Source organism: Mesoplodon bidens (genome assembly GCF_964165515.1).
Source record: "Mesoplodon bidens genome assembly, contig: HAP1_SCAFFOLD_238, whole genome shotgun sequence".
Taxonomy (NCBI): Eukaryota; Metazoa; Chordata; class Mammalia; order Artiodactyla; family Ziphiidae; genus Mesoplodon; species Mesoplodon bidens.
The window spans coordinates 280,395-352,483 of NW_027671924.1; the positions used below are offsets into that span (position 1 = coordinate 280,395).

Below are 72,089 nucleotides of genomic sequence, written 5' to 3' on the forward strand. Positions count from 1 at the left end.
TCTTCTCGTATAAGATTAGAGAAAGCCGTATGTGGCACCTGGGATCTTATGTGTCTTCAGATTTGCTTAGATCGAGTCTTGTCCCCACAGTCGGGCCACTGTGCCCCATGACCAACCCTTCGGAGTGAACACATCAGGAAACCTTGCTCTGCTGTGTGTTGACCCCGGTGCTTAAGGAGTAGCATCCTCCTTGGACTCTGAGGCTGGGACCGTGTCTGCCTTTGTGGTGACATTGTATTCGGGATAGAGATGATAAAGCGTGGCAGGGTATCAGGAAGGATTGTACCACCTCCCTTCTCGAAAAAGCCTCACTCCCGGCAGCATTGAGGGGCGGGTTGGAGGTGTGGGAAAGGCAAGGAAAGCCAGGTGACCTCGAGTGTTTCTCATGCTCTCTCCGTGAGGGCCGGAGGAGAGGAGAGGTCAAAGAGGTGTTTGCCATCTCCCTTGGGTTGGCATACAGACTGGTTTTCCCCAGTGACTAGAACGGGGTGCACTTACTTGGAGAGGGGTGACCTGAGTTGTGGCCAGAGCCAAGGCAGCACTGGGGTGGCCTGCAACGAGGCTGGTTCAGGGGCGCTGCTCCTGCTTTTGTCTAAGTTGGCTGATCTGCCCTAGGTGGTCTCTTAACACATGCACATGAGTCCAGAGTTCCCCCGCTAGAAGTAGATCTTCCGGGCTTCCCTGGTGGCACAGTGGTTAAGAATCCGCCTGCCATTTCAGGGGACACAGGTTCGAGCCCTGGTCCGGGAAGATCCCACATGCCACGGAGCAACTAAGCCCGTGCGCCACAGCTAATGAGCCTGCACTCTAGAGCCCCCGAGCCACAACTAGAGAAAGCCCGTGCACAGCAACAGGCCCAATGCAGCCAAAAATAAATAAATAAATTAAATTAAAAAAAAAAAAAGTAGTAGATCTTCTAAGGACAGTGAGAAGTGGGGTGGGGGTGGGGTAATCAAAGTGGAAGTAGCAGGCCCTTTCACCGCCAGGAGACGGGTAGTTTATAGTTGGGAGCGCCTCTAATTTTGCCGGAAACTCAAACCACTGTCCTTTCTCTGGTGTAGGCGTCGTAACTGGCTGTTGCTCTCAGACCTGCTCAAGAAACTGCAAATGTCCTCCTGCATATTCCGCTGCAATTTTCCAAATGTGGAAATTGTCACCATCGCGGAGGCCGAGTTCTACCGGCAAGTGTCAGCAAGTCTCTTATTCTCTTGCCCCAAAGACCTGGAGTCCTTTAATCCGGAAAGTAAGGAGCTCTTAGATGTGGTGGAGTTTACGAACGAGCTTCAGACTCTGCTGGGCTCATCCGTGGAGTGGATCCTCCCCAGAGACCTGGACTCAGACGACGCCTGGTGAGCTCGCCGGGGCCCGCCGTGTACAGTGTGTCATGGTGTTAATCCTTGTGCATATGTGTCCTAATACGACTATTTCTGTAAAGAAAGGACACGATGAGACACGACTCCAGTCGGAAGGACTTTGAAACATGTTTCTTTCTTTTTAAAATTTTAAGTCAGTTTTTATGAAGTTGTTAATAAAGTTTCTTTACTTTTCAATGTACACATGCTTCGGAATATGTTTGTTTTTACTCGGAACAATTGTTTCTTTTCTTTTTTAAGGAGAAAAAAAAAAAGGCAAAGGAGCTCCACACTTTGACTTAATTTCATACAAAGCTCCGACGACAGAGGCCATAACTGTTGAGAGTTGCTTTGGGGGCAAATTAAACCAGTAAAATTTTAAACTCTTCCTCCATATTAAAGGGATTGAATAAATTGGCCACTTTGGTGCACCTGTGTCCTGCGAATTGTCCAGTTGGAGATGGAGGTTTAGGAAGTGAGTTTCAGTCTTGTTTAAGTCTCTTCCCATCAGACTGGTCTCGTGATTTCCTACACACCATGTTACTTCCTGTCTACCTTTCCTTGGTGTTGTTCATGCCTGGATTATCTCCTGTACCTGCTCAAACCTTGGTCCATTCTCATTTGTACCATGGAAGTTTGTCATGCTGGATACTGTCAGAACTAATTTTACTTAAGTTTGTGTTAAGGTGCAAAGCACACGTTTTGTATATTTTCTGTTTTTTGTGTTTGTCTATATTTTATGGTTTCGCTTCAAGAAATATTATGGGAAGGGAAATAGCAAGATGTAAAGAGCAAAAAAGTCATCATTCTCTTTCAATTGTTAGAACATCTATCTGCAATCATAATTATGATGCACTGTGGTATGTGTTAAAATAGGAAATACATGTAACGTCCCGTAGGAGCAGCAAACTCTGGTGTTGGTGAGGGTGTGTCATGGAAGTAATCACAAAGCAGGTGACTGTTGGTTGGGGTCCTGAAACATTAGTGTGCCTTCCCTGTGTCCAGTAGTGGTCTGGAGGGGTCAGGAAGCCTGCCTTTGAATTTGAGGGAACAGAGGGTTTGTGGTCCTCTCTCTTCTATTGCTCTATTACACTGCATAGCAGCAGTATACTGGGTTTACAGTTGACGTTTAAATCGCTGATTGATCATTAAGATTGGGATGTATCTTTGGAAATGAAAATAGGAAGAATCGTATGCTTTTTTTTTTTTTCTTTTTTTTCCTATATCTGAAAAGGTATGTAGTACTTTGCTGAGTGGTTGGGAATAAAGTTTGCAGTATTCAGTGTATTCAGTTTTAGTATCTAAATAGAATTAAACTGTTGCTGTAAAGTGGAATAGCACTTTGTTACTGACAAGTTTTAGAATGCATCTGTTCGTCAATTACCTGTTTGGGAAGATTGTAGTTAATGATTTTGAGAATGTGGCTATAAACCTCCAACTGACTCAAGAAAAGCAAATAAGTCAAGATTGACAAATGTATAGGCTCTTCATCTTTTGTGTGTGTGGGTTTTTTTTTTTTCCTTTTAGTTATTTGTCAAGGTATAAAGAATTCTATCACACTTAAGACAAGTTAAGTAAACGTCACGGGGTGTATTCTGACATGGCATGGAGCAGATCACATGGCCTAGATCTTAAAGGTGATTTTATGTTTAAACTTTCATGAAAACATATGTGATTGAAACACATTAATATATTGATACAGAGGGCAGTTAATTTTTGTCTTTTTTTGTGTGTGTGTGTGGTACTGTTGTGGCCTCTCCCGTTGCGGAGCACAGGCTCTGGACGCGCAGGCTCAGCGGCCATAGCTCACGGACCTAGCCGCTCCGTGGCATGTGGGATCTTCCCGGACCGGGGCACGAACCCATGTCCCCTGCATTGGCAGGCGGACTCTCAACCACTGCGCCACCAGGGAAGCCCTAATTTTTGCCTTTTGATACATGTGAGCGCAGCTTTCATTTTGCTGAAAGAATATGACCAGTTTTCAGTTTGGGATTCTACCATTTAGGAAAGATAGTCCACTTAATTTTAGAAATAAGAGATTTAATATATAATACCTAATAATACTTTTATGTATTTTTTTACTGAAAACATTTATTGTAATACTGTGAAGAAACTATGCCATTCTAGTCTTCAAGACTTAAATGAATCAAGTGTTTATTAGCTGTTGTAGTCTTTAAACTAATAAAAGTCAGTACATCAGCAATTTGTAAATACAGTTTTTGAAATAATGCCTTAACAACTTTACAGTGGTTATAATGACTGTATTTAGGCCTAAAGTTAGTTAATAATTTGACATGAAGGCTTTTTAATAGTTTGATGGTGCAGATCAGGGATAGGTAAACTCTGGCTGGTGGGCCAGATCCAGCCCGTCGCCTGGCTTTGTAAAGGAAGTTTTTCTGGAACATAGTCGCACCCATTGTTTACGTGGTAGTTATGGCTCCTTTCACCCTACACCAGTGGGGCCGAGTAGTTGCAACAGAAACTGTATAGCCCACAAATCTGGAAATGTTTAAATTTAGATTTTAAAAATTGAAAACTTCTTTGAGCCTATACAGGGCAAGTCCATTGACCCCTGAGGTAGAAAACAGGAACTTGGGTGCGGAAGCCAAATGGCCTAGGTTCAAATTCCCTTTCTCCCATTTCATAGCTAGTGACCATGGGCAAATCACTTAACCTCTATGCCTCATTATGAGGTTTAAATGCACTTATTTGTATAAATAGTGCCTGGCACATACTAAGCTCTGTGTAAGTGATTGCTGTTGTTTCTTCTTGGAGCTTTAATAAGTTATTGTTAATAGAAAAATGACACTAATGATTTTCCTTATAGAGTAACAAAGGCACTTTGAGTCTTTTACATTTTCAGGAATGTAATAAGACTTGTTTCATTGACAGTCAGTGTTCCCTGTTACCAAAATTTACTTTATGAATATAAAGAATTGAATATCTTCAAGACAGTACTTTTGCTTAAATGTCAAACCATTATTTTCCCAAGGCACATCAAACTGGCTCTGCATAGTCCAGGCCTCTAAAGCTTGTGTGCACACCCTAGGTAGCATGTGAGATACATTTTGTAAATATAGTTTTTTAAATAATGCTTGAGACTTCCCTGGCGGTCCAGCAGTTAACACTATGTGCTCCCAATGTAGGGGGCTTGGGTTCGATCCCTGCTCAAGGAACTAGATCCCACGTGCCTGCCATAACTAAGAGCCCACATGCCACAACTAAAAGATCCGGCATGCTGCAACTAAAGACCCGGCACAGCCAAACAAACAAACAAGCAAATAAATAAATAAATCTTTATAAAAAAATAAGTAAAATAAAATAATGCCTTAGGAGTTAGGAAAAGAAAATATTAGAACATTTTTACCTTTGTATTATTTTTAAAAATCTGTGTAGTTTATCATGTACATAAATTATATGTATGGAACTTTGTGTATATAATTTGTTAATAAATAAGATGCATATTAAAAAGTTTTCTTATGATTTGCCCAGTCAGGTGTTTGGAGGCCATTGGAGGACAGGATGATGAAATATAGGGCCTCAGCAAAGATAGAATTTAGAACCAATTCCCTGACTTAGAAGATAAGGAAAATAATTCATAGACTGTAATTGAGTTGTCCAACTTTACATAAGTGTTCAGAAACAGGAAATGCAGTGGCTAGAATCTAATCACTGACCGAGCAGAATCTGGGTCACTCACTGGACTCGTAAACCAGAAGTGACTGTTGAAGTTCTCAGGTTGATGCTCCTGGCATATATGCTTGATCTGTGTGTGTGTGTAAATCTCTGACATAAGAAGCCATACTCAGGCACACCCTGTTTCCTTATTCAAGCATCTTAATTTCATCCCATTAAATCTTTGAAGTATCAGACTACCAGAAGGCATGAAGAAACCTGGGCTGAGAGTCTTCATTCCAGGAGACGTGATCTTGACTGCATGGCTGGTTTGAGGCGCATCACTCTGAACTGCAACCCGCTCATTGGTGACCTGGGTGCAAGTGCTTTGGCAGAATCTCTTAGTGAGGATTTATGGCTTAGAGGGAAATTCTAAAATTGAAAATATTGAATTTTTAATATGCTTAGCTTTTGGCATGATACTATTGTGATAGGATGTTTTAAAGCCTCATTTTACTGATAGCTTTTATTTTGCTTTTAAACTTTCTCTAAGAGTTGCATATATCCTTTACAGAAAATACAGAGTTACAAGAGAACCTATAATTTTAATACCCAGATATAATCACTGTTCATTTTGGCGTATATACTTTCAGTCTTTTTTTCTTCTACAAATATATATGTACACTTAGGGATTCCAAAAATAGAATTGTAGTATACTTGCTATTTCACATTCCTGCTTTTTTCACTTAAAGATGTATCATGTAGTATTGCGTCGTATTGATGTCCCATAGTTTAATCAATTCTTTGCAATTCTATTTAGACAGTTTGCTTTTCCCTGTCAGAAACAATGTGAATACGTTGTATATACATCTCTGTGTCCATCGGGATTACTTCTGTAGAATAAGGTACTACAAGTGGAATGACTAAGTGTGACCTATTTTTAAGACATTTGATACACATGGCCAAATTACCACCCAGAAAGGCTATGCCAATTTGTAGTCCACCCCAACAGTAGATGGGAAGCCTGCCTCTCACAAACACTGGCCTGTAGCACTTGTAAAAAAATGTGAAACTACAAAAATGAGTACCTCTCCATTTTCTATGCAAGTGGGATTACTCCAAATTTTATAACTTTTTTCAATTAATTTAGTATGAGCATTTTAGCAAGTCAGTAAATTTGCATCTCCTACATCATTTTTTGTGATTGTTCAGTATTCCATTATATGAATATGCCACAGTGCACATAGCTTATCCATTCTTGTATATAAGCTTTGTCCAGTTTTTCAGTTACAAATAGTACTCTGATATATATCCTTACCTATATCTCTGACTATTTCTTTTGGTTAAATTCTTAGAAAGAGAGTTGTTGGATCCAAAGGGCATAGACATTATTTAAAGGCTTTTCTTACAGAATCTTGGCTTCATCTGATAGGACAATAACCACATTTTGTTTTATTTTGTATTCATTTGATTGACTGGTGAGGTTTACTGGCTGTTTGTATTAATTTGGCTATTTGGTTAATTATACCCTGTGTCCATTCTTCTGTAGTGAGAGTTTGTAAGGGTTGTATCATATCCTGTCAGATCCGTATGTCTGACTTGCTATTTCTATGTGTCATGGGGGTGTTGAAAGACTCCAGTTATTTTAATGTGATGGTCCACACAACACTTAAACAAAAGACTCATGATAGTTTCCTTTCATGTAATATTTTTTAATACCTGTGCTTTAGTGATGATCCCTTTGGTTTAACTGAGTAGGTTGTTCAGCCCCAGAACTACTAGAATTCATGATCAGTTTTTCTGGGTTTTGTCTGACCTTTTACTGCGAGGGTTCTTGACCATCCTACTTTCATGATAGGTTTTTAGTATGTATTCTCTATTCACACATTGTTGAAAGTTTTTATTATTTGTATCCTCTTAGATTTGTCTTTTTTTCCTCTAAAACTAACAGTTATTACATTTCTTCTATTTTGTTTTCCCCTTTGAACTAGTTTCAAGTGTGATTTGGAGCTGAAGATCATGATCAAAAGAATGCAGTGCATTTCTGAGCTCCACCAGGTTTTGCTTGTGAGGTTTACATGCCCCTGCCGCCCTTGCTAATTATGAACTGAGATTCATTTTGTGATGCTTTTTGCTCATAGGTTATATACAGTTATTCTTCAGTTCTGTAATTGTAAAATACGTTGTATGATTTATTGGTACTAAAGCCAGGGTTATCACTGCACATCCAAGAAGAGGTTTTTAAATTGGATTATGCATTATGTGTGTGCATATATGTTTCTGTTTTTTTCCATACCCAAAATTACAAACCTGCCATGACTTGTCTTGTGCAGGACTCTTCCACACGTGAGAAAATGAGAGTTGTCTATATGTTAAATCTGTAGAGTTAGCAAGTGACGTTTGTCTTTCATCGAAAGCACTTGACCTGCAGCAGTGCGGCCTCACCAGTGAAGGAGCAAAGGCTTTACTAAAGGCCCCTGAAACCAACAGAACTCTGCTCGTTCTGGATATAAGAAAAAATCTGCTTGTTGGTATGTGGTCACTTTTTTTAAATTGATGAACACATAGCAAAACAAAAACAATTTGTTCAGGTATTGACAGTTTTTTAAAACTTAATGTGTTTAACTTTCCTCATCATATCCAGTTGGCCCGTGAACAACGTGGGGTTAGGGGTGTCGACCCCTACACAGTTCAAGATCTGGGTATAAGTTTATAGTCAGTGGTTCCACATCTGTGGATTCAACCAACCTTGGATCATGTAGGACGATAGTACATATGTATTGAAAACTATGCGTGTGTCAGTGGACCCGCGAGGTTCAAACCCATGTTGTTCAAGCTTCAACTGTACTTTTCTAGTGTTGCACTTCCCTTATGTTTTTAGCAGCTACTGTACTAACTAAAGTGAATTATACTTGTCAATTTTTCTTATCTCTACTCTGAATAGAGGTGAACCTAGATACTAAGCCTGCTTCCACCAAGAGCATTCTTTCTTTCCTGTGCAGCCTCTGAATTCTTGCCAGGAGTACTTTATTCATTTGTCAGATTCACAAGTAATTTTGTAATCATCTTCTGTGTGCCAGATACGGGTTTAGGGACTAGGGATAAAGCAGTGAACCAGACAGACAAAAGTCTTGCCCTCATGGAACTTACATTCTAGTGAAGGACATCAGATAGAAATGAGTAAACAGATAAGTCATATAATTTTAGAGAGTAGGAAGTGCAAAACTATCTTAATGTAAGGAGAGTGAGGGAGAGCAGGTAGGACTCCATTGGATAGGTTTGTTAGGGGACAGCTTCACTGGAGAAGTGGCATTTGAACGGAGACCTGAATGAAGAGAGGAGCAAGCCATGGAAGATGTGGAGTAAGCACATTCCAGGACAAGGAGGCAATGACTATGTAGGCATGTAGGTGGGTGGAGTATTTAAGGAAAAGCAAGGAGGCCAATCTGGGCAGAGTACTGAGTGAAGAAGAGTGTGGTATGACATGAGGTCAAGGAGCTAGCCAGGGGTCTGCTCTTGTAAAGTCTCGAAGGCCAGAGTAAAGATGTGGATTATTCTAAATGAGTAGAGGGGTTTGAACTGGAAAAAGGCATGATCCAAATCGTATCTGAATAAGGTGACCTGGTATAGAGAAGGGACTTGGGAGGATAAAGAAGAGGAACAGGGGGCTTCCGTGGTGCCGCAGTGGTTGAGAATCCACCTGCCGATGCAGGGGACGCGGGTTCGTGCCCCGGTCCAGGAAGATCCCACATGCCGCGGAGCGACTGGGCCCATGAGCCATGGCCGCTGAGCCTGCGCGTCCGGAGCCTGTGCTCCGCAACGAGAGAGGCCACAACAGTGAGAGGCCCGTGTACAGCAAAAAAAAAAAAAAAAAAGAGGAACAGGGAGACCAGTTAGGAGACTATCACAGTGCTCCAAATAAGAGATGTTTATGGCCTAGGTTAGGTTGGAAGTTTGCAGCAAATGAAAAGTGGTTGAATTCAGGTTGTGTTTTGAGGGTGTAGCTCTCAAGACCTGCAAATAGATGTGAGGTATGAAGGAAATAGTAACAAGGAGACAAGTCGTTGATGATTATGTGTGCAACTGGGTAGTATCCCTTAGAAGAAGGGAGCTGATGGGAGGAGCAGCTTTTGAGGGAATATCAGGACTTGGTTTGTTATCTTGGATGCCCTGGTTTGATATCTTAGATGCTCTTTAGGTATCTAAGCGTCTGGACGGTGCTCAGACTGTACTTTGTATCCAAAGGTATCCAAAGCCACTTCAGATGCAAAATGTTTCAAGTTGACCTTTGCTGCTGCCAAAATAGTAGCCACTGTGGGCAGTCTGCAAGATGGCATCTTAGGTTTCTGAGGAAGAAATTAGAATACACAAAGGGGGAAATAAGTGTATAATTATATAATGTAGATTTCATATTTAAATGTCTGGGAAAAGCAATAATTAGTTGGCTTTTGGTTTTAAATGGAAATAGCCACTCATTGGAAAATAATTACTCTAATTTCAATTCATTTTACTTTAGATCATTCTGTGATGAAAACAGTTACCAAACAAGTTCTCCAGATAGAAGGAGTGCCAAGTCAGAGGTATATAGCATGTTTCAGTTCTTTCGGAAGAATTTCTCTTTAATGGCTTGGTTTTCTTTCTTTCTTAAAAGAAAATTATCAAGGTACTTTCTGCCATCTTAAAACTAAGATTTTAGTCAAATCAAATGGCTTTTCTGTTTTTGAAAATGTTGTGTGATGCTTTAATTTAGGTTCCCAGATATGCAGATTGAAAACCTTTTAACTTTTTATTTTCTGTAACATATTATCGTTAGTCACAAATAGTCTTTTTTTTTTTTTGGTGATAAGAATGAATAGCAGGAGCAGCATTTGTGAAACCAAATCTAATATGAAACTGACTCTTTCTTGTGAGTAAATTTGAATATTGAAACAGCAAAACAATAAGGTTTAATAAAAAGCAAAATAAATTTTTTATGTTTATGATCTGCCAATTTCCCAGAAAGGGTTTTGTGGTGACTTTAGTTATATACCAGATACATTAAAATCACCAGTGGACAACACATCTTTTATTCAGGTGCCCTCTGAAAGTTTTAAAAATTTGTTGACTTCATATCAATGAACGGTCCACTTTAAAATGGTTAAAATTATAAATTTTCTGTTTTGTGTCGTTTACCACAATTTTTAAAAAATGTGTTGTTTGAAGATTTTTGGGTTTTATAAAGGTATTAGCATAAAAATGAAAAATTTAAAAGACCACCTCTAATCCCATTATCCTATCAAGCAATATTTACATTTTAATTTTCTCTTCCTGCTGTCTATAAACATAATTCCACATAGCTTCAATATAATTTGCCATTCTTATCTTTTCATACTAAATTTAAATTCTGTGATTCATAGTTATACTTTTTAACATTGCATTCACATGGTTTCATTGAGTAGGTCAATTTTTTAAATTGGTGAAAAATTGGAAATAACCTCAAATAAACTATTGTAAACATCTTCATAAATACAGCTTTTTTTTTTTCTACTTCAAGTTGTATGTTTTTGATTCTCTATTAATCAACTTGCTTGGACAATAGTGTATTAAATAAGTTGTTAAGAGTGTTTATGAAGTCAAAAAAAAGCTTATGATCGTCTGCCAATTGTTATTTCAAGAGTGATATTTTATTTTTTTTAAGGTGAAAATTACTTGCTTTTATTTATTGTTAAAACAACTTTATGAAATGATTTGCAATGCAAAATGTGGAAAACTGCTTTGAATAACTGGGAAAATAGCTACAGCATGGGAAAACGTATGTAAACAAACTTCACTGCCACCAAACTAGAATCTACTAATTTATCTCAGATGGCATCACAGAGTAGCAATGGCAGCTTCTGGTAAACGGAGAAACAGCAGCAAAGTCCTGCAGTGAAGCTGTGATTAATTACCAAACTGAACTGTTCACTCCACTAATCCTACAACTTCCCTACATTTATCTGTCTATACATTCCTACTTACTACAGGACAAACACCCACCGAAGTGGTTCCAAAAAACAAATGAGATAGAAATTCACAATTATAAAACAAATCCAATAGAAGGCAGTGGAGGAAACTGGGAACTACTGCAAAGTTTTACTGTCTAGTCCAGGTGATGAAAACAAAGTTTTTCTTTCAAGGCTGACCACTGTCAGGAATGAAATTAAGTATCAAAACTCTCCTCACTTCTCTAGGAGTGATTCTAGCTCTTCTTGCAAAGAGCTGAGCTGCTCCTTTTCTCGGTCTTCCTTTTGTTTCAGTTCATCCAGCACAGCCTGAAATCTGTTCTTGAGAGCCAGGTTCTCCACTTTCATGATGAGATCCTCCTGTCGCTTTGCCCTGTCCTGGGTCTCTTGGAGCTTGCCTTTCATGTTATCAATCTGTTTCTGAATTCCCATAACCAGCTGATTAGTTCCCTCGTTTTCTTGGTGGTGTTCATCTGACTCATTTAGCTTGTGCTGTAGCTGCCTTTCCAGATCTTCCTCAGTGTCAATGATGTTTATATCTTCTTCATCTTGATGCTGTGTCTCATCTTCATCTTCACTGCTGCTGCTGAGGTCATTGAATATCTCCCGAAGCTCATCATGTTCTAATGAGTCATGGCCCTGCCTGTGGCCAGACATTCCTGGGGAAGAGATATCAAGGCCTTGACTTTCTGCTTCTTTTGTTTCATCTTCAGCAATTATTTCCCAACGGGTACTGACAGCTTCAGCATCTGTGCTCAGCAACCGCTTTACTTCTTTTTCCACATCTGGAGACTCAATATATTTCTACTTTGCTGTCTTACGGAACCTTCTCTTTCTGACATTTTTTAGAGGCAGAGTAATTCCATGGTTCCATATAAACTTTTTCTCTTTGTCCTTATCCTTTTTCTTGCTTGCTTTGGGATCAGCAGTGGCAACTGGTTCCTCAACAGGAGGATAGAGATCACCATCAGCTGTACAGACAAGCATCTGAGAGATATCAGCTGTCTTGTAAAAGGTTTTTTTATCAATGGTTTTCAAACTTTCCATAACACATGGCAGATCTACCAATTTTGACGCCAATGGGACCTGGTCCACTCTGACAATTCCATGACGCCCATCAGGGTGTAACTCAATTGTCAGTCTGTCCTTCAGGTTGACATGACCAGACTGTATCGCCCGCCTCACAGTAGAGGCATACTCCGGAGGTAGGCGTAAGATAAACTGGCTCTCTACTTCGTGAGGAGCATCATCTTTGCTCTTACTCATCTTTACTTCTTTGTGACTCAGTTTTTCTCTAATAACCACTTGTTGCACTAAAAAATTTCAGCTATTTCAACAGAAAGACCAGTTCTTTATAAATTGACGTCTTTAATTACAAAGAGTTCTAGGTAGAAGAGCAACTAAGCGTCTATTCGGAATTAAGTTCCAAGTCTTTCTAAATATGCTGTGACAATACCAGTCGTTAATGACGCATTGCCTTACTCAGGTCCATTTAAATCTGTTAGCTGCAATGCCAAGTTCCAACCTCTAGATAGAGGTTGTCCTGCCGCTGCAGGACAACGCAGGGAAAGCAAATGGCGGCTCCTACGGAATGATTTTCGGCACAGAAAGTAAGGCTCAGCAGATACTCCCAATCCACAAACTCTCCCGGAACAAAGATACGCAAAAAGCGGGGCGTAGTGAGCTCTCTTCGCCTCGGGTACTTACAATCCAGTGACGGTTATAAGTCCAGTTTCTCCGGACAGGCGCGAGCGGGAAACGAAGCCACTCAGAGAAAGGCGGCCGGGAGCCGAGAGTCTCCTTCCGAATTCCTTTGTTCTTCCCGGCACTTGGCAAAGCGATCCGCTGATTATCGGTGAAACGGCTGAGGACGGGCAACGCGAAATCTCGCCAAGAACCGCAGCTCCGAACGCCAGATTCTGCAACTCCGCAGCTCAGGCGGCCTCCGTCCGTTACAGCAGACCTAGCCGAGAAGAAACAGCTGCGTCACCACGCGAGACCGGCAGCTGCTGTGAGTCGCAACACGCCTCGGGCGGAAGTGCGAGCTGCCCCAGCGCGCGCAGGCACAACGTGCGATTAAGCTATCCGGCGTCTTGTCGTCTCGCGAGAACTTAGCCTTAAAGGGATGAAGACTTTCGCCAAGAGCTGTTGGTTTAAAAGTATTTAGAGGGAACGGTTCTAAGAAGGACATGGATTCTCCCGCGCGCCTCCGCTACCCACTCCGCTAAAGAGAGTGATATTTTAATAATCAAATAGTACATTCAAAGAAGTTAAGATTTGTGATATCACACTAATTAGATATTATTATTAAAAATTTATATCCTATGTAAAGCATTCTTAAAATAGCTACATTGACTTTTGCTATGATATTAGAAATGGAAGGATATATAAATAAAACATGTATATGTACAACATATTTGGAATTCTGTAGAATTAGTACAGAATAATAGGGCATCATGGAATGAGAACAGTTAAACATTTTTTTTTAGTTAGCATGATTAAACAAAGTGGAAATGTAACTGCAGTATACAAGCTCATTGAGCTCTTTTAAGAGTAATTTTATTTCTTGGGCTTTTTTTTTTTGTATTTGCCTCAGTTATTTGGAGACATAGAGGTAAGCCAAATCAGTATCTGGGTATATACCTAGATCCAGGGGAGTATAGGGGTGAAATAATGGTGTGAATTGTGTCACATTTATATTGTACTTATGTATGCCTAATAAAAGATGGGAACTTTTATTAGAAATTTTTTAATCTCCTAACAAGAAAAGTGTAATTTTAAAAAATTTTAATACATATATATATATATATATATATATATATATATATTTGTGTGTGTGTGTGTGCGTGTGTGGTACGCGGGCCTCTCACTTTTGTGGCCTCTCCCGTTGCGGAGCACAGGCTCAGCGGCCATGGCTCACGGGCCCAGTCGCTCCGCAGCATGTGGGATCTTCCCGGACCGGGGCACGAACCCGTGTCCCCTGCATCGGCAGGTGGACTCTCAACCACTGCGCCACCAGGGAAGCCCTCCTATATATTTTTAAGAGGCATGTAAATCACAGAGGATCGTGTGGTGATTATCAATAAGCTACACTCTATGAAATATTTGTCCTATATTACCGAATACACTCCATTTTACCCTGCATCCTAATGCTGCTAAAATATAGTAGAAAGCAGCAGCATAGCACAGGGAGATCAGCTTGGTGCTTTGCGATGACCTAGAGGGGTGGGATAGGGAGGGTGGGAGGGAGGCTCAAGAGGGTGGGATATGGGGACATGTGTATGCATATGGCTGATTCGCTTTGTTGTGTAACAGAAACTAACACAGAATTGTGAAGCAATTATACTCCAATCAAGATCTATTAAAATAAATAAATAAAATAACATAAAATATAGTAGCTTTGAAGGATAAATATAACCATTTTAACCTATGATGTTTGTTTTCAGTAAATTCAAATTAAATATTTAAATGTGAATTTTAATATATGGCTTGTTCTAAGTAAAATATTAACACGTAGGTCTAGTTTTTGCAACCAAATGTTTCCTATAAAGATACTTGCCTCTTTACTACTGAAATATAGGGTAAGTCTCCACATTTCACTCTTTCATCCAGTGGGTTTCATTTGTTTTTTTGTGCGTTTTCTATATGAAATCAAAGGAGCAGTGAAGGTTGACAGGCTTATAGGAGGGTAAAATTGACTCACCTACCCACCAGCAACTTGCAGCCTTATAACTTGTATTGTTTTTACATAGAAAAATTCATCTTAAATTTAACTTTTGGTCTACTTCTGAAGATTCTGTTTGGCAGAAGTCATGGGTGTATCTGTGTTTCTGTGTCCTTGAGATTCAGAAATGCCAAAGGTGTTCTAAGATTCAGGAAACTTGAGTGTTTCTGCATGATACATAAAATGTATCATACTTTGGGATTTTTTTTAAACTTTTATTTTTGCATTTCTGCACATCTCAATACTTTTGTTTTAGTTAAAATAACTTGTTACTGTAGAGAACTTATGTTTTTTAAAAATGCTGGCTTATGGAAAACCTTTGTACAAAACCGATCCTCTTTTTAATGGGCTTGGCATCGTTGTCAAGTGCCTTTTTGATTCCTTTCGACGTGTGCACGTGTGACATTTGCTCTGTAGACCTTTGGTGCATCTTGATTCCTTCTTTTCATGCTTTGTCAAACGTAGTCTTGGCCGCAAAGAAGCCTGTAAGTAATGGAAGGAAATACTCTGCTGGTAAAGAATGTTACCCTCCTGAAGCGCTACCACCTGGAGTGTCTGGTTTCCGGCCATTGTGTCCTGCAGAAAGTGCAAAAAGCAACAGGTAACCTGTTTGCATTCCCTGTCTTTTTCAGTCCTTTAGAGTTCTTTATTTTGGAACTTGTATTATGTGGGTGGTCTCTGGTATTTTGTGTAGAGGAAAAAAGGTAACTCACACATGGCTTCTGCCTAATGAGCCCTCTAAGGAAGAAAAATTAAAAGTAATTGGGAGTTTCAAGTTGTTTCTCAGGTGTCACAACAGAGGTAACTCCGTGGGAGTCTTGAGGAGACTAAAATGATCACCAATTGTGCATGTGAGAGAAGTTTGATTAAAGGCAGGTGTAGTTGAGCGAAGCCGTACAGCACAGAAGTAGGAATTTGGATACGTATGAATGGGAAAAAAGACATTTTAGGCATGGGAAATAGTTTAATGCAGAATGGATGAAAAATGTGCATTAGACCTATTCTAAATCAACTGGCTTATTAACTCAGTAAATCAGATTTAGTGAGTCAAACTAGCATTAGCTGATTTCTTATCCAGGGGATAGCTGTTCATAGTAATTTTTGTCACAGAACAGTAAATAAAATGGTTGAATTATAGCTTTAGGCTTGCTAAGTGAAATAGATGGCTCTAGATGATCTTCAGGTGACTTACTTGGTAGTAATCAGGAAATTGGGGATTAACAATTGCTTAAGAAAACAAAGAGAATTGATTTTAAATAGTACTTGAAGTAGTTACTGTGTAAAATATCTGTTCAGTTGTTCATGTTAAATGGATGTTTCTAATCCCCACTGGACAACCGACTACTTTTTTGCAAATGGTAATGTGAATTGCTGTTGCATAAACTATAGTGTTGAATCCCCAGTGTTTGCACTTGAGTTTCACAGCTCTGTGGTTTCCTGTCTTCTTCCTGAGACACTTAATCGCAGGTCCATCCTCCTCACACAGGGGGGTAAATTAGAGAACGATTAATATCACCATTTAAAGAAGTGAGACTGAAATCTCAACCATCCTGAACATAGGAGCTGAAGGGGCCTCTCAGCAGTTCAGAGAGTGATTACCAAGCCAGTAGGCTGAATTCTGTTGTGTTTTCTCCGTAGCAGAGCCCTCCAGGTCCTTGTTTTGAGCTTATTTATTTTTATACACAATTCTGTATGGATACTGTTCATACTACTAAATAGTTGTATTAACTGGGTTTAACTGGTGATGTATTTACATGAAGATCTAACTTCGTTTTGTTGCTATCTTTTTAGGGGCTTTCCATTCATCAAAGCTCGTGATGTATGTAATCAGTTGGTGGTGTGTAGCTATCATATTTATGATATATAGGGCTTGAATTGGGAAAGGTGGATGGTCATTCTTCTTGCTTTTTAAACTGACAGAGCCTTACATGAAGCATTTCCCTCTCTGAAATAAATCCATGTAAAACATGTTTGGTCGCTCTCCCAATGCAACTGTGTATTTGTGTGGATTTAGCGCACACCTGGCAGCCTTGTGGTTATGTCTGTAAACAAGGAAGCCTGTTTTCCAGTCCGCAAATCAGCTGTTACCCAGTGAAACGAACTTGACTGCCATTTCTGACCCCTCACATGGAGCTGTCATACTCAAGAATGTTCACGTTTTCAAGAAACGTTGTTTGCGGGCTATATGTACAAATTCCTGATCTGAAAGCCAATATAAAGCAACATCTCCCAAACCTCTGCTCTCTCACCAAGGCCACACACATTCCCTCGCTTATGGCCTCGTGGCAAGCTAATACTGTCAGTATCAGACTCTCCTTCCCAGTGGTCTTGGGAGACTGCATAGTTGCTCTGTGAAAGGCACCACTGCTGAGGTTGAGAGAAGAGCATCTTGGGTGTCAGTCCTGGCCTTGCATTCCCAGAGAGAGGGGTGTGCACCTCGTTCTCCTGTTAGGGTTTTCCTATGCTGCAGGGTTTGCTGCTTGTTGTCAAAATGATGTCCTAGTGACTTGTCTTCTGCGTGGTTATATAATCCCAGCACAGTTCTTTATGATCTGTAGACTTTTATGGGGTTGTGGCCAGGTCAGTTTTTAAATGTTTGGAAATGTCCTATTGAACAACATTGCAGTGGCAGTGAAGCTTGCTGGGAGAATTGTTGCCCTAGTTTTGGCTTAAGGGTGGTGAGAAGATGAAATTTTTGATGGGTCAGTTTTAGTTGTGTATGTGTATGTGATTTATTTTTTTAAATTCTAATGTCTATTATTCACAGCTTAGATATGTTGACTTCCTGATTATTCATCAGTCCCTTTACTGATGTATTTTCCTCTGAAAAACTACATTTTCTTCCAGACTGTTTTTGTCTGATGGTGAAGAATAAATTTTTCATTTGCAGTATAAAGTTGATCTGAGAAAAAATGTTTACCTTGGATCTTCACTTGGCTTCTGTGAAAGAAACTTAATAAAATAATATGGGCAATTCCCATTACTAATCCTAACCACGTACAACAGAGGTCTGTACAGTAACATAGCAAAAATAAGTTCCTGTACTTTTACTTAGTCATTGCCTGTTTTACACTAAAGAGCAGTGAGAGACATTTATAAAGAATGATACCTCAGATCACTTTTGTTAAATGTCCTCTAATATTTGGATATTTGGTATCTGGCTTGTGTTGTCTTTTATACAATCTTGTCTTCTTTCTTTGCACTTTAGTGTAACAACTCTATGGTTTCCTATCTTCTTCTTGTGACACTCAGGTCCATCAGAATTTCCTGTGACTGTGACAGTAGAGAGTCCTTCCTCCTCAGAAATCGAAGAGGTCGATGATTCCTCAGAACGTGTTCAGGAGGAGCCAGAGAAAATCCGTTTGAAACAAGAAGCATTGCAGGTACAAAGTTATCACTTTAAAGCTATAGAGAAGATTATTTTTCAAACGGAAGGCTGATTGCAACACAGCACAGCTTGTGTGAGGGTTCTGTTTTCTCATGCCATCTGCATTGTATCCCCTTGAATGGTTCCTTAAGCTTAGACCAAGGTGAATGGTGGACATTTGAACTCTAAGAAACTAAAATCAAAACATGTCGTTAGTAATATATTTTTCTTTGCTTAGAAGCTTAGTATTTTAGATTTAGGGAGAAGCTTAGTGATCATAAGATAAGGAAATTGAGTTCTGAATGAATACAGTCAGCTGATTCAGTGCTCTTGTTTTACAGATGAGAAAATAGACAGTTCTAGTTGAACTCTCTTTTTATAAGAGGAAAATATGGCCTCATTTTAAATAAAAGTAAAGTTGAAAAAAGTTTTGATGTTGATATTCTCCTTTCCTAAAATCAAAAATATCAAGAAGCTACATTCTATTGCCAAATAAACCTGACCTCTAATGTCATTCCATACTTTTGTTTGTATGGACAGAAAAGAAAAATTGATTTTTATAAGAAATTTTTGCACCTCAAAATTAATATATTTATTTTATTTCAACTTTAATGCAGAGCTGAACATTTCTAGTAAATAAAGGAACACCATTTGGGGGGGACCTTGTCTTTGTGCTACAAAGTCCATGTTTAATTTTTTAAAATTATTTAATATGATTTTCTCTTCGTATGAAACATGACACTTGACAGGTTTCAGAACTAATTATCCCATTATTGTAGGACTACGGGAACTACTCTTTGATTTTCAAAAGAGAAAGTTAGATTTTTATTTTTTAATTAAAATTAATGATAATATAGAGAAATTTTAAGAAAAGAACTTACAAAATTATGAAATGTTAGAGTAGGAGAAATCTATAGTTCATGTAGAGTTACTCCCTTTCGTTTTATAAATGCGCACCTACAATTTGTAGAACGTAAGTGGTTTATTAGTAAATGGCAGAGTATGACTAGACCCTAGAGCATCTAACCCGCATTCCTTGTTATTTTAGATGTGGTGTATTCATTTCCTTCACGAATAGACCATGAGATTGTATTTGTAAAAGCAGTAATAGACAGTGGGGAAGTCCAAGAAGTTTAAACACTGGGACCACAGAATAGCAGATTCAGAATGCACTGAGAACCCTTTTAGCTCTTCTCTGTTTTGACAAGACACTACAATGATGGTATCAAAGTGTTTAAGTATATATGCACACAACTATCAAGAGATTTCAACATAGTTTTGAAAGAAGACAGGTGGAAGAGTGTGAAACTGAAGCAGTAGAACAGAGGAAAAGCATCACCTAGAATATGCACAGGGACCACGTGCAACTGAGGAGGATTCTGACCCCACCTGAAAAAGTAGCCCCATGCTCAGGTGCGCATGTAGGAGAGAGGGTGGAGTTAGTTAAAAGTGTGACCAATAGGGGAGCTCATTGAAGGGATGTGTTTGGAGGAGTGGACTCCCTGCCCCGCCCTAACCCTCCTGAAATGAGATGATTTCATTTTGAAGACAGTGAAACTGGCGAGAACTGGGGCAGCTACTGTGAGTTTTTACACCCTAGAAAACTGTTTTTGGGGGAGATCCTGTTACAGTTACTCCCCGCTTCTTCCTGCATAAGAAGCCAATCAATCGTTGACTTCAGGGAGCTTTCTGCGCTCATTCTTAAATAGAAAATAACTGTCATTTGCCTGTTAGTTGAGTAAAGCTTACAACATGAGAGAGGGGGAAAGAGTGCAAACATATCCTAGTAGGACCAGGGACAATTTAGGGCACAGAATAATTTAAGAAAAAACCCTAATTAGCATCCTGAGAGAGGTTTAAAAAGAGCTAGCAACTATAAAATAAGACTAGGGTATTAATGAAAAGGAGAATGGTCAGAAAGCAAGAGAGGTCTCCTGGAAATGAAAATATGGTTGCTGAAATAAATTCAGTAGGAATTTAAAAAATTTCTCAGTATATAAAAAAGAAAGACACAATGGAAAATGTGATAGAAATATGTTAGAGAGGCTGCATCTGGGAGATCCCACATGTTACTATTAGAAAGTCCAGACCCAGAAAAAAAATGGAGGGAAGCTGTCAAAGGGCAACAAAATTCCCCACAGCTGAAAGTAGACATCAGGCCTCAGATTGAAAATAGTTATGCAAGATGAGTAAGAATAGACTCATACCTAGGCACCCTTCATTGTGAAACTTTCAAATACTGAAAAAATAAATTAAAATAGAATAAAATACTGAGAGGATACATCCATTCCAGAGAGAAAAATACTGGTCACCTAAAAAAAAAGGTTAAAATCTGACTTTATCATACTTGTCATGAGCACCATGGATCCTGGAAGGCATTAGAAAGATACCTCCAAAGTTTTTCAGGCACATAATTTTCACCCTAGGGGTTTGTATCCAGCCAAACTATCAGTCATAAGTGGAGGCTGAAGAAGATATTTTGTACCCAAAGAAATTTGAAAAATTGACCTCCTGTGCTACACCTTAAGCTATTTATAGACATAATCCAGCAAAATGAGGCAATAAACCAAGAAGGAAGGTAATAGGGGATTCAGTGCAGATTGCAGCTAATCTATAGTGGAGAGGCTTCTATTGATTGTGTGATTGAGAGCTTAGAAACACCTTGAGGCATATCGTACTTACTAGGTGTTAGGCACTGTTGGAAGGGAGGATGGAGAGGAAGAGGAGAAGGAACTTGAACTCCAGAGGAGAAAAGGCTATACGGACATAAAGCTGAAGCACACTGAACTATGGTTGATTTTTAACCTACTATTGGTGAGGAAGGGAAGAATCCACTTCAACTTGACACTATAGATGTCCCCCTTTTCAGTGACACACAGGGGTAATGACCACCTATATAATTTGTTGTCCAAACCGGAACTTGTGCAAACTCCTTACACTTCAATAGTGTAAGGAGGCATTCTAATGCTGTAACATCAGGACAACAGGTATAAACTGGAACAGCCCAAGGCGGCTTGGGGTATGTGGTCACCCTGCACAAGGGCAGTGACACTGGCACAGTATGGAACGAGGTATAGTCTATACACAGAGACACAGTACATCTGCAGTGGGCAATATTAATTTCATTGTAATAATGGCAATACTGTCTTGGTTTGCAGCTTTTATTGCCAACTTGCATGTAATCACAAATAACTAAAGTAAACTATACTTAGTATGTATTAGTATTAACTTGGTATGTACTGAAATGTATTGTGTACTAGTATGTACTTAGCATATATTAGGCTCTAAGTGTTTTTGCATATATTAACTCATTTAATCCTCTGAATAGCCTTATGAGGTTGGTGCTAATATCATTCCCACTTTTGAGAGCAGGAAGCTAAGTCAGGGAAGGAACTTGCCCAGGCTGTACCTAATTTAAGGTTGGATCGAGGCTTTGAGTTTAGGCTCTCTGCCTGTTCTCTTAAACCTTACTCCGTACTGACTCTCAAGTAACAGAAGACTTAACTGCACATAGAACAGAATATAAATTTCAACTTTGACAACGTAACAGCTGGGTTTGGAAGGTAGACAGGAGGTAGAAAAAAGGGAAGATGGTAAGAATGTCCTCATTTTACAAAGCGTGACGTTGAGAGAGCTTCTAGTTGATCAACAATGTAGGTTTTTAAGTATATGACTACAAGTCAAAGAGATCATGAGCAGTGGAATAACTCATGATGACATAACTTTACTGAGCAGTGTGGACATAGGAAAGAGTGTAGAGGAACTAAACCCTTACTTATTAGTAAGTTAGAAAGTGAACTGATAACGCCTCCAATTTAGTGAGAAAATAGTCATGTAAGAGTATTACTTGGACATGGAGAAGAATTCAAAATAACAATAGTTGGACCTCCCTGATGGCGCAGTGGTTAAGAAACTGCCTGCCAAGGCAGGGGACACGGGTTCGAGCCCTGGTCCGGGAAGATCCCACATGCCACGGAGCAGTGAAGCCCGTGCACCAGAACTACGGAGCCTGTGCTCTAGAGCCCGTGAGCCACAACTACTGAGCCCACGTGCCACAACTACTGAAGCCTGCGCGCCTAGATCCTGTGCTTTATAACAAGAGAAGCCACCGCAATGAAGAGTAGCCCCCGCTCGCCGCAACTAGAGAAAACCTGCACGCAGCAACGAAGACCCAATACAGCCAAAAGTAAATAATAATAATAAAATAATAAAAAATAACAATATTTGATGTAAACCTCATAAAAAAGGAAATCCATACAGCCAGTAAACACAGAAAAGTGTACGACTTCATGAAGTAATAAGTGAAAAGTGAGTCAAAACCAAGGAAACTACATGTCAATCAGATTGACAAATACATAAATAAAAAGTCTGGTAGTATCAGGTATTGTAGACCTGAAGTACTATGGGAATCTTCTACCCTGTTTATACTGGAGTATAAATCGACACAACTACTTTGGAAAGCATTTAGCACTCTCCATCAACTGAAGGTATATAAATAGCCTGTGAGCCAGCAGCCCTCACCCCCGCCCTGTGTAAATGCACCAGAATAACGGGTACAGCAGGATTCCTGTCCATGATTTGCATTAGCACAAACTGAAAACAAACCAAATGTCCATTAAGAGTCAAAAATTAAATAAATGATGTGTATTTGTACAGTGGGAAAACTATCCAGCAATAAAATTGAATGAACTAGAGCTACAGGCAGCAATGTGGATGAATTTTTTAAACCAACGTTGAGAGAAAGAAATAAGATAGAAAAGACTTCATATACTATGATCCTGTACATAAAGTTAGATGTTGACACAACTAAACTCTTTTGTTAGGGATGCATGCAGGTTAAAGGAAATGACTGTCAAGAAATGAGGTTGGTGTTTAACCGGGAAGAGGGAAGGAGCTTGTGATGAGAAAAGGATATGGGGGGTTTTTGCGATGCTGACAAGTATCAATACTTTCAGCTTCGAGTAGTGCTTATGTAAGTATTCTCTTTTTCTTTGTCACATTGACAGTTTTGTTCTGTGCACTTCTCAGTACACATATCGTATTTTACAATTAAAAACTGCATAAAGAATCGGTCGCTTCTTGAGTGCTGGATGTGGGAGTGGGATGAGACCGTTTTATTTTAAGCCCTTCACTACTGTTTGCATTCGCATGTTCATTCATTCAGCATTAATTGCACATATTCTATGTACCAAGCACTCTTCTAATTTTATATGTGTTTTAACTCATGTAATTCTCACAAGAGCTCTGTAATATGGGAGCTTATGTCCATTTTATAGATGAGGAAGTTGAGGCCTAGAGTTATAGAACTTGTCCAAGGTTATGTAGCTAATGGGTAGTGCCAGGCCCATTTGCCTCAGAGAATCTGAATATTTACAATATAATCTAAAAGAGAAATTTAATTACTAATTATAAGCAAAAAAATTGCACATTAAAGAAGATGACAAGTTTTCATCTATCCAGTTAGAGAAAAACACACAGTCTGTCTTTCACACACGTACATCTTATATGTACGTGTGTGGCAGGGATTTTCCTTATTAAGCAATTATTTATTGACCGTCTACGTTGTGCTAGGCACAGGTGCTGGGGATAAACACTTAATAAAATACACCCCCTATCTTCAAATAACTTGCACTCTAAGTGAGGAAGTAAGCCAACAGTTACAGTAGAGGTTATATACCAAGTGATACATCGCTGATGGCAGTGTAAAATCTCAGAAATCTTTTGGAAAGAAGTCTGGAGATAGGTACCTCAGAGCCTTAAAAATGTTCATTTGCTTTGATCTCAAACTCATTTTTATGGATTTATTGTAAGAATGTTATTCTCAATATGGAAAAAAGCCTTCATGCATAAAAACGGTTATTTTGTCTGATAATACTGAAAAGTTGGAAAGAATTTAACTGTAAAATGGTTAAGCAGTAAACCCACTCAGTGGAATATTTTGTAGCCCACACAAAAAAATCAAGGTTATGAATCCCCTGATTATATGAGAAATGATTGATTACAATGTTAAATGGAGAAAAGTTGAACATAAAATTTGATATCCAATATGATGGGAGCTTTGCCCCAGAAAAATCACCCTAGCTGGTGTACAGAAGGGTGGAATGGAGAGCAGATGGAAGGAAGGAAAATTATTCCAAAGCCTTATCATTAGTCTTACTTAAGTAATAGAATATCAAGCAATTTTACTTTCTAACTTTTTTGGTTCCATATTTCCATGTAAGGGACATGAATTCTGAATATTTTGTAGGAGGAGGGTACACTTTTTCACAAAAATTGAACACTGTGTTCTAATTCCCTCCATTAGAGGGAGAAACTGTTGCATGTAATTGCACTTTGATGTGCTATTTAGAACCAGTCAGGAATTTTAGTCTACTTTCCTCTGACCGTGCTGAGGGTTTTTTGTTTTTTTGTTTATTTGTTTAGAATTTCTTTGAAATCAGTTTTAGAAGATTGACTAAACCATTATATTAAAAGTAGAGGAATTTTGCAATTTTTTCCCCTTTTTCCCCATTGAAAACTTGACTGGCTTTGGTAATGAAACATTAAAGAATTTGAAGTTCTTAGACTGTCAATTTTTTAAACATGTTCTGAATATAAAAATATATGTTCATTGAGCAAATGTTTGAAAACAATGAATAACTTCTTGAAGGAAATAAAAGCCACCTCTGCATGTACACACACCTAATCTGTTCTTTTGTCTTAAAAAAGTATCAGAAATATTTTGCCATGTCACTAACTACTCTTCTACATCAGAGAATTTGATTAAGCTTATGCATCATCTCCCAGGAAAAACGCACAGATATATTTTGAATGTAGCACTCCTGAAGCCCATTCATGAACTCTGGTTGAGACCTCTTGTCATTCTTAGTGGCTTCATAGAGCATTCCTTCAGACGATGAGCTCTTTTTATTTAAACCAGTCCCAATTCGGAGGCTCTTAGCTTTCTTCTAGGGTTTGGTTATCAACAATCTTATGACATCATGTTGGTAGATAAATCTTTGCCCACATCTTTGATTTCCTTAGGGTAAACTCCTGATGTAGGATTGTTGTTAGGTACCAAAAGCTACTCTCCAGAAAGTGATACCAGCTCCTCTCCCAATGATGGCAGGTAATAGAGTTCCTCATTCTTTAAGTGATTGTTCAAAGCAGTTAACATGTATAAATATACCTTACTGTTTTCATAAGTATAGGTATTATGATTGTTTATCACTGCGTAAGAAACCACCCCAAAACAGTGGCCTAAAACAATGACAATCATTTATTTTGTTCACGAACCTGGAGGTTGAGTAGAATATTAATTCTTTTACTACACTCTTACTGACTGAAAACAATACCTATTTGACTAGCTCAGAGTTCTGTAGGTCAGAAGTCCAGGCACAGCGTGACTGGGCTTCCTGCTCAGATACACACGGGAACATGTGGGTTCCCTCCTGAGAGTGTTAAAGCACGTGAAATTTAAGTGTAAGATATTGAGCCCCAAACGTTGGATGTTCACCATAGTTTGTGTGGGCCACAGAGCTGAAATCAAGATGTCAGTCTGGCTGTGTTAGCGTCCAGGGGCTCTAGGAAAGAATGCCTACAGGCTTCTTCCGGCTTGTTGGCATAATTCAGATTCTGGAGTTGCAGGACAGAGGTCCCCATTTCCTTGCTGGCTGTCAGTCGGGGGAGAGTTTCAGCTCCTAGAGGCCTCTCGCTTGCCTTCTCTGCCGCAGCATTGGACTTCTTCAGAGCCAGCAATGGAGAGTCTCCCTCTTGTCCATTTTGTACTTCAATTCAGGAAGAGTTCAGGTCCTTTTCGTGGGGTGCCTGAGTAGGCCACATCCACCTAAAGTAATCTCCCTATCTTAAAAGATCAACTGATTTTGAACCTTAATTCCATGTGCAAAATCCCTTCACTACAGCACCTACATTTAGAGTTTGATTGGATAAGTGGAAGGTTTGTGTACTTCAGTAAGTGGTCATCTTGGAGGCTCTGTCAGAATTCTGCCTATTGCAAGCAGTGTCCCCACTTCAAGGACCGAAGTGTCTTAGCTCCTAAAACTCCTAAGATAGTTTATCAGTGTTCATTTTATTTCCGTGACCTTGGTGAAGGGAAGACTACCACCGCCGTGAGCAGGAATGGCAGCCAGCTTCCTGAGTCCACAGTGTGGCTCTGCTACTTAGTGGTGTGACCTTGGCTGTGCTGCTCTACTTACTCTACTTCTCTGCCTCTGTTTCCCTCATCTGTAAAATAACATGGAGTTAGTGATCGTTCTTTCCTCGTAGGGTTTTTTGTTTTATAAATTTATTTTTGGCCGCGTTGGGTCTTCGTTGCTGCTCGCCAGCTTTCTCCAGTTGCGTCGAGCGGGGGGCTACTCTTCGTTGCGGTGCGGTGGCTTCTCTTATTGCGGAGCACAGGCTCTAGGCGCGCAGGCTTCAGGAGTTGTGGCACGTGGGTTCTAGAGCGTAGGCTCGGTAGTCGTGACGCACAGGCTTAGTTGCTCTGCGGCATGTGGGTTCTTCCTGGACTAGGGCTCGAACCCGTGTCCCCTGCACTGGCAGGCGGATTCTTAACCACTGTGCCAGTAGGGAAGCCCCCTCTTAGGGTTTTGATGATTCGATTATTTAATACCCAGGGAACTCCAGGAACAGTGCTTGACTGTAAATTGCTTTAAAAGTGATTACTTTTTTAAAACATGCTTTTGAATCTGCAATTATGCAATTCAGGTATGCTAAGCAGGTTCGTTAATAGGACTTCCTGCTATAAAGAGACCCACAAATAAAAATAGAATTTTTCTTTCTTGGTCGTAATTTCTTATTTCTGACTTACTATGTTATATGCATATGCCTTTTATGGTGGGCTGCCACAAATTTATGTTGGAAAGAGTGGAATTTAAATAAATCTTTGCAAATTTGATAGATTTTGATCATTCATTTCACTGGCATGGTATAATATGACCAGTAGCAGACTAAAATCTGAGTTCACTTCTGGCTCTGCCCCTAAATCCTGATGAGACCAATAGCTGGAAAGGCTTTTGGATATTATACTATGAATTACTTATAATATTGACTCTGTTTGTTTAGGAAACCCTGGAGGAGTGCCTAAAGCAGTTAAAGGAGGAAAGAGTAATAAGACTGAAGGCTGATAGACGAGTCAGTGAGGTAAACACGTTTCATCTGCTTTTGAGAGTGTTTTGGTTTTATTTTGATTTGATTTTAAGCCATATACACATATTTTGTAAGCTTTAAAACTGTAATATGTTGCAAATCGGTGGTATCATATGGACTTTTGCATTTACTGGTATTTAGTGATCATATGATCTATATTCCAGAAAGCATGTTTTTAAAGATGTGAAAATCTGGTTTTGTGTATGTGTGTGTGTGTGTGTGCTTTTATATGACATTAGCTTATTTCCTGTTCATGATTCTTTGATGGAAGAAGGCACTTTCTGTGCATGTATTGTATATACAGTAACATAAAAGACATGATGAGACTCTCCTGGCAATGAATTAGGAAAGTGAATCATTTAAATAAATTTAAGATATTGGAAAACTTCTAAGAATGCAATGAAAGATAAAAATATATACTATGAGAATTACATTAGGTAATGTGCATGAAAGCAGGGCATAATCTAAAAAGTTCTATCTAAATATAATTTATCACAGGGTGAGTGTAGGGAGGAATTTTTAAAAGTGCATCCAGTGGATTGGCAGACACTCATTCAATAAATGTTGAGCACCTGCTCATGTAAGGCAAAAGGGGCATCATGAACATTAACGGCCTTTCTGAGAAATACGAGAGTTGAGCTTACAGGGGGTTTTAAGTGCATAGATGCTGAGCGGAAGGGGAAGAGTGCACGGGGGTGAATATGTTGAAGAAGCCAAAGAAAATATTGGTGATCGTACATTTAATAAATTGGGTTGGGTATGATTTAGGACTTTTAAACGTAAGCATTAGATATTTTACTCACTAAAGTTAATTCTTAACATTCATCAGAGTTGTAATATGTTTTGTTCAAATCAGATTCTATAATTCACTTTCTAATTTAAGGGAAACTTAAAGCAGGTCATTTTCTAATGTGGAATGAGGCTCCATTATGAATTGAACCAGTTAGAAATGTGATCTTTTGTGAAAGATCATTAATAAAACGGTAACTTGGGTTTATTTATATACCACCTAAGTGTTATATAGGAAACTTTGTTGGGTGCCTGTGGGCTTTGGTTATTATGTGATATGGTCTCTGTCTTTACTGGCGGAGGGTTACATTAATTATAAAATAATTACATTTTGAGTGTTTTAGTTTTGTTCCTTGAAACTAGGCAAGACTACTTTTTCTTTGTTTGTTGTTTTTTGGGTTTTTTTTTGCGGTATGTGAGCCTCTTACTGTTGTGGCCTCTCCCGTTGCGGAGCACAGACTCCGGACGCACAGGCTCAGCGGCCATGGCTCACGGGCCCAGCCGCTACGCAGCATGTGGGATCTTCCCAGAGTGGGGCACGAACCCGTGTCCCCTGCATCGGCAGGCGACTCGCAACCACTGCGCCACCAGGGAAGCCCAAGGCAAGACTACTTTTGATGACAATGAGAAAAAATCATGTCAGACGTTTTCAGTCTTCTTGTATAGCTGGAACATGAAAATGCCCAGTTAAGAAACACAACTTTCTCTTTGTCTGAAGCCCTTCATGCCCACTCATTGACAAGCATGATCCTGGATGATGAAGGTGTTTGGGGCAGCACTGAGAATTCTTTTCAGAAGTTCCATGCTTTCCTGGTTCTCCTTAAAGATGCTGGGTTAGTTCATTTCTCTTCATGGCATTCTTCTCTTTGCGACTCTAATGGTAGTTTGCTGAGGAACTGGAGCAATTTTCATCACTTACGTGGCTATATTTAGCCAAATTTAGTGTAATTATAGGTAATATAGTTGACATTTTAAAATGAGGAATTAAATTTTTTAAGAAATGCAAATAGGGAAGCCTGCTTTGGTAGAGTGGGGAGCCCATTATAAAAGAGTAACCTGTAGACAGAGTAATTAGTAGGTATAGTTGTTTTGTAAAGACTAAATTAAAGGCAGTTTTCATTGAAAATAGTCGGGAATGCATAAGAATTTTCCTATCTTTCACTTCTTTTGCTTGTTTGATAAGTTTGAATTAAAGTTATCTTTGCCTTAGACATAAAAATGATTATTAATCTGCAGGGGAGATATAGGTCAGTGGTTCTCAACCGGGAGCAATTTTGCTGAAAGAGGGAAGTGGAGATTGATAGTTGATGGAGTGGTGTTTTGTCAGTGAATGAATTGGTGTTGGTGTTGGGAAGGAAGGAACAAACACATTCTTGGAAACTGGAGGAAAGGTGGTAAAGAAGTGTAGGAATGGAGGTGTGACAGGCAGTGGACAGGGTGCATGGAACATATTGAAGCTTCTAGTGAGACAGTGGGATGTCTCCTAGAGGATGAATCTGGAAATGGCTGAGGATTTGGGGGAGAGAGAGGCTTGTAGTCTGGAGTAGGATGTTAGCTTTTAAGATTTTAGAAGTAGGGCTTCCCTGGTGGCGGGGTGGTTGAGAGTCCGCCTGCCGATGCAGGGGCTATGGTTTGTGCCCAGGTCTGGGAGGATCCCGCATGGCGCGGAGCGGCTGGGCCCGTGACCATAGCCGCTGAGCCTGCGCGTCCGGAGCCTGTGCTCCGCAATGGGAGAGGCCACAGGAGTGAGAGGCCCGTGTACCGCAAAAAAAAAAAAAAAAAAAAAAAAAAAAAAGATTTTAGAAGTATTTCATGATTGTAAGTCTGGGGAAATCTAAACTGCTCTTCTGTGATTATAATAACCTTTGTCTTTTCTCCTTTCCTCCTCTCGTCTAGGCTTGGGCAGTTGGCCACAATGGCTGGTATAGATCAGTCAGATTTTCATTTACTAGGTCGTCCCCAGATGAATTCTCCTGTTAGTAGTCCACCTAAAGAAGAAAAGAAGGCACTTGAAGAAGGAAAATCAGAATCAAAACAGGGTGCCCCATAACAAATGCAAAATAGCCAAGTAAATGGACAGAACAGCACTTAATGATTCTAAGAGTGATTAGCAAAAAGGAAATGACCAAGTCAGCGAGAAAACAATAACGATCAGTCTCTAATAGTTCACATGCCCGGGAGCTAGAAGACTCTGGAATCCTTTCGAAATCTGAGATTAGTAAATGTGGGCCCATTTCATGATACTGTACTTTTGTAAATAAGGAGACTGGAAGTTCTTGAGAAAATTTATGAGTTAAAGCAAACTATCCTTAATGAAGAAAGAAGACATTAGAGAAAATATATCCAGATTTTAAATTGTATAAATGTCTATTCTGTTCATATTTTATCTAGGTTTCTATTTGTATGCAGTCAGCTTACAATGAAGGAACACTAATGAAGGTACACATACTGATATAATTTTTAAAATAAGTAGTCCAGACATAGCTAATAGGTAACATATTAGAGTGAATCACCTGGTTATGGGAATGGGAGGGGAAAACCTGTCAGCTTTTCCTCCAGCCTCACTTGGAGCCCCCATCAGCCCATCTCAGAGTGGTCTTGGGAACTGACAGCTTGAGAACACAGTCTGGTCACAAACTATATACGGTTTACATGTGCCTGGAGGATAGAAAAGACATTAATTATCTTACAGAATAGGGTTTTATTTTTAGTGAGGGAAAGGAAATGGGTAATAACTACCCCAATCACCAAAGTCTGAAAACGTAGCGGACATAGCCTTGGATATAGCTAGGTTAAGCTGAGAATCACTTGGCAAGATATAATTACAAAAAAAGCTGGCTCTGAAATCTTCTGATTAATCAATTGACTGTGTTAATAATAAGATTACAGAGTAACATTGAAGTTTTGAGCTCTACTTTTTAATGGTTGGCTTTGTTCATCACTGAATTTTTGTCTTGTCTTTTGTCTTCCCCTCCACTTCCCGAAAATTACAGGTGATGCTAGGATTCCTTTGCCTCTCGACTCCTTCCGTGTCCCAGCGTCTACTCAGGAGGCCTTAGAAACTTCCAAAGACAACCTGGGGGTCCCAGTCACAGAGCAGCGGCAGGAGTCTTTTGAAGATTTCATTGCTAGAACATATTCTCCTTCAGCAGACGTCATTTCTGGAACTGGAAGTCAAAGAAAAGAAGAGGAATTATCTAGAAATAGCAGGTCTTCTTCAGAGAAAATGAGCAAAGCAGGTGAATAGACCAAAAAATACTCTGCTAAGAAACAACCTGGGAAGGACCTGCATTCCTGCTCTGACTCACCTGTAAAGCAGAAAAGCAAAGGAATTGGGCAAAATAATTCTTTGGTTAATAAACCAATTAAAAGTGAGTCTTCGAGAAAACACATTTTTGTTAAGAAAGAGAGTAGAATAGTGACTGTGTCATCAAAGACAACTAAAAGTAAACTCAGTGTACTAGAACAGTCTGAAAGTGATACTCTTGGATCTGATTGTGAATTTCAAGAAAGCATCCATACTCTATCACACCTAACGTAGGTCTAAATCTTTTAAAATTATGTTTTTGCCTTCAAATTTTCATAAATTACTTATGTTATTATTATAGCATATGGTGTTTTCAGTTACTTGACTGGAAGCCATTAGAGAAAGATTTTTTTATCTATACTTTTTTATTATAATGAAAGTTTGGGTGTACTTTTCCTTGTAACACTTTGCACCATTCATTCAGCTAGTGTTTACTGAGGGCTTCATATGTACAGTACTTTTCTGGGTGCTGTTGCTTTCAGCAGTGAACAAAATAAAGCCTTTACTCTCCTGGAACCAGCACTCTGTGGTGGCAGAAAACATAAACAACAAAGCAGGCTAAGGGTTAAAAAGAGATGGGAATAATAAATGGAATAGTTTTACCATTTGGTTAAACATCAAACTATTATAAATCACACGGCCAGAAGCCATTGACATATTTTAATTCATAATAACCAGAGAGCCTCAAACATTTACCAAGGCACTTAACCGTGTTTATGGATTACAGCAACGCTCTGAGGTAGGGAACTCTTACCATCCCCATTTTATAGATGAACAGTCTGAGGAGACATTATGTGAGTTGCCCAGAATTACACAGCTATAAGTAAGTGGGAAGTTGCAATGTGACCCGAACCCATGCTCTTTTTTTTTTTTTAATGTATGGACTTTATTATCTTTCATTTGTTTCTGATTTATGTGAATTTTTTCTTTAAAGATTTTTTATGCTGTCAACCATTTTTAAAGTGTTTATTGCATTTGTTACAGTATTGCTTCTGTTTTATATTTTGGTTTTTTGGCCTCAAGGCATGTGGGATCTTAGCTCCCCGACCAGGGATTGAACCCTCACCCCCTCCATTGGAAGGCAAAGTCTTAACCACTGGACCACCAGGGAAGTTCCCCTTATGTGACTATTTTTCTGGCAATTTTTTTAAATTTTATTTTTTATTGACATACACTTGAATTACAGTGTTGTGTTAATTACTGCTGTACAGGAAAGTGACTCAGTTACACATTTATGTACATTCTTTTTCATATTCTTTTCCATTACGGTTTATCACAGGATATAGGATATAGTTCCCTGTGCTCTACAGTAGGAACTTTTTGGGTTTTTTTTAAATACATGCACTTTTTAAAAATAAATGCATGTATGTATTTATTTTTGGCTGTGTTTGGCCTTTGTTGCTGCACTCGGGCTTCCTCTAGTTGAGGTGCACATGCTTCTCATTGTGGTGGCTTCTCTTGTTGCAGAGCACGGGCTCTAGGTGCCTGGACTTCAGTAGTTGTGACATCCGGCTTAGTTGCTCTCTGGCATGTGGGATCTTCCCGGACCAGGGCTTGAACCCATGTCCCCTGCATTGGCAGGCGTATTCTTAACCACTGCGCCACCAGGGAAGTCCCACGTAGGACCTTTTTGTTTATCCATCCTGTATATACACCAGTTTGCATCTGCTAATCCCAAACTCCCAATCCAACCCTCTCCCACCCCCTCCTCCTTGGCAACCGCTAGTCTATTCTCTATGTCCCTGTTTATGTTTCTGTTCACACATAGGCTGTAACCAGGCTCTTAATTACTTTGTTATCCTGTTCCCTTGTTAAGAAGGGTTTAAGGAAGGCACAGAGAGAAGCCAGTGACCACTAGAAGTGCAAAAACAGTGGGGCTGTCAGAAAGCACACCTGTCTCCTTCCCCCATTGTGAGCAGAATTTTTAAACGGCAGAGTATGTAAGAGTATGTGATGACACATCTCTGGATTAAATTATGTCTCCCTGGTAAAACATGTACAGATAAGTCTTTAGTTCAATCAGAGTGAAAGGTGAGATCAGAGAAAAGCTGGAGTGTCAGATTTCTTGTAGAAGGTCCTGCCTGATTGTTACTAAGAGGGCTACTACAGTACTAGTTAGTTCATTAGTCATGGGTTGAGTGTTAGAGGAGTGAAACAATGAGCAAGATGTAGTGTTGGCCCTTTAGCAGTGGAGTCAGGGGAAGACGCACAGCAGATGTCTCATCCTGCACGTGACCTGCTGTGACGGGCATATTCAGGGCGTTTAGTCAGTGTTTGTGGAAGAAGAGGGGGAGCCGTGAGGCAAAGAAAAGTCATCAAAAGGGGCAGTCCCTAAGCTAAGTCTTAAAGGACTCGTGAGAAACTGGTGAGTCAACCGGTGAAAGGCAAGGATACTCAAGGCAGAGTGGACAGCGGAAGTCCAGAGTCGTGAGTGTGCGAGGGGTGTGTTATAGAGCCACAGGCACAGGCTCTGGAGGATCAGTGCAGTGTCCCCAGGCAGCGGCAAGTGCCCCTAAAGGAGGCAGCGAGGAGGAGGAGAGCATGTCTTCACCAACCATGTGCGTGGAGCTGGTTTCCTCAGAAAATAGCTAAGAATGGAAAGGACAAGTTCGGGTGGCATTTTAGACCACTGACGTCAGTATGGATGAGGAATCTGAAGAAGCCTGGAGATAATTATGCCCCACTCTTCTGAGGAGCAGTGCTTTATATTTTCAAGTGGGATTTTCACGCTGCCACCTCCTCTCCTGTCCCTACTGAAAGGTTTATAGGCCGGCAGAAGGGAGAACCTGGCTTAAGTAAAGTTAATCAGGTTCCTTTACTGTACAGCTTCTCGGGGCTGCTGTAGGCTAATGTTCATTCTGGATCGTCACAGCAGGCGTATGGTACACAGCCATCCTCAAAGCTATTTGACCCTAGAGTCCTTTTTTAATAGAATGTCTAACAACTGGTTCCACCGAAGAGCAATTTCGTAACTTCTAGACCAGGTAATAGCAAGAAGAAAGGGGTCTGAAATAAGGTATAGATGAAGGGAGGAAATAAGTTCTAATTGTATTTAGGAAATTACCAGCAAGACTTGACCTTGGGAAGTAAGGAAGAAGTAGGAGGCGGAGGCTGAACCCCCATCTGTGTGACTAAGGTTGGGTGGTGGTATCATTGAGTTTGGAAATAGGGGATAAAGAACTGAAGTGGGGAAAAGACTTTAGTTCTGGACATGTAGAATTTGGAAGCACCTGTAGAATTCAGAAGACAAACTGGTAGATAACTGGACATGCACGTGAAGACATGGAAAGATAAAAATTTGAATGTCCTCAGCACATATCAGCAGTCATTAAAATCATGAAAATGGGTGAGATGTCAGAGAACTGTGAGTCCTGACAACGTTTCAGTGATAAGCAGAGAAAGAATTCTGGGAAGGAGAGAGGTGACAGAGATTCAAGGAGGAGGAAGGAGATGCCAGCGTCGTCCTTCAGAGAATGTGAGTGTCCATTGGATTTGGGCAGTTAGGTCCCCAGTGACCTTAGAGCAGTGCAGGGAAGTGGTGGACAAAAAGCCAGATGGCAATAAACTGAGGGTGTAGGGCTGCCTGTCGGGGCCAGGCGGGGCTAGTGAGGACAGTGGGAATAGGCTGCTCTCAAGGGGTTTGGATGAAAAGAGAAAATAATTAGCAAAAAAGAATTTTTTAGAATGAGAAGGACATATTTTATATGTTGAAATGAAGGAACCAATAAAGGAGATCCTGAAGATGTAGATAATAATTTAGAGAATTGGGGAAACATGGACATATGAATAAGAAAAAAACACCTTGCACAGTATATAAAAATCACTTGTATCCTTCGAGCTGGATGGATACTGGTAAGTTTGGGAGGAAATAAAGGTAAGAAGAGATAGAAGTTAAAGAAGTTTATACTGATAGCCTCAGTTTTCTTTGACACAGATTTTTCAGAGACACATATATACACATACATAATTACCGTTCGAAAATTCTTTCATAGTTACATGTTTTATTAATCATGTCTGAGAAAAGTCACTGATTTTCATTTTGTACAGCATTATCCTGTAAGGACAAGATACAGTGACAACTTCCATGCTTTTTGCATATCAGAGCTGACACTGAAAGTATCTGCATAATTGAATTTTCACTTCTTATTTGTAATAAGTTTATCCTTAGGAGGATACTTTCATAGTGTTTGATCACAGATGAGTTTGGGCATTGCTATCACTCAATAATGTGAAGCATCTGTCAGGTTCTCTCCTATACTATATATTCATATTTTGTCCGTTAAGCAAATATTTATTGGCGGCCTGTGGGAATAAGATACACCTAGGTCCTCTTTCCTTGGTATATTCACAAAAGCCTCTGAAACTAAATTTCCAAGTCAGGCCATACTAAGGCCTGGCATAATAAGTTTTCCTTGTTAACAGTTTTTTTGTGTTTGTGGGGGTTTTTTGTTTTTATTTTTTTGAAGCAAGGATAAGACACTGTCTTAACTCAGTAGTTGTCCATTCATTAACAAGTCAAAGAAGACATTGATGAAGCATGGTATTTTGAATATCCTTTCCACAGAATAGGTAATGGGCCATCCTGAAACTCTGGTGAGATGCTTATCATTTTCAGATTTTGGAGTGGCTGAGAAAACCCTATTACACCTTGAATTATCACTAGAAACATGAATTCAGCCAAATAAAAACAGTGCCTCTGCCTACTGAGGTGGTCAATTTCCATCTCAACAAAAGTGACCATTTCTCCTTTAGATTAAAATCAAGAAAATCCCCTCTGTCCAGGATGCAATAATGGGGTGCCCGAAAGAGGAAAACTGAAGCTATTCCCTCTTTACACCTGAACAGTGAATTCATTCTGATATCAAATATTTGTTATGATTCTGTTATGACCAGGTGCTTTATTGTTTAGAGATCAAGTTACTGTTCATTCTTGGTAAGTAAGAAAAATCCACGTTTTAGGACTCTGAATAGTAACTTTATATATATTATATATATATATATAAAATAAATATGTATATTATATGTAATATATATTCCATCTATTCAACAAAATTGTAACTTCCATCATCTCTTACGAATGATGAACTGTATTCACTCTTTGGAAAGGGCTTATAGGGAATTAAAGTCTCCATATACTTTTTATATAAGACCGTGGAAACCAAATTCTCAACTGGGAGCAAACTTAGGTTTTGCTATGAAGGTTTATGCTTGCCTGGCCTTAGAGGGGTAGGCCAGGAACTCAAGTTTTTTTCCTCTAAGTTACTTTCATTGATGCCACCCTGAAAAAATTTGGAGGGAGTATTTTTGAAATAGCTTTATCTCAGTAACCCTTTAAAAAGGCTTCAGGGTATGGGGAACATAACTGTCAAAATGTTCAAGCAACTCTTGTTGATTTAAGTGTAATTGATCAGGAGCAATACAGGAAGGAGCTCGGTACAAAAGACAAAAGGCGTGTGGCTATTTCATGTATTGTTTTTGGCTTATTGTACAAAACAGAGAAAGTCTCATACACTCTCGCAGCCAAGGTCCCCTACTGTTCTCTCCTTTTAGTAGAAATAAAAGAGAGCTCGTTTCTCAATAGCAGCATTCTATCCTTAAGTGGGTACACAGTGATATTCTGATGGTCTCTGGAGCAGAGAATAATTCTGTGGCAGCTCTGACCTCCAGTCACCGGGTTCTCTGTAACTTAGTCTTTCATGGCCAAGGACTATAATCATTATTTCGATTTATATTTAGCATCTCAAAATGGAAAGGATTCCATGGACAACAAAACAGGAAGTGATTTCATGAAGTGTTTTAGTATGGATAAAACAATAAACTATAAAAATACAAATCATCAGTGAAGCTTTTTCTTTCCGGAGAACTATATTCAGAAATTAATGTAAGCCTCTAAGGTGCGCATGTGTGTTTTTTCACCCATGATCATGTTTGTATGTGTGTGCATTCCACTGCTACAGGAGACATGCAAAATGATATCAGATTTGTACTGGTTTCTCCCAAGAACTGTGTGCTCGCAGGGTTCGTTCAGGAAGGTGAGTGCCCTACCACCACATCACAGTCATATCTCATCACCTTCAGCAGGAACAGTTGACACTTTAACCTCACATGCAGGCTTATTAAGTTAGTATTACTCATCAGAACTTGCTTACTAATAAAACAAGCTGAATTAGCCACTGCAGAATCATATTTGGAAATTCAATGACAATTTTACATTTTTAATAAAGGCCCAGAAATATTATTTCAGAGCAGGTGGTACAGAAAACTGTGGTCAAATTTGACATTCATTCATCATTGAAGTGTGGAACGTGACAGGTGAAAATTGATATTGATTTCTTTCCTCTAATATTTGGAAGAGTTCTAACAGGTAAATCAAATGAGATAACAAGACATATCAAGTCTCACTCATTTCTATGATCACATCCTCCCCACATATCACTCCTTCACCTGCCATGTTTTGAATAATTCAGTGCCCATAGTCTTTCCAGTCCAGTGTATTATAAGACACACTCAAGCTGGGTTTCAATCATATTAGACTGAAAGCTGAACATTTTAGGAAGGATTATTTAAAACCAAATGCGTCTTGAGCCCAACAGCCTTTGAAACCAAACAATCCTGGGAGTTCAGTTGGATTCAGAAAATTCAGTAATCCTATTTGATGTATGTTAACCATATCAATATTAACAACCTTCCGCTGGATTTCACCACTGATTTGAGAGCTGAGTTACTACTGGTCTTGTATTTTACCTAGTTGTGAAAGCACTGAGAGAGTTGTTCTTGGGTTGGACTTGACCCGCCTCTGGGAATGCTCTCTGTTCTATCCATCTTGAAAAGCTTTATTCAAGTGCATTTCTCTGCCTGCCTTCTCTTCACTTGCACCCCTTGGTAAAACGAAAGATGCTCAAATATAGATGTGAACACTGCAGGTGCTCTGCTTGGCAATGGTGTCTTTCAGCTTCCCAATAAAAAATTATATTGCTGACCACCCATTTGACTGAAAAGTGACTCATTTTACTGACAGATATCTGGATTGAGATGCCAAAAGAAATAGGTCATTTCAAATTTCCTTTTTAAGTCATAGCTTTGTGTTGCAACACTACTTGTTCAAAACTTAGATCATGAAGGTTCCTTCCTATGACCTCCAAATAATTAAAATGTTCTTCAATACGCTATATAAAAAGCAAGCAGAGGGGCTTCCCTGGTGGCACAGTGGTTGGGAGTCCGCCTGCCGATGCAGGGGACACGGGTTCGTGCCCCAGTCCGGGAGGATCCCACATGCCGCGGAGCGGCTGGGCCCGTGGGCCACGGCCGCTGGGCCTGCGCGTCCGGAGCCTGTGCTCCGCAACGGGAGAGGCCGCAGCAGTGAGAGGCCCGTGTACTGCAACAACAAAAAAAATAATAAAAAAAAAAAGCAAGCAGAATATTCCTAATTATCAATCTTTCTCTTGAGTCATATAGTTCTTGTAATTTCAAGGAAGAGAAACTCAAATGTAAAGTGTTACAATAGCCAAGCATACCAGCACTATTATCTAACCATTCAGCAATTTTCTCTGCCAAGTCACTCTGAACCTTAGACTACTGAGGATGTCTTCTTAATTAATTTTTAAGGTTCTCCTCTTTTGAGTTAAAAAATGGTCACAATTTTATAAGTAAAATTAAAGAAAAATACCAAAGAGAACATCTGAGATGTTTCCATTAGGCATTATATATATATACATAAATTTAATAGATATACATATATACATGCACTGGGATAAATCTCCATCTTCTGTGTCAGTCGGACATAGGTCCATTTTCTTAGGAATAGGGAACTCCTTTCACAATGGAAGTGAGGAAATTGGCTGGACCATCCTTCTTGAAAATAATTCTGTGAAGCCGCCATTCCTTCTAGCAATCTACTACTCCATCAGTGTGTAGTTCATCAAATTCAGGTCTTCTGAAGCCAGGCTAGAAATACAAAGTGAGGTGGACGACTAAGGTAACTGACCAAAAAGGAGGAAAGGAAGAGGAGCAAAACAATTTCCCAATTTCATTCTTTCCCATATTCTCTGTGCCTGACAAGGGAAAAAATATTCGGGTCTCAGTGCCTCTCATTCTTAGCCATTGTTAGTTCAAAGTCTGAGAAAAAAAAAAAAGGTAAAAACGAAAATATGGAGTCCAGAATTCCATTAGCACTCTTGCATGCAATATCACAACTTAAAAGGCCTTCCAAAATGGTGGGATCAACTTTTAAAAATATAGCCCAATCTTTTCAATCTAAACAAGTAAACACTAAAAATATATTTTAGAAATCCAGCAAACACACTAACCACAGTCAAAGCAATGGAAGGCTTATGGCTTACCAAATGACAGTGGCTGTCTACAAGAGAGAGAAAGAGAATAGTCCAAAATTCTATCTGACCTGGCAGAGCTAGGAGGGTGCCCTGGTTAGGGTCTTTCATATACAGTTATTCAAGCTCAGACTTGATCATCTGTCAGGGATGCTACAGTAGGGAGAGTTTTGCCCTAACTGTGAGACTCAGCAAGATCACTTCCAACTCTAAAACCTACAACTTTAATTTAATCACCAACACGAGCCATCTTTAAGAGCGACCTCAAATAACTCCAAATCTGTTCATCTACTCACATATTCTTTACACAGTCAACAGACCTCGAGTGATTACTACATGCCAGACACAGTTCTAAGACCCAGAATAAGGGATAAGAAAGGTAACAACCTCTGTCACTGGGGGGCTTGAGTTCTTTGGGAAGAAGTTCATCTAAATACAAAGAGACACCAAAGATAATATTTGGTTTGATTATTATTCTGTGAAAGAAGTAAGGTAATCTGTTAAATTGGGACTGAGTTAGGCTAGTAGGACAATCAAGGAAAAAATATCTTTAAGAGATGAGTGCCAGGGCCTCCCTGGTGGCGCAGTGGTTGAGAGTCCGCCTGCCGATGCAGGGGATACGGGTTCGTGCCCCGGTCTGGGAGGATCCCATATGCCGCGGAGCGGCTGGGCCCGTGAGCCATGGCCTCTGGGCCTGCGCGTCTGGAGCCTGTGCTCCGCAACGGGAGAGGCCACAGCAGTGAGAGGCCCGCATACCGCAAAAAGAAAAAAAAAAAAAAAAAAAAAAAAAAAAAAAAAAAAAAAAAAAGAGATGAGTGCCAAAGAATAGAAAGGAATCAGTTATGGCAAATTTTTCTGGAAATAATATTTCCAAAACATGGGAACAGCGAATACAAAGTCCCTGAGGCAAGATGAAGCTTAAGTACAATCAAGGAGCAAAAAGAAGCTAAAAGGTTAGGTCAGGAGATAACCACACAGATTTACACCAGCTGGTCCCTAACTTCAAGTCTACGTGGGTATATTCTTCAGGTGAGTTACATATATATCATCCAAAAAACACAAAAAAAATGGACTCCAAAATTACCCTGGAAATTCTGAGTGAGATTCTTTACAAAGGCACAACCATATTAAAGATCACAGCCATCATTCTCCAAACTCCACTCTGGGCATCACTTGCAGGCATTTAATGGGGGTGTTTCATATCCTCTCTAAGATATTGGGCAGGAAGAACAAACACCCTAGCATGTCTGCACTGTGCACCTAGTGTCTCACAATTGAAAAGTAGCCGGAGCTCACCCTGCTGATGGCTTTGCTGGGTTTTTTTAACCATTTATTAAGAGTCCCACCTCTTTTAAGAACTGGGATATATTTTTTGAGGAAATAAACTACAGGAAAATTCAACTGACAGAGATCATACTGTAGTTGACTTTTCTGTTCTTTGTTACATTTATTCGTTGAGACAAACGTCTGTTCTTAGTCTTTTTTTAATGGCTCTGTTAAATAGAACGGACACAGTACACTGCACATACTTAAAAACACAATTTAAATTCTGAAATATGCATATACCCATGGAACTGCCAACACAATCAAGAAAAGGAACATATCCATCACTTGCAAGTGTTTATGCCTCATTCATAAAGCCCCTTTTTTCCCCTCACATTCCAGCCCTCCACATCCCCAAGTGAGCACTCATATGCTTTCTTTCATTAGAGACGTGTTTGCATTTTTCTAGAAATTTAGATAAAGGGATTCACACACTGAGGACTCTTTTATCTGGCTTCTTTCACTCAATGTAATTATTTGGAGAGTAATTCATATTTTGGTGGGTGTCAATAGTTTATCACTTTGTTTTGCTGAATAGTGTTTCACTGTATGGGTATACCACAGTATATTTCTTCATCCTCTTGTTGATGGGTGCTCGAGGTTGTTTCAATTCTGTCTATTAGAAATAAAGATGCTATGATGATCCATGTACAAGTCTTTGTGTGCACATATGCTTTCATTTTTCTTGCGTAAATATCCGGGTGCAGAAAGGCTGGGTCATACGGTAGGTGTACGTTCAACTTATGAAGAAACGGCCAAACTGCGGACTGAAGTGACTGCACTCTTGCCCTCCCACTAGCATGTAAAAGCCGCGCAGTTCCTACACTGCCTCACCAGTACTCGGTGTGGTTGGACTTTTCTAATTTTAGCCATTCAGTAGGTGTGTAGCGGTATCTCCTGGGGCGTTCATTTCCATAGAGCTAATAATGGATTACATTGAGCAACGTCACGTGCTTATTTGCGTCCGTACACCTCCTTGGCAGGATCTCTTTTTAAATATTCTTACCCATATTGTTAATTTAAAATTTTTTTTCTAATTACTGAGTTTTGAGAGTTCTCTACGTGTTAGAGACACAAGTCTTTTCAGGTATATAATTTGTAAATATTTTCTTCCAACCTGTGGCTTTTCTTTTATTAATAATGGCTTCCAAAGATGAAACCCAATTTATTACTTTTTTTCTTTTATGGATCTTGTTTTTGGTGTCATCTCTAGGAAATCTTTGCTTAACCCAAGGTCAAAAAGATTGTGTCCAAGTTTTAGAGATTTATGTTTTGATCTACATTTAGTTAATTCTTTATATGGTGTGAAGTAGGGATCAAAGGTCATACTTTTGCATATGGTGAACTAGGCACTATATCCATGTACGACATGCTTCCAGCACCATTTGTCAAGAAGACTATCCTTTCTCCTCAAAATTGGCTTTGCACCTCTGTTGAAAAATCAATTGTCCTTATATGTGTGGATATGTTCCTGGGATCTACATTCTATTTGATTGACCTATTATATCTGACTCTTGGTTATAATATATTCTTTCACTGATTTCTTTTCACTTGCTCATGTAAATAGTCTCCCAGTAATATAGCCTTACCATATGACTGGACATACCTAGATATACCTGAAATGCATTTGATAAATCGATGGAACTTGCACTCAAACTAGGGTTACTTTCCAAAAACTCTTAAAATGTTGAGGTGTAAAAACGATGTACTCTACAGCCTTCCTGCCTCAACCAAGTGTATGTTAACACATCCCCACACAAGCTATTTTGCATGTGTATGGGGCTGTAGAGTCTGGGGAGTATGAGAGTGGTATGTGCTGTCTATCCCAAAAGATCATCATAGGAGGCAAAGGAAACATTAAGGAAGTAGATAAGAAGAGTCAAATGCCGAATGTTAACATATTTCTCATGCGTTTTTAATATTTACATTGAGATAAATAAGTAAATTATTATAAAATAAAATACAAAACTTTAGAGAATATTTCAAAATGCTCTTTTTTGCCAGATGCAACAAGATACTAGGAATAGAGGGATTTTCTGGAACCGGCTTATCTTTCCTTTTCTTATCACCATCGAGTGATGGGCTTGTATTTTATTCAGTGTATTGTACATGTGGGTGTGAAGAAGATGGAAGTTGTCTCAAAAAGAGAAATGAGCAAAGAATATATGTCGTCAACTTGTCTAAAACACTTTTTCATGTTCTGACTCATTTTTCTTTGTATTGGCATTTCAAGGCATTTTGTTTTTTAGTGACTATTAAAAAACCTTGATAATTTCAGTGAAATCCCATGAAGATAATATAAACAACAGTCATGGAAAATGAAAAGATGATAATAGCAACCAGCACTGTGCTATTTCTTGTCAGTGTTCTTTACTATTTAGAATAGTAACAAATCCCATATTAATTTGACTTTTTGAACTTCGGCCTTTACTTTGGTGGAAGAAATTCCTTACACTTTGCTTATTATCTGTTTGCAATTAAAAACAATTAATGACCATACTTTGATATGATCATCTTAGAGTTGTATAGAGGGAGGATAGTTATGCAACTATTTATATATCTATGGGTTCAAGGAAGTTTAAAGGCTTGATATTTGAATCCTGTGGAAAGTAGCCTCCTTTCCCAGAGGGAAATGAACATATACATGTACTTAATGTAGTTTAAACTAAAGCAACACCTGTTCGTAGAGGCACCTTCTATTCCAGGTATGTTTAGGTATAGGGAAGGGGAACAAGAGCTATAAAACATAATTCTTGTGTATAAGAAGTTTACAGGGGCTTCCCTGGTGGCACAGTGGTTGAGAGTCCGCCTGCTGATGCAGGGGACACGGGTTTGTGCCCCGGTCCGGGAGGATCCCACGTGCCACGGAGCGGCTGGGCCCGCGAGCCATGGCCGCTGAGCCTGCATGTCTGGAACCTGTGCTGCGCGTCTGGAGCCTGTGCTCCGCAACAGGAGAGGCCACAACAGTGAGAGGCCCGCGTACCACAAAAAAGAAAAAGAAAAAAAAAAGTTTACAGTTTAGGGGGGTTGAGGGCACTCAATGACTCAATGCGGATGAGCCTGATGCAGGTTACGAAAAGGTCACCCTTGAATAAACTCTGCTTTAGGAAAGACCAGCCTACTCTTATTCTGTTAAACTCTTTAATGTGGTGCTCAATATACCTGAATATCAATGTCAAAGGCCACTTTAGAAATGTTTCCAGGGGTGCTAACAGCCAACAAGTTAATATGATTCCTATACACTTGACACAACTCACCAGAGGTCTTGAATTCGGTGAGCATATTGGCCTCCTTTAAGAAAGATCACCCGTTAAACTTCGAATGCTAAGTGCTAAGAGAATGAAGTAAGTAATAAGTGATATTCAGGTTCAGAGGCGGAAGAGAAAAGACGTCTCACCTTGAGTAGAACATTTTGTTGGATTCTCCAAAGTGGCAAACAATAAGGAGAACACTCAATAACTAAGACTGAATAAGTTGAGAAATAAGATGAAAGCCTAAGATGGAGGTCAAAATGTCCCCTAGATTTAAGGATACATTTAGGCTGAAAGGGAAACTATTGAAAAAGATGTAGAAAGTGCTAAATATTTCATAAAAAATTATTAGAACAAAAAATGTATTAGAATAAACTTAGCAAAGTTTGTTTGCAGACTATGAAATCAACATACACACATCACTTGCATTTCTGTACATTAACAATGAACAATCTGAAAAAGAAATTAGGAGAACAATTCCATTTACAATACCATCTAAAAGGATAAAATACTTAGCAATAAGCTTAACCAAAGACATGAAACACTTGTACACTGAAAACTACAGCAGTATTGAGAGAAATTAAGGAAGACATAAATAAATGGAAAGACATCCCATGTTCATGAACTATTGTTAAAATGTCCATGTTACACAAAGCTATCTACAGATTTAATGCAATGCCTATCAAAATCCCCTGTTTTTGCAGAAATAGAAGAAACCACTCCAAAATTGATATGTAACCACAAAGGACCCTCAATAACGAAAGCAAACTTGAAGACCTCACACTTTCTTTTGAAATGAAGTTTTCTTGTTATTGTGGGTTAAAAATCCAGTCCTAAGTGTCCATAAATTATCCTCCTAAATTTATATTTTGGTTCATTCTCAGTGACAGGGCTTTCAGTGCCTGAGTGGTATTGAGGGCCCCTTCAATATCTGTAGCTTGGACTCCTGTCACTGACATGGTGTGGGTATCTCACAGCCTTGGCTGTTTTTACCAGTTTATCAAGTCCCAGATGAACCATGCTCAGAAGGGCCCCACACTTGCTTGGTTTCATGCTCTGATATTGCTGTCTTAATATTCTTAATGATTTTATCTTTGAACTTACGTTCTGTAAGTAAAGTTTATGGGACAATAAAATATACGCATGAGCAGAGAAGACGTGTGCAATATGTGTGTCTGCCACCATTCCTGCTGCCCCATTCACATCTAGTTTTCACCCTGCTTGTGGTGTGCTTTCCATGACATGCTTATTTGGTACCCATTTGGAGTCTTGCTGTGTTCCACCAGAATTCTGTGCTACTGGTCACATCCAAGACTAAGTGAAGGTGTTAACAGATGTGGAGGCCATGCTTTCCATTTGAATCTGAACTTACTTCTAACACAGAAAGAAAGTGTTGTTTTTTAAGAAACAAGAATGTCCAAGGAATCTTATCATATCCTTTCTTACTCGTGTTACTTCCCAATATTAGCCAAACAGTCTGCTGAAAAAGATGACATGTATGAAAAAGAGAAGAGAGAACAACCCACAGAACCCATTTAGGACTCATCCTAATCTAGTATGATGTCATCTTATCTTGATTCTATCTGAAAAAAGAATTTACTTGGGCACATTCACAGGTTCCAGGTGAACATGAATTTGGGGAGGACACTATGCACCCCAGTGCAAATACTTTCAACAAGACTTTTTCTTTGCAGTTTGAACAAGAGGCACTATATTTTCATTTTGCACTGGAGCCCACACATTATGTCACTTGTTACTGTTAGAGCCCATGTTGGAAAATGGGGCTTCATGACATAGCCAAGTGAGTCTGTCAACTGAATTCTAGAGTTATCCAGACTTACCCACTTTGTTGCAGCAAGTTGGTTCCAGGCAAAGCCAGGTGAGAGGGGCATGTCCACAGTGGAGCAGAGAACTTCTGTCTCTCTATCACCAGACTCACTCCCAAGAGGAAGGAAAGAAGAGCTTAGCAAAGCATGGCCAGTTATTCTTCCCAACTTTGCCCGTCAGGTAGGTCACCTCACCTAGCCAGTGTCAGTGAACATAAGAGCAGGGAGGTTAAAAGTTACACTAATCAAATTCCCTTCACATGCTGGTACCCGTAAGAATGAGAAGGGAAACTGTCACTAATGCTCCCCTGGTGTTTTCAATCTCTTAACCCACTCAACGATGCTTTTAAGCCTATAGTTAATGGAATATGGCTCTCCCTTCAGGAAAGAATAGACCTTTATCAGGACAGTCCTGCTCACACTTTTATGGGGCTACTCGTTTGAGTGGCCTCCAGGAACTGCTGGTGGATGCCTTAGAGTTTCATCCCAGAAGTCTCTGATATGGGTGAGAAATTGCATTAATTCAAATGAACTCCAAGGCTACTCATATCCAATGATCAGAAACAACTTTTTGTTCTACCAGCCATCCACAACATAGCTAACCATAGACATTTGATGAGGTCAAATGACAAACTAAGATTAAATACAGAAAAGCATCCAGTAATACAATTCAGAAATCATAGAAATGTTGCAAATTTGTAAGTACACCTTTGCCAGTATCAAATTCTTCACAGACAAATTAAAAGGGCACACATGACACGCTCTTATGAATTAAGGTTCCAAAGTATTAAATCCCAATTTTGAAATCAAGTTTCCTTGTTACTGTGGGTTAAAAATCCAAAGTCCTAAATGTCCATAAACAATCCTCCCAAATGTACATTTGGTTCATTCTCAGTGACAGGGCTTTCATTGCCTGAATGGGACTGAGGGCTCCTTCAGTATCTGTAGCTTGGACTTCTGTCACTGACACGGGTGTGGGTCTCTCAGGGCCTTGGCTGTTTTATCAGTTTATCAACCCTCTCATGAACCATGCTTTTAAAGAGTCTAAAGAGTTACTAAGATACAATTTGATTTTACAGCACTATCCCCAACATTTAAAAACAATCTCAAAAGCAAGCCAATCCCCCACTCTTAGAAGAGTGAAACTAGGCACATTTTTGTTCCCGGAATCCAGTAAAGACTTTGATCAAAGAACATAGCGGAAACTCAATGGCATTTGAGAGAAAGAGAAAGTCTCTTTGGTTTTAGCCTCACTAGAATGTCCATTAGTCTATGCCATTTAACTGAAATTTCTGACCTGCGAACTTCGAACCAGGAGGAAACTTTTAGCTTGACATTGATTTGTCACTATGAATTTGCCATGTGCAGTGCACAGCCCTGAGCATCTGTCACACATGGACTCTTGCGTTATCCTTCCTCTTTGATGACCTTGTTGTTTACACTGCAGTACTGAACTGTTTATGGGTTCTGTCGAGTGACATTACACCTCCAGGTCTGAGGCGTAGATTTGACAGTCGTATGCCGCCATGGCCATTTTCACTGCCTCCTGCTATGGAACTACATAGACCAAAGGCAGCTGCCTTTAGGACAACATTTCTTTCTCCAATATAATTGACAAATCCAGTGTCAGCTTGGGTCCACATGTGAAGGGCGTCACTTGAGCCTACGGTAGACCATATGTGTCAGTGCCGACAAGTTCTATAAAACATGTTTTCCTTATAATTGAGTCTTTGTCTCAGTCAAGCCTGCTTGGGAAAAACTGTACCTGAAGAGTAAGGCAAGGTAGACGGCTGCCTGAGACTTTCCTGCCCTGTAAACTCCTGCACACTCTCAAGTCAAGTGCCAGGTAAAGGTCTCTGTATACTAAAGACCCTCCAGGTGCCTTATTCATTCCGCTCCAGGTATTGCTCAGTCACCTGCAACTCCCTAATGCCCCTTTTCTTTATATCAGACCTTTACTTAAGTGGCTCGAAAGAAACAGCCACTCTCCCACACCATAAGCTGTAGCCATCAGCCAAAATCAAAGTATCTTATGGCTGGTGTAGTGGGTTGGATGGTGGCCCCCAAAAGGATATATCCATGTCCTAAGCCTTGACTGTTACCTCATTTGAAAAAAAAAAGGTTTTTGCAAACGTCATTAAGGATCTTGAGATGGGATTTCCATCCTATATTAGCTGGATGGGTCCTAAATAGAATGACAATTGTCCTTAATATACAAGAAGGGCAGAGGGATATTTGAGACACACAAAAGAGAAGATACAGACACAGAAAGGGGGTGATGTGAAGACACAGACCAAAACTGAGTGACGTGGCCTCAAGCCAAGGAAGCTGGCAACCACCAGAAGCTGAAAGAGGCAAGGGATAGAATCTCCCCTAGAGCATCAGTAGGGAGAGCAGCCTTGCTGACACCTTGACAGCACACTTCTGGCCTCTACAACTGTGAGATCGTAAATTTCTATTGTGTTCAGCCTCCAAGTTTATTAGTCTCCCAGCAAGCACGGCACATTTATACAGCATGCATTAAACGTTTTCTAAGCTTCAGCAGTTTACTGCACAAACCTAAATATTTTCAAACAGTCAAAGGTTTCAACATCCCACCATACATTAAAGACCAAGGCAGTAGACTACCTTCCTTGGCAGTAACAAAAGATTTTCCACATGGACATTTTCCTCTCCAAAATGTCTGCTCCTTTCTTTTTATTTCTCAGTGTTCCCAGGTAATGCACCAAGTGTCAGGAACTTCTAATTACCTTTCAGCAAGTACAATGCCTTAATTCCATTTGGTTTGGAATAAATTAGGAAATAAGAGAAAAGAGAAAAGATGGAGGGCCGAATATTCCTGTTACTCTTGATAACCCTGGCTTGAGAATCCAGTTTGAATGAAATGATCACATAACTGAACCGCAGAATTGGGCAGATTTACTAACTAGTAATACACAGAATGAGAGAAACAGAAGACACTCACACTCTCAAGGGAGAGAACAGAATTAGTCAAGGCAAGCATGCTCACTTAATTCTTTTCAAGCTTTCTATATAAGTCACTTGATCACCCTGGGGCAGAGTCAGTAAAGAAGCAGCGCTGATAGGACCCTACGAGCTCTCTTGACAGGACTGAAACATCAGGAGCAGGAAAGCAACATTCCCTCACTCCCCACCACCGCCACCCCCAGCAGTAAAAATATGATCATCCACATAGACAATGTAAAGAAATCAGAAACTACGCTAACTCTGATTCACTCTTAGTATACCAACAGCTAATCGGGAGCCTTGTGAAAAAACATCTTGATTAGTTGCTAATAAAACTCCTTAGGGGCCTGGGGGAAGATGGTGGAAGAGTAAGACACGGAGATCACCTTCCTCCCCACAGATACACCAGAAATACATCTACACGTGGAACAGCTCCTACAGACCACATACTGAACGCTGGCAGAAGACCTCAGACCCCCCAAAAGGCAAGAAACTCCCCATGCACTCTGGGTAGGGCAAAAGAAAAAAGAATAAACAGAGACAAAAGGATAGGGACGGGACCTGCACCAGTGGGAGGGAGCTGTGAGGCAGGAAAGGTTTCCACACACTAGGAAGCCCCTTCGAGGGCAGAGACTGCAGGTGGCAGAGGGGGAAAGCTTGGGAGTAGCGGAGGAGAGCACAGCAACAGGGGTGCGGAGGGCAAAGCGGAGAGATTCCCGCACAGAGGATGGGTGCCGACCGGCACTCACCAGCCCGGGAGGCTTGTCTGCTTGGCCACCGGCGCGGGCGGGGCTGTGAGCTGAGGCTCGGGTTTCAGGTTTCTGTCGGGAGCACAGGGAGAGGACTGGGGTTGGCAGCCTGAACACAGCCTGAAGGGGTAAGTGCACCACGGCTGGCCGGGAGGGAGTCCGGGAAAAAGTCTGGACCTGCCGAAGAGGCAAGAGACTTTTTCTTCCCTCTTTGTTTCCTGGTGCACGAGGAGAGGGGATTAAGAGCGCTGCTTAAAGGAGCTCCAGAGACGGGCGCGAGCCGCGGCTAAAAGCGCGGACCCCAGAGGCAGGTGTGGGATGCTGGGGCTGCTGCTGCCACCGCCAAGAGGCCTGTGTGCGAGCGCAGGTCACTGTCCACACTCCCTTTCCGGGGAGGCTGTGCAGCCCGCCACTGCCGGGGTCCCGGGATCCAGGGGCAGCTTCCCCGGGAGAGTGCACGGCACACCTCGGGCTGGTGCAACATTACGCCGGCCTCTGCCGCCGCAGGCTCGCCCCGCACTCCGTACCCCTCCCTCCCCCAGGCCTGAGTGAGTCAGAGTCCCCGAAGCAGCTGTTCCTTTAACCCCATCCTGTCTGAGCGAAGAACAGATGCCCTCCGGCGACCTACATGCAGAGGCGGGGCCAAATCCAAAGCTGAGCCCCGGGAGCTGTGCAAAGAAAGAAGAGAAAGGAAAATCCCTCCCAGCAGCCTCAGAAGCAGCGGATTAAAGCTCCACAATCAACTTGTATCCTGCATCTGTGGAATACATGAATAGACAAGGAATCATCCCAACTTGAGGAGGTGGACTTTGAGAGCAAGATTTATGATTTTCTCCTCTTTTCCTCTTTTTGAACAACACAATAAGTGAAATGAAAAATACTCTAGATTGGATCAATAGCAGAATAACTGAGGCAGAAGAACGGATAAGTGACCTGGAAGATAAAATAGTGGAAATAACGACTGCAGAGCAGAAGAAAGAAAAAAGAATGAAAAGAACTGAGGACAGTCTCAGAGACCCCTGGGACAACACTAAACGCACCAACATTCGAATTATAGGGGTTCCAGAAGAAGAAGAGAAAAAGAAAGGGACTGAGAAAATATTTGAAGAGATTATAGTTGAAAACTTCCCTAATATGGGAAAGGAAATAGTTAATCAAGTCCAGGACGCACAGAGCGTCCCATACAGGAAAAATCCAAGGAGAAACACGTCAAGACACATATTAATCAAACTGTCAAAAATTAAATACAAAGAAAACCTATTAAAAGCAGCAAGGGAAAAACAACAAATAACACACAAGGGAATCCCCATAACGTTAACAGCTGATCTCTCAGCAGAAACTCTGCAAGCAAGAGGGGACTGGCAGGACATATTTAAAATGATGAAGGAGAAAAACCTACAACCAAGATTACTCTACCCAGCAAGGAGCTCATTCAGATTTGATGGAGAAATTAAAACCTTTACAGACAAGCAAAAGCTGAGAGGGTTCAGCACCACCAAACCAGCTTTACAACAAATGCTAAAGGAATTTCTCTAGGCAAGAAACACAAGAGAAGGAAAAGAACTACAATAACGAACCCAAAACAATTAAGAAAATGGGAATAGGAACACACATATCGATAATTACCTTAAATGTAAATGGACTAAATGCTCCCACCAAAAGACACAGATTGGCTGAATGGATACAAAAACAAGACCCATATATATGATGTCTACAAGAGACCCACTTCAGACCTAGAGACACATACAGACTGAAAGTAAGGGGATGGAAAAAGATATTCCATGCAAATCGAAATCAAAAGAAAGCTGGAGTAGCAGTTCTCATATCAGTCAAAATAGACTTTAAAATAAAGACTATTAGAAGACACAAAGAAGGACACTACCTAATGATCAAGGGATCGATCCAACAAGGAGATATAACAATTGTAAATATTTAGGCACCCAACATAGGAGCACCTCAATACATAAGGCAAATACTAACAGCCATAAAAGGGGAAATCGACAGTAGCACATTCATAGTAGGGAACTTTAACACCCCACTTTCACTAATGGACAGATCATCCAAAATGAAAATAAATAAGGAAACACAAGCTTTAAATGATACATTAAACAAGATGGACTTAATTGATATTTATAGGACATTCCATCCAAAAACAACAGAATACACATTTTTCTCAAGTGCTCATGGAACATTCTGCAGGATAGATCATATCTTGGGTCACAAATCAAGCCTTGGTAAATTTAAGAAAATTGAAATTGTATCAAGTATCTTTTCTGACCACAACGCTATGAGACTAGATATCAATTACAGGAAAAGATCTGTAAAAAATACAAACACATGGAGGCTAAACAATACACTACTTAATAATGAAGTGATCATTGAAGAAATCAAAGAGGAAATCAAAAAATACCTAGAAACAAATGACAATGGAGACACCACAACCCAAAACCTAGGAGAGGCAGCAAAAGCAGTTCTAAGAGGGAAGTTTATAGCAATACAATCCTACCTTAAGAAACAGGAAACATGTCGAATAAACAACCTAAACTTGCACCTAAAGCAATTAGAGAAAGAAGAAGAAGAACAACAAAAAAAACCCAAAGTTAGCAGAAGGAAAGAAATCATAAAGATCAGATCAGAAATAAATGAAAAAGAAATGAAGGAAACGATAGCAAAGATCAATAAAACTAAAAGCTGGTTCTTTGAGAAGATAAACAAAATTGATAAACCATTAGCCAGACTCATCAAGAAAAAAAGGGAGAAGACTCAAATCAATAGAATTAGAAATGAAAAAGGAAAAGTAACCACTGACACTGCAGAAATACAAAAGATCAGGAGAGATTACTACAAGCAACTCTATGCCCATAAAATGGACAACCTGGAAGAAATGGACAAATTCTTAGAAATGCACAACCTGCCAAGACTGAATCAGGAAGAAATAGAAAATATGAACAGACCAATCACAAGCACTGAAATTGAAACTGTGATTAAAAATCTTCCAACAAACAAAAACCCAGGACCAGATGGCTTCACAGGTGAATTCTATCAAACATTTAGAGAAGAGCTAACACCTATCCTTCTCAAACTCTTCCAAAATATAGCAGAAGGAGGAACACTCCCAAACTCATTCTACAAGGCCACCATCACCCTGATACCAAAACCAGACAAGGATGTCACAAAGAAAGAAAACTACAGGCCAATAACACTGATGAACATAGATGCAAAAATCCTCAACAAAATACTAGCAAACAGAATCCAACAGCACATTAAAAGGATCATACACCATGATCAAGTGGGGTTTATTCCAGGAATGCAAGCATTCTTCAATATACGCAAATCAATCAACGTGATATACCATATTAACAAATGGAAGGAGAAAAACCATATGATCATCTCAATAGATGCAGAGAAAGCTTTTGACAAAATTCAACAACCATTTATGATAAAAAACCTGCAGAAAGTAGGCATAGAGGGAACTTTCCTCAACATAATAAAGGCCATATATGACAAACCCACAGCCAACATTGTCCTCAATGGTGAAAAACTGAAAGCATTTCCAATAAGATCAGGAACAAAACAAGGTTGCCCACTCTCACCAATCTTATTCAACATAGTTTTGAAAGTTTTAGCCACAGTAATCAGAGAAGAAAAGGAAATAAAAGGAATCCAAATCGGAAAAGAAGAAGTAAAGCTGTTACTGTTTGCAGATGACATGATACTATACATAGAGAATCCTAAAGATGCTACCAGAAAACTACTAGAGCTAATCAATGAATTTGGTAAAGTAGCAGGATACAAAATTAATGTACAGAAATCTCTGGCATTCTTATACACTAATGATGAAAAATCTGAAAGTGAAATCAAGAAAACACTCCCATTTACCACTGCAACAAAAAGAATAAAATTTCTAGGAATAAACCTACCTAAGGAGACAAAAGACCTGTATGCAGAAAATTATAAGACACTGATGAAAGAAATTAAAGATGATACAAATAGATGGAGAGATGTACCATGTTCTTGGATGGCAAGAATCAACATTGTGAAAATGACTCTACTACCCAAAGCAATCTACAGATTCAATGCAATCCCTATCAAACTACCACTGGCATTTTTCACAGAACTAGAGCAACAAATATCACAATTTGTATGGAAACACAAAAGACCCCGAATAGCCAAGGCAATCTTGAGAACGTAAAACGGAGCTGGAGGAATCAGGCTCCCTGACTTCAGACTATACTACAAAGCTACAGTAATCAAGACAGTATGGTACTGGCAGAAAAACAGAAAGATAAATCAATGGAACAGGATAGAAAGCCCAGAGATAAAGCCACACACATATGGTCACCTTATCTTTGATAAAGGAGGCAGGAATGTACAGTGGAGAAAGGACAGCCTCTTCAATAAGTGGTGCTGGGAAAACTGGACAGGGACATGTAAAAGTATGAGATTCGATCCCTCCCTAACACCATACATAATAGTAAGCTCAAAATGGATTAAAGATCTAAATGTAAGGCCAGAAACTATCAAACTCTTAGAGGAAAACATAGGCAGAACACTCCATGACATAAATCACAGCAAGATCCTTTTTGACCCACCTCCTAGAGAAATGGAAATCAAAACAAAAATAAACAAATGGGACCTAATGAAACTTCAAAGCTTTTGCACAGCAAAGGAAACCATAAACAAGACCAAAAGACAACCCACAGAATGGGAGAAAATATTTGCAAATGAAGCAACGCACAAAGGATTAATCTCCAAAATGTTTAAGCAGCTCATGCAGCTCAATAACAAAAAAACAAACAACCCAATCCAAAAATGGGCAGAAGACCTAAATAGACATTTCTCCACAGAAGATATACAGACTGCCAACAAACACATGAAAGAATGCTCAACATCATTAATCATTAGAGAAATGCAACTCAAAACTACAATGAGATATCATCTCACACAAGTCAGAATGGCCATCATCAAGAAATCTAGAAACAATAAATGCTGGAGAGGGTGTGGAGAAAAGGGAACACTCTTGCACTGCTGGTGGGAATGTGAATTGGTACAGCCACTATGGAGAACAATATGGAGGTTCCTTAAAAAACTACAAATAGAACTACCATATGACCCAGCAATCCCATTACTGGGTATATACCCTGAGAAAACCATAATTCAAAAAGAGTGATGTACCAAAATGTTCATTGCAGCTCTATTTACAATAGCCCGGAGATGGAAACAAGCTAAGTGTCTATCATCAGATGAATGGAAAAAGAAGATGTGGCACATATATACAATGGAATATTACTCAGCCATAAAAAGAAATGAAATTGAGTTATTTGTAGTGAGGTGGATGGACCTAGAGTCTGTCATACAGAGTGAAGTAAGTCAGAAAGAGAAAGACAAATACCGTATGCTAACACATATATATAGAATTTAAGAAAAAAAATGTGATGAAGAACCTAGGGGTAAGACAGGAATAAAGACACAGACCTGGGGCTTCCCTGGTGGCGCAGTGGTTGAGAGTCTGCCTGCCGATGCAGGGGACACGGGTTCGTGCCCAGGTCTAGGAAGATCCCACATGCCGCGGAGCGGCTGGGACCGTGAGCCATGGCGGCTGAGCCGGCGCGTCCGGAGCCTGTGCTCCGCAACACGAGAGGCCACAACAGTGAGAGTCCCGCGTACTGCAAAAAAAAAAAAAAAAAAAAAGACACAGACCTTCTAGAGAATGGACTTGAGGATATGGGGAGGGGGAAGGGTAAGCTGTGATACACTACCAAATATAAGGTCGCTAGCTAGTGGGAAGCAGCCGCATAGCACAGGCAGATCAGCTCGGGGCTTTGTGACCACCTGGAGGGGTGGGATAGGGAGGGTGGGAGGGAGGGAGACGCAAGAGGGAAGAGATATGGGAACATATGTTTATGTATAACTGATTCACTTTGTTATAAAACAGAAACTAACACACCATTGTAAAGCAATTATACTCCAATTAATATGTAAAAAAAAATGTCATGAAGAACCTAGGGGTAAGACAGGAATAAAGACACAGACCTATTTGAGAATGGACTTGAGGATATGGCGAAGGGGAAGGGGAAGCTGTGACAAAGCGAGAAAGTGGCATGGACATATATACACTACCAAACGTAAAATAGATAGCTAGTGGGAAGCAGCCACGTGGCACAGAGACATCAGCTCGGTGCTCTGTGACCACCTAGAGGGGTGGGATAGGGAGGGTGGGAGGGAGGGAGACGCAAGAGGGAAGAGATATGGGAACATGTGTGTATGTATGACTGATTCGCTTTGTTATAAGTCAGAAACTAACACACCATTGTAAAGCAATTATATTCCAATAAAGATGTAAAAAAAATATATAAATGGTTTAAAACAGCACGTAAATATCTATGCATTGCTAGAAAAGAGATAATTTAATGATGAGCTTTCTTTATTAGTCATATTTTATACTGTTAGAAGAATGAGACTGTCAACTGAATTCTGTTCCCCCAAAATTCATATATTCAAGCTCTAAGAAAGTGATGGTATTTGGAGATGGGACCTTTGGCAGGTAATTGGATTAAATGATGTCATGAGGATTAGGCTCTATTAGTGCCCCTATAAGAAGAAACCAGAGAATTTTTTCTGTCTCTCTCCAATATGTGAGGATACAGTGAAAAGACAGTTGTCTGCAAGCCAGCAAGAGAGCCCTCACCAGGCACTGAATTGGCCAGCACCGTGATCTTAGACTTCCAAGACTCTAGAACTGTGAGTTGTTAAAGTCACTAAGCCTATAGTATTATGTTATGGCAGCTTGAGCTATAAGAGTACTAAATGGAAGAGACATGGAGGAACCCTAAACGCATATTGCTAAATGAAAGATGCCAAACTGAAATGGATACATGCTGTATGATTTCAGCTATAGGACATCCTGGAAAACGGAGGGCACTTAAGATATTCTGTATGACACTGTAATGGTCAATGCTTGTCATACATTCGTCAAAACCCATAGGATATACAACAGAGTAAACTGTAATGTAAACTATGGATATTAGTTAATAATAATGTATGAACAATGGCTCATCAATTGTAAAAAAATGCCCCACACTAATGCAAGACGTTAATAATAGGGGAAAGTGTGGTTTGGGGAATAGATGTGAGGGGGTGTATGGGAACTCAATACTCTGCTCAAAAATTCTCTTTAAACTTAAAACTACTGTAAATATAGTCTACCAATTTATTTAAACAAAATAAATCTAAGTTGCCTCATCATATTGTGAGGTTAGTAACCATCTTATAGTTTTTCTATATTCTATTTCTATTTCTAAAGACCTACTTCCTTAATGTTCATTTCTATCTTCTTTTATCCTTGTAAAAAATATATCAAATGTTTTGTATTATTTCACCTCCCAGCCTATTATCTTTTTAGTTATATGTCTTTCACAAACATTCATTAGAAACTACATTAGATATCCTTGACTTATTACACTCTATGCCCATTACTATTTTCACCACCTCCCTCGTAATGCTTGAACCTTGGCTATGACCCATTGTCACCTCTGGACAAATAGTTTCTGCTCTATTTTCTGTCTTCTGTCCTTCTGGGCCACTTCTATCTACCATCATTACCCAAAGAACTGACTTTACAGATTCTATATGCCAGTGTGTAAGACTTGCAGTGTTTTAACAAGTATCCCAACTTCATGATGGTGATTTGGGGTCATTACTAAAGCACTCGGGATCATACATATTCTTTTAAGGTAGTTTTACAGGACAACGCACATTGGTATTTTTCTCCTATTAACAGAGTAGGAAATTGTGGGTTGATGTGCAGTTATTTTGATTAAGAAAGCAAGATATGAACACTGCTTCTTTGCTGGGGTACTTGGCACTGCTCTTTCTCGTGCTGGGACATATTTTGCGCCTTTACAGCCTTGCATCTAGGCGTACTGATCAGACTAATGTTTGGCTTTATTGGATACGTTAACCAGTCTGATTGATATTCTGGTACATACAGGGTACTTGGTCATGGTTGCTCACCTCTGAACCTCAGCTTCATCACCTGCAAAGTTCAACTAATAGCATATCCGCTTTGTGGGGTTTTTAGGGATTTGGCAAGCGTCATAGTGCCTGGTACATGCTAGAGACTCAGGTGATGCAGTAATTACTCAAATGTGCATTTTCAGTGGATCCTTCCCACCTGGACAGGGTGACTTAACAGCCTTGGGAGAGTAAGAGCAGGACAAACAGCAAGGGCAGCATGGGCCAAGGGAAGGAGGTGAGAACTGACATGCAGGGAGCCCTCTTGCTGGTATCACCAGAGGGCCCATAGTGAGCCAGGATGTGGGGAGAGACTGGCCGCTCAGTAAGACCAGGCCAAGAAAGGCCGTGTGAGGGGGCTTAGCTTTTACCTTGTGGTAGAGGCCATCCAAAGGAGAAAGTGGAAGATGGGTAGGTATAGACTTCTCCCTTAGGAATTGTCCTCAGGGTCTGTTTATCTCCTGGCAGGGTGCGTTCAACAAGTTGGCCTCTCCAGCACATTCTAGAGAGGACTGGCCAGGTCTGACCTTTGGAGATACAGCCCTGACCTCCTGGCCACCTCACTGAGGAGAGGGCTCATGGGGGAATCAGCTTCACTCTGCATCTGTCCACCAGTCCTGCACCCTGGACTCCAGGACCACTCACTTGCAAGAGGCACATCCAGCTGCCAGAGGAAGTGACATTTCCTGACTCATCTGGCTAAGAATGAGCAGAGGATCGCTGACCACTCCAGGGGAGTAGATGCCACAGAAGATCAGGATGCGGACAAGCCACAGAAGATCAGAAGGAACAAAGGTCAGTCCACGTGGGAGTTCACATGGGTGCCTCACAGTCCCCAACAGGCCCTCGAGTTTCCCTTCCAGCCCAACACACACTCCACCTGCCCACAGTCACCTGTGCCACGATCACAGAGCCCCACAGAGCTCCAAACATCCTCAAACACACAAACTCCCTACTTATAAGCAAATGCCTGACTGTGTGCCCAGAACCCTCCTGCTCCAATATACATGCACTACAAACCCCAATAAAACCACAGCCACAGTCTTGAATACAAAATCACACCCCCAACGGCCCCTGATAATCAAACACCTAAATCCTCATACCCCACAAAAATCCACGCAACCCCATATAACCCCTCAATGCAAACACACAAACCCTTCAACAATAGCCAAATATATTCAAACCAAACTCACAGACTTCTTAATATAAGACACAACCCCCCAAATCCAAGTAGAACACATACAGTCTGCACACAGCTGTCAACATCCACGTATGTACAATGCCTCAGAAGCTGAGACAAACACAAAATACCATCAGAGAGACACAATGTTTCCAACCTTCTCCTACATACTCCCCCCAGAACACATCATGACCTCACACCCCCAATACAAACATACACCCATCTCCCTCTTGAGATACTATAAACAGCCTCTGACACATCCCCTGATGATACACACACAGCTAGCGGCCCCAGTTTACACTGACAACCCCAATCTCTGCAAATTCCTCCACATCAAAAATACACTCCCTGGACTCTTACCCTACAGGATGAGCATGTGTATAACCCCTGCACTCTGAATACACACAGATCCAACACACAGAGCATTAAAATGCATACCCCTACCTCTTCTCAAATGCCTGCACACATAGCCTCAAAACAGCCAGAAGCAGCCCACCACCCAGCCACACCATGCTACACCAACCGTACACTCACAAAGGCACTCATGCCCCTCATCTCTCCCCAGATCACACATACACAGTCTCTACACAGCTTTACTATTACCCCAAACCATCCTATGCCCTAAACATACATCCAAGAGTTCCCCACACAGCCCTAACCGATGATAGAGGAAGCTGTACCAGGGGCATCACGGTACCCTGAACGGGCAAATGCCGCTGAGGTAAGTGCTCCTATGTTGCTGCATTTCTTGCTGCTGTTGCAAATCATCCCTTGACCCCACCCAGGCTGACTGGGACACCCTAAACAGGAAGTGGCAGCGTATGAGTCAGGAAGAGGAAACTCCATTCCAGGTGTTCCCTGTCACCATCCATTGCACCAAAACATCAGATGACCAGCATGAACAAGAAACAGAGACATGTAACTATACCATGGTTGAAAGGCAAATTTTTCTAGAAAACATTTGTCCAAGGGAAGGGGGAGAAGGGTGCTCCCCCTAATTGTAGAGCCACGCGGTTACGATTCAAAGAAACGTCAGATACAGTCCAACAGGCGTGGGACTGCATCCATGTTGTAGCTGGATATGAAAAAGATAAGTTTTCGGAAGCCCCAAATCTCGCTTGCCAGTAAAGGCACATGGGCCCCGCTGCCCCATTGGCCAGGAACCCAGCAGAGGACCCTTAAGGGATATACGGACTTCTGGGACCCTTACTGAGCTCCACCAAGGGGTGGTGCCATCACACAGCTCCATCCTTCATGAGATGACTAACAGACCTCCCTGTATTGGCAGCTCTGGAGATCGGGGGTCCCTAATGATGTCAACTTGAGACCGCCCAAGCACAAGTTAGAAATTTTTGCTCAGGCGCTGCAGACTCTTCCGGAGACTGGAGTGATGGGTAGCCGTCACCTCTCCGAATCCTGTACCCTGACCTCTGCCAACGCCTCTGCCTTAGGGACCTGGCAGATCCCTGGAGCGTGGCCTTCCTCTGGGACACTTGCCCATATACTTCTCTAATTTTCCTTGGGACACACATAAACAAATTTTCTTATGGCTCTCATTGACCACGGGAGCTCAAATTACAGTGCCTCCTGGGAACCCCTCCAATTATAAGCAAGGGCCACACTTTAGATTACAAGGCATAGTAGTCAGGGGAGTAGAAAGCATTCAACTTCCATTGAATGTCACTATTGAAACAATCTTTATTAAAAATCTTTTAGTGGTGGTAGCCCCTTTGGCCCTACCCTTTCCTGTTACAGCTATGGATGCCTTGATGTACTGCAACGCCATTTGGAACAAACCCAAATTCCTGGCCTTCCTGGTGGAAGCTGAAACTGGGAGCCCATAAGACTGACACCTAAGACAGTAAATATCCCCCAATAACATGTATGACAGGGGGCTGTGGGATTGCAGCCCATAATTCAGAATTTATGAAAAGAAGAAGTCATTAAACACACCATTTCTCCTTTTCAATTTCCCCATTTGGCTGCTATTAAAGCCTGCTATTAATGAGTGGTGACTTATAATCAACTACTGAAATATAAGTGCTGCTCCCCACTATTAAGGCTCCCATTTCCAACATTGTCCAGTTCATTAAGGATATCCAAAGGGCTCCAGGGAATTACTTTGCTGTGACAATCTAGCTGTTATGTTCTATTCAGTACCAGTTATTAAGGAGTCCCAGCTGCAGTCTACTTTTACTTCAGAAGGCACCCAGTATGTTTTAACCTGTCTGCCTACTGGCTATCTTAACAGCCCAGCTATTGCCCACAGTCTTTGCTGGCAAGACCTGGGGTCCCCTTGCACCGTCTGGCACTATACTGAGGTTCTAATCCAGAGCCCCTCAGGAGACTGGTGCACAAGGCCCTAACATGGTTGGTGACCCATCTATAACATACAGGTGGGCTATTTATTGCCCCACATAAAATTCAAGGGCTGTCCACAACTATTAAATTTCTGGGCATTAACTGATCCTCTAAAAGCCAGAAAATTCCTTTTGCAGCTAAACCTCAGCTGTTAACTATTCAGCCCCCCAACACACTATAGCAAGCCCAACACATCTTACTTAGGTCTCTCTACACTTTGGAGGCAATGAATACCACACTTGTCCATCATTCTTAGACCCATTTATGCAGCCACGTACAAACCCTCCATAGTTTACTGGCCAAGAGCTAAACAATAAGCTTTATAGCAGGCACAAAGCTCAATTAGTCAAGCCCTCCCACTGGTTCCCCCTGGCTGCTCCTTCTGGGCTGAGAATGGACTATGTGTCCCGGACCCTTTGGACTAACACAGTTCCTCCTAGCTGCCTGTGGGCTTCTGCACCAGACGGCTGCTCTCTACACCACTACACCCCCTCAGAACCGATTTGGGAACTGGTTCCTTGGTTTTGGTCTTGGTTTTGTGTGCACTGATGCCAGAATTTGTTTGCGTCTTTTGCGTTTGGGTGTACAAAATGGGAAATACTCCATCAACCCTGAAGGAGAGCCCTTTGGGGCCTATAGTAGATAAATGGGTGTAACATAGCCCTGAGCCTATGACTAAGAAAGACATGTATACTATTGTAATAGGGTGTGGACCCAAAATATAGGATCACAAGGGCGGTAGCCCCTAAATGGCTCACTCAATTTTTATAGGATCTCGCAGTTAGAAGTGTTTTGCAAAACAGCAAGCTGCACCGGCAGTTGTTCCACCTGCCCACCCTCCCCCCATGCCGCCATCATATTCACCACCTCCTGTTTCCCCTACCCACGGGGATCAAATAGAAGTTTCTGTGTTAACCCCCAGAGGACAGGAGCCTGATTTAGTATCACCATCTAAGACTCCACAAGCCACCCAATTTGGACTGGGAGCCACATCCACAGCAGGGCAAGTTCCCTTGTGCGGACATCCTATAAGAGGCCAGGGGACTCCCTTGGCCTTGAGGCGTCCGATTCTAATTTCCCCACAGGAGCCCCAGGGAACTTTGACAGTGGGGAACGAGTTGATTGACTCTCCAATAGATACCACTCCCCAAACCCTCCCTGTTTATCTTAAGAGGCTTGTAAATATTAAACAAAGGGGAAACAAAGTCATCCTAGGAAAAACTTGCCTGTATCTTTGAGATGCAAATGTCCTTTCTGGTCTTCTCAGGAACTCTCATCTCTGCCATCTTTCTAAAATGCACCTTTTTGAAAGAGGGTAAAGTAATTTAGAAACTGACTTATCAAGGATAAATAAAAAACCTAAGTGTCTTTTCTGTAAAAATTCAGCCATCTAGACAAGTGAGTTGGATTTGTTCCATCTGCCAGAAACCTAATTTGAATCCAACCTCTTTTTCTAAACTGATGGGCTTCACATGGCTGTACCTGACTCAGTGCTGAAATTCTGAAATGACAACCATGACATCTCTGTATGTTTGTGTCCTTGTATGTGTCTTTGTCTTTGGATAACATTGCTGAGGTTGATTTGTGGATGAGCTCTATTTAATTGGCTTAAAGAAAAGTAAGCACTTACACACCAAACTATTCTAAATACAAGAGAAACTGAGCTACATGAGCTTCAGGTTCATGTGAACTGGGAAATATTCAGTATTAATTAAGACCTGGTATTAACGTTCGTTTGTTGATCTAATTAATAGAGACATGCTGTTAGAGTCATCAACATTAAGTATAATACTTTTATTGTGCCTACGTTTAATATAAGCTAAATAAAATCTTGTTATATCTGTTGCAAATTTGTCAGCAAGGAAATAACTTGATGTGAAGAAACTTTTAAGGAAAGAAAAGGCAAATGAGGTAAGAGCTTTAGGTGAACTTTTTAAAATACTTATCTTTTAGGAAGGTCTATCTAAAATTAATCTCTCCAGATATTTGACCACTTGAAAGTCAGAATTGTGCTAAAGTAAGTGACAGAAGGTTTATGGAAAGTGGACCCTGAAAAAAAGAGTTCTGTACGTGGTCAGGACTAAGTTTAAAATAAGTTTAATTGAGTAAATACGTTTTAAAAGTAAGCTGGTGCACAACTTGAATTTCGCTTTTCTCTCTGTTAAGAAGACAAGGTTTCTTAAGATTTTGGACTGCCTTTGATACCAGATTTTAAGTTTTTCTACCTTTTAAGAGATCTGTTCTGTACTTGCCTTTGAAATCTTTTATTGTTACTTTGGCTAAGTGAATAACTATTGTTTCACAGTGACATGGGATCCTATCTGTTTTAAACCCTTTTCTTATTTTTTTGACAAAACTTCCCAAATCAAATTATAATGAAGTTCCTTTGACCTCTAGCTAACTTTGGGGTGCTTCAAAGGGCCCCTGAAACACCCCAAAGAGAGATATTAACTAATTAGGTTGAATGACACAGGAAGTGTTGTCAAATAAGCAATAAATCTTCTTAGGTTCTATTGTATGCCAAATGACACAGGTATTCTACAGATTATATGGAGTTCCTAAAATCTGGTATGTCCTGGTAAAATGTTACCAGTCAGAATTCTCTTTATTGTCTGAAAGTGTTGCATGTCACCGCAGTAACCACGTTACTTTCTCAATTGCACTGTAATCAGATTGAAACGTGCCTTCTTAAGTCTTTCACCATTGTACACAGTCATGGTTTCACTCTGATGCCTTTGCAAAAATGCTTCCTCTTCAAGAAGATTTATAGAAAGGACCTTTGCATAAATACAAGTTTCTGATTTTCAAACCATAAAGGTGAACTGGGTAAGAACTTGAAGAATTCTAATGGGAAACCTGATGGCTTCATAAAGCTGTTAACAAAAACGATTAGTTGCACATGCCTGGGTAAAAGGGTTATACTTATGGTTATAATTTTGGTTATAATTATGGTTATAATTTTTATGGTTTCTATCTGAAAAATGACTGTTTTAACTCTGTGTTTTCCAGGTGTAAGCAAAACGCTCCCCTTAAACTCATTATGATTTACAGTCATTTGTTAAATTATACCCTTGTAAGCAGAATTGAAACATTTATCTTTTTCTCTCTACCTGGGTGATCCTGCCAGTAGCATATGCTTGTCTCAAAGATTAAGCCATGCACGTCTAAGTACGCACCGCTGGTACACTGAAACAGCGGATGGCTCACTAAATCAGTTATGGTACCTCTGGTCGCTCGCTATTGCAATTGGATTACAAGTAGTTATACTGATCATTGTTCTTTGTTTCCAGATTGTTTGCTCTTTGTGTCTCCCTGCTGTACTGTGTCTTTGTTAACGTTACTAGCTGCATTACTTATATCCTGTCTACTTTATAAGACTGGCGTCTCTTACAGTACCCAGTATGGAACCAGGCCTCCAACAATACTTCAATGGCTAAACATCTTGAGAAAATAGACCACATTTATAACATGAAATAATTGTAATAGTGTGATTCTAGGTACAGGAGGAAGCAACAAGGGAAAATGTCTCCTGGATCATAATTAGATAGAGGATCCAGAAGATCTTTAATTAGCAATAGGGCCTAATCCAAAAACTAGCACCTGGAGTGGCATATCAAGAATTCTCCCCTGACCTGGGATGAGCCTCCCAGCGCCGTGGGACAAAATTTGATCCTGAAACGTCTCCCAAATATGGGTCAAAATCCTGACCAAGAGGAGAGGATCTGAGAAATGGAATATTTCCTGACACATCAGTCATTAGCGACTGCAGCCCCCCAACGTGAGCCGGTGAGCCCTGACGAAACTCAGGATATGAGAATATAGGATACAGGCCCCGGAGAGCTGAGGCACATATCAAATGAATGATTTCGGTGAGCCCAGACTCTGGCATCTTCCCGTCCATAGAAAAGTGCTGAATTCCTTAACTTGAGATGCTGCCTCCCAGGCTTGAAGCCCTCAAAATTCCCATCAAAGAGATCGTAACTCTCAACTTTTAGGCTGAGAATATTTTTTTAAGGCTACAGGTGTAAAGGACACACTTTCCAGAGAGGAACAAAAAAACCAAAAACCCAACGTTTGGAACACCGGCACCAATGGTGGACACTCCCGGAAAGATCCATCTGATGAAGCAATTAGAAGGGCCGTCACCCCCTTTTATCCACAAGACTGTGGAATGGACATTGACAGTAGGGAATTGTAACAGGGAAGAGCCAAATCGGACTCCACATGGGATCTGTTCCTTTTACTTTAACCTTTGCCTTCTGCTGCTTTTGTTCACTACAAGGATACTGTCTGTACCTGTACATAATGGCCTGCCTCGGGGAACCCTGTCCCTCTGTCTGAATGTTAAACCAAAGTGCCTTTGTTCAGGGAAACATATGGACTCCTTCCACCTGTGGATGGCTACAATTAAGAAGAAATTAACACATCTCCTCCCCGAGGCTGGCCATTCCAGGGGCTATTCGCACAACTTATGGCCTTCTTACTTTACCTCCTCATCTCCTCCCCATCTCTGTATTATAGAAGAAACTGGCACCCAAACCCCGATAAGATGGTTATTTTGAGACTTTACTCTGCCATCTTCTCGGTCTGCTGGCTTTCTGAATAAAGTCATATTCCTTGCCTCAACACCTCATCTCCGATTTATGGCCTGTCGTGCAGCAAGCAGAGCAACCTTGGACTTGGTAACATCTTTACTCAGGACACGGTGTCACAAAGTGGGACACTGTTTTCTGTTTGTTTTGTTTTTGTTTTGGGCCGTGCCATGTGGCTCGTGGGATCGTAGTTCCTCGACCAGAGATCCAACCCGCACTCCCTGCAGTGGAAGCTTGGAGTCCTCACCAATGGACTCCCAGGGAATTCCCATGGGACACTGTTACCTGGCAGTCACGGCCCTCACCTTTGTGAGGCAGAGGTAGTAGTGTAGCAGGACTGAGAACGGTGTGACGTTTAAAGATTAGGTGGTGAAAGCAGGATTTCACAGGAAGTTAATCCAGTGATACTTGCAGAGAAATGTCAATTCAGCGTTAAGAAGACTGTGGACAAGGTGTGGAGTTTGCAAATAAACTTCATTTTCTAGAGTCAAATCTGCCAAGGCTTCCACTAAATTTGCAGTTGTGGCTATAACCTTAAGACACCTGAGACAGGCAAAAGCAACTGAATCAAGTTGTATGCTATAACAGGCAATAGGCCTGTGTTTACTACCATGCTCACACAGTTCTGCGCGGCCTGATTATGCCTTTCATGCACAAATAAAGGAAAAGGTTTTGAATAACCTAAAGTTAATCTATTAAGTAGAGATCTCTTTTCGAACTTAAAAGGGCTAATATACTTTGCCTCCAGTGGAGATCTCACCTTAAAGTATCCGGATCGGGCTTCCCTGGTGGCGCAGTGGTTGACAGTTCACCTGCCGATGCAGGGGACACGGGTTCGTGCCCCGATCCGGGAAGATCCCACATGCCGCAGAGCGGCTGGGCCCGTGAGCCATGGCCGCTGAGCCTGCGTGTCCGGAGCCTGTGCTCCGCAACGGGAGAGGCCACAACAGTGAGAGGCCCGCGTACCGCAAAAAAAAAAAAAAAAAAAAAAAAAGTTTACGGATCAACCTGAACCTGATCATTTGGGTAACCCTAAGGCAGGCAGCTCTTGCAGTGCTTGTTTTAGCCTTATAAAAACCTGCTTGTGTTTACCTTCCCAAGCAAAGGATTCAGGAACTAAATCTTTAATAAGTTCACAGAGTGGAAGAGGTAACAGAAAAATTTGGAACCTAGAGCTTGCAATAACCAGCTAAACCTAGAAATCCACAATGCTAGCACTTAGTTGTGAGTCTAGGAAGTTCCTGTATCAGCCTAATTCTCTCTGGAGATAGCTGAATTCCTTCAGTGCTTAGATTACGTCCTAGGTAATGAACAGCGTCTACGGATAATTGTAATTTTTCCTTTGTTCTTTCTCAGCTAACTGTTGCAGCAAATAAATGAAATCTTTTATGAATGCCTTATGGAACCTTTACAGTAGCTGAGTACAGCAGGAGGTTATCTCCATATGGTAAAAAGGCTGATTTCTCAGGGAACTAGAGGGTACTTAAATCTTGGTGAAGTACTTGGGAGGAAAAAAGAAGGAGTCCCAGTGAACCCTTGAGGCATAAAAGTGCAGGTATATTGTTGATTGTTCCAAGTAAAGCCATGTAGATATTGGCTGTTGGGTCTCCGGGATGCTGAAGAAAGGTGAACAAAGGTCTCCAACTGTAAACCATTTCAAGTCAGTTCAAGCTTGTGACACAAGGGTGGCTAGGTTTGGAACAACAGGAAAACAGGGAAAAACTATTTTTATTAACAGCTCCCAAGTCCTGGACAAATCGCCATCCTGCCAGGTTTCCAACCAGGCAAGATTGGCATGCTGCAGGGACGAGTACACGAATGATTACCTCCTGGGCAATTAGGTCTTCTACAATAGCTATGGGACCTTGTATGACAGCAGGCTTTAATAGCTGTTGAGGAAACCTAGGGAGAGGTTTAGCTACATCTATCTGAATCTTTATAGGTTTGCATTTTTTTATTCTTCTCATGTTAACACTGTCAGAAGTAGCCCCCAAATTTGCAGGCATCTCCATCCAATTAGGGAACTTTTGTTGAACTTCCGCTTTTAGGTCCAGGACAGATTGTAAGGAACATAACTGATCAGGTTCACGTTGATCAGGAAATTTTAAGGTGAGATCTCCACTGGAGGCAAAATGTACTGGCCCTTTGAAGTTAGAAAAGAGATCTCTACTGAATAGATTAACTGGGGCTATACTGCATAGCAGAAAGGAATCTTGGTTGAGATAAAAATTCTCTCTGAACTGTATTAGGTACTCCCACTATGGAAACATCCTCTTTACTCAGAGGGACCTGTTGTTCTTTGAGGGTGGGATTTAGAGTAGAAAGCACAGCTCTGGTTAGGGCTAGGGGTAGGGTGTTAAAGGGTTAGGTAATTATGTTTACAGTTAGGGTTAGAGTTTAATGTAGATTTCAAAGTAAAATATGAGAGTGGGGTTTAAAGTAGAAAGCATAGCTCCAGTATCAACTAAAATTTGGCCGTTTTTCATTATATTTTCCTCTGGGCTGTTTAAGGTCATTGCTGCTAATAGTTTACCAGAGAACCTCTGGAGTTCTGCCAACTAGGGGAGAGGGTCACGGGGGGCCCTCCCTTTGAGACAGATACGAGAGCATTTGTGAAGAGTTTGCATAGGACTTTTGAGGACACCTCTTTTTCCAGTGTCCTCACTGATTACAAATGAAACATCAACTTTGGGTCATCAAATTGATTATGGACCCCTAGGAGGTTGTAATGGGGGAGGCCCAGGTGTCATTTTGTGTTCCTTGCCTTAGAGCTGTTGTAACTGTAAGGCTATGAGCTTGGTGGATTTCTGTTTGTGGTCTTGCTCCAAGGTCCTTTCAAAATGCTCAGCTATAGTCACGAGTTCAGTCAGGCCTATAGCCTCCCACCCTCTTTTCTGCCCTTTTATCAATCCACTCATCTCAGAAGATAATCCACTTACAAAGAGGGCAGTTAAAGCAGGCTGAGTGGCCTTTTTATTCCTTGGAACACCAACTGCTGTAAAAAGAGAGCCTCCAAACTGGCTGTAAAGTCTTCCACAGATTCACCCCTCTTTTGTTTGTATGAGTGAATAATAGAGCAATCATTAGGCCAATTAATAATAGACGAAGTGTGAGCAGGGAAGATTTTAGGAATAGCTTATAAAAGGTTAGTTGTTATTCTGCAAGCCTTTTTAGGTTGAGGATCTTGAATACCATCCTAGGGATTATGTCATTTTGCTTCCCACATCCATTCTGGGGCTTCCCCCAGTCCTACCAACATGTGTACAAGTGGATAAAGATCTAGCAGTTTGGGGACATACGCCCTGACAGTGACTCTAAGTTCTTTAAAAAATGTTGGGGGTTCCTCCAAGGTGTAGAGAATTCTTTGACTACAGCTCTCAGTTCAGTCTTTGACCAAGGGGTAAAGGACACCTGAGGGGGCTCACCTGCAACCTCAGGTAGTTTTACTTTAAATGGCAATTGTTAAATATTCTTTTTGGAATAGAGAAGTATTTCAGACCGGAAGTGAGTAACACAAGAGTCCTCGGGTGACAACGGAAAGGGGGGGACAGTAGGAGGTGCGTCTGCAGTCACATCCGTCCTACGGTCTTTTGTCTCAGGTACCTTTTGTCCCTTTAATTTTTCATTAGCTTTTTGTTCTAAGTCTCTAAACGAAGCTATTTTGGAATCTTGAAACCGTCTGTAAACTTTTACATACCAAGTAAAGCAGGCATCTCATTCTCCCTGTGCAATCTGTGAACCCTTGCTCTCTAGTGTTTTCCTTAAATGTACAATCTTGTCTAACTGGAACATGCCCCACAATGACCACTGTAATTCTAGATCAATATTAGTATAATTTTTCCATCTTTCTAAATATCTACAACCTCCAGGACCATAGTTCTTAAATATAAAATAAGCAGGTGTGCCAGAAGCTGGCATTCTCAACTCTTGGGCGATAAAGGATCTCATTTCCTTAGCTAGCCTTTGTCAACCCAAAAGAACACACAAAAAACCTGCGCCTTAATATATCAGCAGTAACAAAGAGATGTTACTATGTCCTGGACAAAAGAAGGCCTGGTATGCACCACCACCGATTCCCAGGGATCCTTGGACTGAGGAAAAAGATCCAAACGGCAAATCCCAAGGAAGGCGGACTGCAAACTGATTCCAAACAAAATGGAGAACTATAGCCACCACCAACAGCTCCAAGCATGGAAACTGGGGGCTGATTCCAAACAGATGGGCAAGTGCAGACTACACTGTCAGCAGTGCCCAGTGTGGAATCCAGGGAACAAAATTAGGGGCTATGTTTTACCACTCAAAAAATATACTGGCAATAACCAAGAGATGTTACTGTGTCCTGGGAATTTCCATCTGAAAGGCTAGGGGTTTGGCCTCAAGGAGAATCCTCTACCAGCCAAACTGACCTGCCCTGTAAAGGAAAGCCAGTTAGATTGGGAGCACAAACGCAAAGAGAATGGAGCTCAAACCAAGAGGAGCTTACCAACAACCTTCAGGAATGGCAAGAAAGACAGTGAACTCAAAGGAGTTGTGGGCACCACACCTGTTCCTCCTTGTCCCAAATGTTATCAGAAATTTGCTTCAGATCCCATCACTGCCACCAATATATTTACCTTTTTCTTTTTAAAAAGATAAGCATTTAATCATAAAATCATCTTGTTAGCAGTAGCAATCATAAGAGTGGATTTTAGAAAAGTGCACATACATATTTTTATACAGAACATTTCTGGACGGATACATATTAAACTGTTAGTGGCCACCTCTGCATGCCCCCAATGTATTAAAAAACAAAATTTAACTGAGTAAATTGGAAGATTTACTTTGAATTTTGAATAAATTGGCCTTATTAAACGATTCATGAATCAGGCAGCATCTCATCTGATAGAAAGGGAGATACTCCAACGGGTTACACAACATGGAAGGCTTTCTTTTTTTTTGGCCATGCCACATGGCATGTGGAAATTTTAGTTCCCCGACCAGGGATCGAACCCATGCCCCGTGCATTGGAAGCGCGGAGTCTTGGCTGCTGGACCACCAGGGAAGTCCCAGAAGACTTGTATAGTAAGGAGGGTGGGACAAGGAAAGAAAGTCATCATCAAGGGAAAAAATGAAAGTTCACTGGAGGAAAGTAAAACTTCAGGTGACAACGGCGTCTCATTGGCTAAACTGCGGAATTTTCTATTAGCTATTTCTATTTTCTATTTCTTGTTGCTGGCCAGGAAGGAAGTCTTCCCTCCTCCAGCTGGGGTAGTAAAGTGGTTGCACTTCCTCTTTGGGGTCAGTAAATGACCTCTTCCTGTTGGGGTAATTGATGATGAGTGGCACGGCATGAGAGCTCCCTCTACGGGCCTTCCAGACTCCAATTCTAGTGCAGGTTTCCTTTTGTTAACATTCACAGCATGTTTTATTGGCAGGAGGAGTCACAATGAGGGAGAAAAGGCCACAAGACTCACCATAAAGAAGGCTCAGAAATGCTTGGGTGGGTCCAAGGCAGGCACAAGGTGGCTGTGGGGTCAGCTGGTGGCTACAACGATCACATGGTTCCCTCTGATGGGTTTGCAGCTCGATGTGGAAGAGTGAATAAAAGGGTCAGTTCATGCTATCAGAGAAACATGAAACTGAGATAAGCTTCCCACTGCTAGAAGCATCTTGAGCCTTCAGAAAAGAACAGAGAACATGTCTAAAGGGTTTGGGAACATCAGAGCCACATCTCCTCAGAGTGGGACTCCCCAGGCTCTCCAGGTCTCAGTCCCCAACTCTCCCTCAGTGACAAAGCCTCCCTACCTCTGTCCTTGTCAGCTCAGTGATCCCTAGAGGTCCTGCCTATCCGTGAGGACTTAGGTTTCCATGAGACAGGTTGGTTGAGACCTAGTGATACAGTTGACCAGCCTGATATGCAACAGTTCCCACCACCCTGGGGCAGTTGGGCTCAGGGACACATGGCTCTGGACCCCATGTGGAGGGTGTCCTTGCACGTCCGCTGTGCCACAGAAGAGCCAGGAACGCCTGTAGCTGTCCAACTGATTCTCAGGGGGTTTTCCTGGGAGAGCCCTTGGTCATCTGACCTCCTATCCAGGAAGCCCCATGACTTTCTGATTGCTGCCTGTCATGCCAACAACACACCTGTGAAGGTTCTGCTCTGCATGGCCATCTGTCTGCCAGGCGCCCCCTTCTAGGGACCCAGATGCTAGGACCACACAAATGCTGAAGGAGTGTCC

General features: G+C 40.8%; 2 pseudogenes across 2 annotated transcripts; one reads left to right on the plus strand and one right to left on the minus strand.

Moving 5' to 3' along the window:
* The first annotated feature begins 1,724 nt into the window (after window positions 1–1,724).
* LOC308610834 (centrosomal protein of 78 kDa-like) lies at window positions 1,725–31,706 on the plus strand (annotated as a pseudogene). The gene is made up of 14 exons: window positions 1,725–1,827; window positions 2,880–2,989; window positions 5,218–5,392; window positions 7,385–7,498; window positions 9,484–9,547; window positions 12,480–12,558; window positions 12,844–12,986; window positions 15,146–15,273; window positions 16,464–16,513; window positions 17,925–18,055; window positions 27,103–27,180; window positions 28,642–28,808; window positions 29,872–30,043; window positions 30,953–31,706. The product of its transcript is annotated as a centrosomal protein of 78 kDa-like (transcript).
* Window positions 10,300–12,385, minus strand: LOC308610842 (transcription initiation factor TFIID subunit 7-like; annotated as a pseudogene). The gene has a single exon. The product of its transcript is annotated as a transcription initiation factor TFIID subunit 7-like (transcript).
* Window positions 31,707–72,089: the final 40,383 nt, after the last annotated feature.